This window comes from Mixophyes fleayi, chromosome 8 (genome assembly GCF_038048845.1).
Source record: "Mixophyes fleayi isolate aMixFle1 chromosome 8, aMixFle1.hap1, whole genome shotgun sequence".
In the NCBI taxonomy this organism is placed as follows: Eukaryota; Metazoa; Chordata; class Amphibia; order Anura; family Limnodynastidae; genus Mixophyes; species Mixophyes fleayi.
This window is the reverse complement of record NC_134409.1, coordinates 98,625,747-98,697,835: the sequence shown is the minus strand read 5'-3', so window position 1 is coordinate 98,697,835 and position 72,089 is coordinate 98,625,747. Positions and strand designations below refer to the sequence as shown.

Below are 72,089 nucleotides of genomic sequence, written 5' to 3'. Positions count from 1 at the left end.
CCATTGCCACGATCTCACACACACACATACACTCTGAGATATCCAGCCCAAAAACGGGTTGAGCACTATCTATATTCATATTAAGTTTAACCAAAATAGAAAGGAGTGAAAGTATACAGTAGCGAGGCAAACGCCAACGCGCGTTTCGCTACTCGCTTTTTCAAGGCAACCAGAAATCAGGAAGAGTAAAGGTATATATGCAGTAAAACACGCCTACCCGTCTGACGTGTAACGTTTCAATAGGTAGAGCCCTGTGTCATCTGACTCCTATAGGACACACCTACCGTCTGACGTGTGACGTTCCAATGGGTGAAGCCCCGTGTCATATGCCTCCGATGATTGATGGTGTGTGTGACCTATCCTGTTAACGAAATGTAACAATAACCCGCCCACTGGAGTTGATCATTGGTAGATCAAACCTCCAGGCTGCAGCATGTAAACAAAGAGAAATACGAGGCATTACATACAAGCCTATTTGTCTAATTATAATCTAAATGGTCCTACCTTAATCTAAACAATAAATCAATCCCCATATAACCGGGTAAGTATTATTTAAGTGAAATTAGAATAATAATAAATCAAACTATGGAAATAATAAAACTGTGTAAAACTGTGAACTAAACAATAATAAATAAACAAATGTGCAATTGTAATAATGCCCATTTAAACCCAAATTTGAAGAGGGCATTAATATGTGACATAAACGTATTATGTGCTCAATTATTAACCATACCTTTACTATTGAAGGTAAATAATAAAGGTTATGTGTACCCTATATATTTAGGAAGTGAAAAAAAATAATAAATACATTTGGTACCTAATACAGTACCTTTGTGTTATCAAGGTATACACTATAATTATATACAAATTGTGAATGTGATCTCATGGTGTGAAAAATAAGTACAAGGATAATATTGTTCTAATTCATAGATAGACCATAAGATTATTGTAGTCATTCAGGCCATGTGGAATCAGACTATTCATCATAAAAATTTGTCTAGCTTCTCGTCTAAGGAGTTCTTGATGGAAGTCTCCCCCACGGATCCCCAAGGAGACCTTTTCCATAGCAAAAGCCTGTAATGACTTAGGGTTACCATTATGATGTAATAGGAAATGCTTTGCTACCGTTGTTAAAGGTTTAAATTTATCTCTGTCCCGAGAAGCATTTTTAATATTGCTCACGTGTTCCAAAATGCGTTTTTTACCACCAATCAACAATATAAAGAACTGCAGTAGTCAGTTTGATTGATACCAACTAGATAACGATCACATCACTAACTGAGCAGAACCAAACTTTATTAAATTTACAAAGGAGTGAATCATACTATGATATATTCAAATTTATACTAATTAATATAATAATTTCAGTATACAAAGTACCGGGCTTAGCATATATTTTGCTATTTTAATTAGAGATGAGCGGGCTCGGATATCTGAAATCCGAGCCCACCCGAACGTTGCCGATCCGAGCCGGATCCGAAACAGATTTGGGTATTCCCGCCAATTGCAAAACTGAAACCGAGGCTCTGAGTCATAATCCCGCTGTCGGATCTCGCGATACTCGGATCCTATAAATTCCCCGCTAGCCGCCGCCATCTTCACTCGGGCATTGATCAGGGTAGAGGGAGGTTGTGTTAGGTGGTCCTCTGTCCTGCTATATCTCGTGCTGTGCTGTGCTGGGGAAATAACAATGCCCTTAGAAGGACACAGCCCAGCCCAGCCCAGCACAGCACAGCACGAAAAATTTTAAAAAAAGTTATAAAAAAAAAAATAATTATAAAAAAAGAAATTAAAAAAAAATATCTAAAAACAATCCTGCAGTATAAGTCCATTGGTACTGCAATATTACAAAGTTCACTGATTCTGCAGAATAGACTGGGAATTAGTGGAAATGATTGTTATTGAATGTTATTGAGGTTAATAATAGCGTAGGAGTGAAAATAAACCCAAAAACTTGATTTTAACACTTTTTATGTTTTTTTCAAAATAAATCCGAATCCAAAACCTTAAATCCGAATCAAAACCTTTCGTCAGGTGTTTTGCTAAACAAATCCGAACCCAAAACCTCAAGCAAATCCGAATCCAAAACACAAAACACGAGACACCAAAAGTGGCCGGTGCACATCCCTAATTTTAATTCACTTTAGTTGTCACCTTATTGTTTTTATATTTCGCTATTGCATTAGGAGGGATTCATTTTCAATTCAATTTTAAGTGTAACTAATAAAGAATTAGATATTTTAGAAACAAGAAGATCGCCGAGTGCCTCCAGTAGCCCAATTCTTTTCTCTTTCTCTCTATTCTGTTAGTAATAATCTTTGTGTGTGAGTGCACCATCCAATAATAAATTATCTGGATATTAAAATAGCGATTACCTAGTGCAGTGGTACCTCTCTTCTCAAGTTGCAAGTTATGTAACACATGACGCATCTGCTGATCCTGGCAAAGTGCACCCAGAATTTGTGTTTTCACAATTACCCGAGTATGCTAATATTTTTTGTTTTTTTAACAGTTTAAGAAGACATCCCAACTGGCACTGAAAACCTACCATCTTTAGAAGATTTTTTTAAAAAACAAAAATATATATAAAAAAATATCAAAAATTATTGAAAAAAAATATTCTAATGTATGAGCAATTGCATTGCTCATAATCATTTTCATTATTATTTTATGTTTGTTACTTGTTATTGTTATTTAGATTACGTAAAAAAACAGAAAACATTGGTGTGTGTATGTCTTTTTTAATGTAATTTTAAAACATGTATTCATGTGATTTTTGACCACAATGAATGGACATTTACAATATACATAAATGTTTTTTTAGATTGGTCCATTCCTACTAGATTATTATTTCTTTAATAATTTAATTAGGTATATCAAACCAGTAATTTCGCAGTGCTGTACAGAGAACGCAGCACCTGGTCCAATAGAGGTTGCCGTCCAAATAGCACACACAGAGACTGACTATGGTCAATTTGATAGCAGCCAATTAACCGACTAGAATGTCTTTGGATTGTTGGGGGAAACCAGAGCGCACAGAGAAAACCCACGCAAACACTGGGAGAACATACCGGGCCAGGTTACTTAAGGAAAGTAAAGCCAAAAAAGGAGTAAGTAAGTTTACACCTTTGCAACACCATGTTGCATTAGAGGTGGATGAAAATTTAAAATGTGTGACTAAATATTTAATTGGATTAAGGCATGTCATAGATCAACTTTTAAGGTCAGTGTAAAAAAAATAATTATAGTGTTTGCGTGTTACATGAAAAAAAGGCCAGACAGTACTTTCCTTGCATTTTAACATGGATCTTTTGTAACCCCATGCGTTGCAACATAATTTTTTCAAGGTGCAAAAACCCACATTATTTTAATTTCCTTAATGATTGAGGACCACAAAGACCACACAGATAAGGCCATTTTCGGAAATTTGAATTCATAACCCCACTTCTGTGAGGCAGAAGTGCTAGCAGCTAAGCCCCCGTGCTGCAGCAGTGTTGTCTGTATTAAAGTATTTGGAAGATGGGCACATAAAATACAAACGGGAGATGAAGAAAAACAGGCTTACAGACACACTAGTTACATTGACTGATAAGGAGCCTGCCCTCTCAAAATCAACCCCCCTTCCCTCCAAGGCATTTATAGATGGCAGCATGCACATAATAATGTGCCCTGTGGACCTGATTATATAAATAAAGGCACAATTATTAAAAATTTACAAATGCACCTTGGCCAAACAATGTGGCGTTGGAGGGTGAGGTAAATTTAAAACGTGAGGACAGATTTATAATTGGGATAGAGCATGGCCTAGATCTGCTTTTAGTGTCAGAGTATAAACGAAGCTATCAAGTGTTTGTGTGTTACATGAAAAAACTGTTCACACAAAGGAAAAAGAAAAGTTTAGGCAATGTTCCTAATTTCATTCATGATTTAGGTCCACAAACTCCATGTAGATGATAAGCAGGGCTGGATTAAGGGAATGGAGGCCCCCAGGCTAAGAGTACTGTGACCCCCCCCCCTATATATATATAAATAGAGCATAATTTAAAGCTGTGAGGGCCCCCCTGTGAGGAACCCCTGAGTGCTTACCTCCTATTCTTGATCCTTCCTTTCTTCACTGTCTGCAGGCTGCAAGCGTTCTTCTGTCACTCCCTGTAGTGCTTCCGCAGTGCGCAGTAATCTTGTGAGAGTGAGACTATGACTCGTAGTCTCACTCTCACAAGATCTCCTCAGTAAGGAGATTACTGGTGCCGCGGAAGCACTACAGTGACAGAAGGCACCTAACAGCATAACATTTGCTGCTAACTGCCATTCTCCTTGACCAGCTGACAATCAGAGCGGGGGGCGGGGATGCCCCCTACCCGATGAATGCTAACAGGCCCCCCAGATACCCAAGACTCCTGGGCTCTAGCCCAGTTAGACCTGGGGTTAATCTGACCCTGATGATAAGGCCATGTTCGTGATTCGAAGTCATGACGCCAGTGCTGTGAGACATAAGTGCTAACCACTAAGGCATCATGCTGATATTAACATTTTTAGTGCTAAGGAAGCTTGTGATGAGGGTAGCAGGTATTCCCAAACTTGAACATCCTCCCCTATGAGTATCATGAATGAGGTGTCGTCTTCCCACACATTAATAAACAGCATTTTTAAAATAATATGTCAGCAGTAGATGTTATGTGTTCTCTGATGATTTAATAATCTAAACAATGGTAAAAAAAAATATGTAATGATATTCATAATAATTAGGTTACAATGGTTCTGTAGAATAGACTCCAGATTTTTACTTCAATATTTATAAACAAACTCTTTGCATCTCAACATTCATTTTTGGAATAGGGGGGCCTGAGATTTATTAAGGAAAGTTAAGCAAAGCTAAGCAAGAAAGGCAAAACCAAGTTGCATTGGAGGGGGAGGTAAAGTTAAATGGTGATGGTAGATTTATATTTGGGGTAGGGTATTAACTTTAATTAACTTTACTTTTCAGTGTACACAAAAACTATCAAGTATTTGTGTGCTATGTGAAAAAGCAGGCAGTATTTTCCGTATTTGCAAAATAATAAACCCTCTTGCACCCCTTGTATTACAAGATGGTTTTGTCCAGAAAACTTAAGTAGGAAAACTTACTAAATTTTTTGCTTAACTTCCTTAATGAATCATGCCCACAGTTTGTAGTGTATGGTGAACTTACTGCTTAATATCTATAGTTGTTCCTATCTCCAGGTTGCGTATTTTTTTGCATTACGTAAGCTACTTGCGCACCGATTCATCTTGGTACGTATCTGAAGATCCGTTGCTTAGTGAATCGGTCTTTACCTTTCTTGTTAATTTTTGCGTAAAATACTTTACACAAGTTGTGAACACTTTCCATCCAATAACACTGCTTTTTTTCTGCTGCCCAGGAACTTTAAATGGATTTGAGGTATATCAGTGGTGCGGATTTCAAAAATGTAATCCGTTTTTTGTAATTCGCTACGGTTCTCGAGATACATGAGGTATATTATAGCAGCTTAGTGCTTTTTCTGCAACATTTGCGTTGCTGCTGATATCCATAGGTGGATATTTTTTGGGTTGTCTTTTTAAATTAATGTTTCCTTTAACATAACATGTTATGCAGCTTATTAAACTTTGGTCAAACATATAAATAATGTCAATATAACTTTGGTTTTTTTCAGAAAGCTGTTTGAATGTTCCAGACGTATTCTGCTATGTATGTGGTAGCTATATTCTTATGAAACAAAGAAAACCCATTATCAACTTTGTGAAACAAGTTTATTTGGCATATTTTGGGACCAAATTAGGAGACCAGGACAAGGCATGGGCTCCACATAAGGTTTTCAAACCATGTGTAGAGGACCTACAACAATGGAAAAATGGTAAACAGAAAAGCTTAAAATTTGGTGTGCCCATGGTTTGGAGAGAGACAAAAAATCACCATGATGACTGCTATTTCTGTACTTTCAATGTTCAAGGATTTAATCGGTACAAGAAGTTCAAGTATGATTACCCTGACTTGGAATCAGCCAGAAGACCTATACCGCCATCATGTTCAGATGATGAAGAAATGAATGACTTTGTTACTGCTGTAGGAGACAACAGTGGAAATGAATTTGAAGGATGTACCTCAACACTTCAGCCTTTCTCTCAGGAGGAACTGAATGACGTGGTACAAGATTTAAATCTTTCAAAGCAAGCATCTGAACTTTTAGCTTCCAGACTGAAGGAGAAGAACTGTCTGAAAGTCAATGTGAAAGTTATTTCAAATTGACGACTGAATATTTGCTTTACAAATGATTTTTACAGGATTTTTTAACTTATTAGGTATAATTGTTATAAGGAATTTTGTGTGTGCTTCAGAAAAATAAAATGTGTTCATTTTGTGCAATTACCTATGTTTATTTACGATCATACCCATGTAACCCCCTGTCACTGTGTGTAGTGTGGTGTGCAAAGGGTACACAGTGCACCTCCTTCTCAAACCCTGGCTAGCTGATGGGCATGGCTGTAAATGGTCAGGGGGTCCCTGCACATGCAGGTGTTTCTTTGTAGTTAGTGGGACACAGGGGGTGTCACTTTGGTGCCGTGTAATAGAAGTCACAATAATTTGGGCGCCAGACCATCTCTATGACAAACTCAACTGTTTATTTACACTCCTCTTCCTCCAGCACGATAATCATAATGGTTGCAGCAATAAAGAAAAATATATACATCTCCTTACTCTCTCCAGCACAGTTCTTAATGTTATCCAGATGTTAAATAACATAAATCATAGGTCTCTTACACTCCATACTCACTGCAGATCACCCTCCTCTGCAGGGGCACTCACATGGATGCTAACAGGCAGGCAGCTTCTTCTCCATGCAGCTCTGACACACGCTGTGTACCTCTCAACTGCAGCTCATCCCTCCTCTGCGGGGATAATGTCTCCTGTGCTCTGACACTTCACTCTGTGTACTCTTAGCCTCAGGATCTGACAATACAGCTACCATGCCTCTTGTTGCAACCCTACTCCAGGGTCTCTTCCATGCAAAGTGTCCCCTCTCTCATGGGTTCTCTATAGTGACATGGAGTTCTCCCCCTCATCCAGGGCACACATTCCTTGCCCTGGTGCAGTCATCATGCTCAGACTTCCAGGGAATGCTGGGGGATCCTGGAGCTTCCACCCCACTCTCTCCCAGGTCCCCAGCTACCATCTCTCCTCTCCTGTGTCTCTCCTCTCTCTCTCTATCTCTATCTCTTTCCCCCCTTAATGACAGCCCCTCCTTCCTTTCACTCAGTCTCACAGGCTGGGCTGGGTTATCACCATGGTAACCAGTTTATTTAACTTTTCTTAAACTTCTAGCTTGCCCTCTAGGTGACCCCTCCTGTATTTACTGAGGTGCAAGGTTTTACTAAAACGCCACTAGGGGGCGTTACACCCATGTGATCACGCTAAATTGTCGGTTTTCGACTGTAGCCAATCTGGGAAATACGATTACATATTTGGAATCAGAACCAAAAACTGGTCCTAAAACAAGTTTAACATGTTGGGCAGCAAAAATGCTGTTGACCAGTGTAATGAATCAGGCCAACTGTGTTTATGAAGTTTGCTCACATCTAGAGATACTGATTTATTAAGGAAAGTTACGTAAAAAAATTAAGTAAGTAGTCTCCTGGACAAACCCATGTTACAATGCAAGGGATGCAAATTAGTTTTCTACTTTGCACATAAGTTAAATATTGTCTGTTTTTTTCATGTAGCACACAAATACTTTATAGCTTATTTGTACACTGAAATTTAAAGACAGTATTCAACTTATGTGCAAAATAGAAAACTAATTTGCACTCCTTGCTTTCTAATATGATTTTGTCCAGGAGACTACTTACTCAATTTTTTACTTAACTCTCCTTAATGAATCAGGCCCACTTACATTAAAACATGCAGATATTATTCTCCAGCTCGTCGACATCATTTTTGTTGTTGTTATACCATCAAGGACAAGCACAGGTTGTTACCAAACCAATGGTCACACTGATAAAGTAGCAAATGCTGCTCTGCAGCCATAACTGCCAACACTACACAAGATATTTTAAATTATACATTATGATCTCTAATTAAAACATATGGCAGTAGAATGATGATTGTTACAAATTATGTGGCGATGGCGTCTGGCGAAACGTAGGCAACCAACCTGTAGCTTCAGACGTCCTATTAACTTATTTGGGATACATGTTCTATACCATGCCACATGTATCGATGAGGTAATGTGTACATATTTAATGACAATATTGTGGTAAGGTTTTGTAAAAATAAATGTTTTGGTAAACTACCTGTGAATCACATGTGGCCACCAACTTTACGTCTACACCTAGGATTGAATCACCACTACGTGCCCCTTTTGTACAACTCCAAATGAATTGTATTCACTTAATAGACTGTTTTAACAGGTGGTTAGAAGCTTAACCCACATGGAAAAATAATGCACAAATTGTTGCAAAATATTTTGTTCAAGTTTTAATACCTCACTGGGGCATGTCAGAGTTCCTATTGTAATGCATCTCATTGATCTGGAAACTGCCATGTTTCAGCGTCAGACACTATTCATTCATTCAGCTATTATCAGATCTGCGCAGGTGCAAGTCTATTGCACTTCAGGGCCTCCTCCCTCTTTTCATTGGCTAAGCATTATTGAAGCACTATTTAAACCTCCTGGATTCACCTGTCTGATGCCTGTTCTTCAAGCTCAATTCCTGCAGCCTGTGGTTCTGGTTCCTGTTCTCCTTGTGGTTTGCGTGTATTCCAGCCTGCTCTGTGTTGAACTATCACACCTCCAGTACCTCTCTTACCATCTTCAGTGCACTTCATCGTGACAGCTCCGGTTCTCTCAACGCTACCACTCAGAGTCGCTACTACACCTGTGACTCATCAGCTGTTATTCCGAGTTACCTCCGCTATTCCAGCCTGCTCTCAGTTCGTGGCCTGTGTTGAACTATTGCTGCTCCAGTACCTCCCTTACTATCTCCAGAGTACTTCATCGTGACAGCTCCGGTTCTCTCATCGCTACCACTCAGAGCCGCTACTATACCTGTGACTGATTAGCTGTTACTCTGCGTTACCTCCGTTACTCCAGTCTGCTCTCAGCCTGTGGCCGTGTGGAGCTATCTCTTCTCCAGTACCTCTATTACCATCTCCAGAGTACTTCATTGTGACAGGCTCTGTTCACTCACTGCTGCCTCCCAGAGCTGCAACTATGTCTGTGACTCATCAGCTGTTGTCCCGAGATACCTCCTCTACTCCAGTCTGCTCTCAGCCTGTGGCTGTATTGAACTTCCGCTGCTCCAGTACCTTTATTATCATTTCCAGAGCACTTCATCGTGACTGCCTCGGTTCTCTCACTGCTGCCTCTCTGAGCTGCTACTATGTCTGTGACTCATCAGCTGTTGTCCCGAGTTACCTCTGCTACTTCAGTTTGCTCTCAGCTCATGCCCAGTGTTGAACTACCGCTGTTCCAGTACCTCTACTATCTATTCCTGAGTACACCATTGTGACAGCTCCTGTTCTCTCATTGTTACTCTGCAGAGCACCTACTCCTCTAGTGATTCATCGGCTGCTGACTATCAGCATATATTGTTGTTGTTCCTGTATCTATACAACTTACCTGTGGGTTCCATCGTTTCTTCCTGCTCCATCTGGCTCCTCCACATCGTTCTGCTGTTCACTCACTTGCGGGACTGCGACTTGGAAGTTTGTTGTCGCTAAGACCATACCTCCTTGTGGGGGTTCTTGGTGAAAAGCACCTACCTGTTAGACTCCGCGCCCATGGGTGGGCCTAGCCATTTTCAGCAGAGCCTAAGGATCTATTTCCAGTAAGCCAACCGTGACACCTATATAGGGACTAAGGACAAGAGTTTGGTAAAATCATCAAAGGATTGGGGGGAGGGGCGTGTTGAACATTTGGAAAAACTTACATACAAACATAAGGCACTTCAACTGGTTTTGAGCACCAGAAGGCTCTTATTAAACAATAAAAGTGGAATTAATCCACATGATGTCATTGTGGATCAATGCGCCTCCGGACTAGGATGAGAAGAAGATAGCCTCAGACCAGACCAAGAGGACATCTAGAACAGATCGAGCAGTAGATAATTAGGATTACAAAACTTGAGCTGTGAATGTTCACTCTGAAATGTAACCTTCACCACCTTCTGCAGACATTGGGCCTGATTCATCAAGGCACGTATTCTAAGCGCAACCTGCATTTAGTATTATATGCACGTATTTAGGCTTACTCCCGAATCCAGCAAGGCACAGATGTCAAGATATGTGTGCTTTTGAAATCGGGGGCAACTCTGCTGTGCCCTACTACACAAGACGCAGCAACATACGTCCAATACCTATATGGATTATAAATTCGCAAAAGAACGCACGGGACAATTAAAAAATGATTGAATTAATGTCACCTGGTAATAATAAAGACAGTAATGATAAAACAGTTTAAAAAAAAAAAAGTGTTTTTTATAAATTAATTAAAAATTCCAGAAAATTAATTTATTAGAATGTTGTTAATGTCTACTGAACATAAAATACATTTTACAGTTGCTTGTGATGTCAAGCACATGCTATAGTATGCACACGAGACTGTCAACACTACTAATCAGGACTAAGGGCTAGATTTACTAAGCGGCGGGTTTGAAGAAGTGGAGATGTTGCCTATGGCAACCAATCAGATTCTAGCTTTCATTTATTTACTGCATTCTACAAAATGACAGCTAGAATCTGATTGGTTGCCATAGGCAACATCTCCACTTTTTCAAACCCGCAGTTTAGTAAATATACCCCTTAGACTAGTCCCTTAACTGGTATGGCAGAAAAACAAGTAATTTAGAGATGCTCAGGGGTTGATTCGGACTTGGCTACGTGCGCTTGAGTTTGGCACGCCCCTACTGTACATTGACTACGGCAAAATGCCCAGTTCTCTCCCCAAAATCATAGACTTCAGTAAGTGTCCTTTGTGTCCGTGGATGCAGTGGACAGGACTGCATTCACGGACGTATCTCCCGGTTCTGGCCATGCGCAAAGTGATTTTGGGGACAATATGCACAAAATCAGCACGTGCCTTGATGAATCAGGCCCATGTACTTTGTATATGCATTGGGGTGGGCTTGTTTTATGCTTTTCCCATTGATACTAATATGTTTGTACAGATTATCCACCTTCTGCTAAACTGCTACTAATAGAAGATACCCTGGTTTTAAATTCAGAAAGAGACTACAGTGAGACAAATTTTATTTATTTGATTGCTACACTTCTATCACTATTATACACTATGGGCCTGATTCATTAAGGAAAGCAAAGCAAAAAAGGAGTACATTTGCACTTTGGCAAAACCATGTTGCATTGGAGGGGGAGGTAAATGTAAAATGTGGAGACAGATTTATAGATGGGTTAGAGCATGTCCTAACTTTAAATTTCAGTGTAAAAATAAAACTATCAAGTATTTGTGTGCTACATGGAAAGCAGCCAGTATTTTCCGTACATTAAAAATAATAAACTAATGCACCCCTTGCATTGTACCATGGTTTGTCCAGGACAAATGTACTCCTTTTCTTTCATTAATAAATCAGGCCCTATATGTATAAGTGTAATATTACCAACTGATGTATTACTACATTAGTTGATAATATTACATTACTAAGGAAGTGGTACAGCACTGCTTGAGGAGTGACTTCAATTTGACGGTTACTGAGTGATACCATATAAGAGTCTCAGTGGCTAAGTGAAACACTGTGCAAACATTTCCATAGTGAACAGTGGGTTCCCCCTATCTGCCCAATTTCTTATCATAGTATTTTATCCCTAGGCCCAGCTAAGTCTCTCATGAAAGGAGCATAGCAGGTGTACCTACAAGTGCAGGACGAGTTTAGTGTCTGTCCCTGGGTACAGCAATGTGGGCAATTCTTAGTCTGTTATGGAGACAGCTATCATAGAGATACTCTTGGAACCTGGGAGTGTAAGAACTATAGCTGGTGTCACCTTGATACAAGAGAGAGAGATCTGTGGGATAAGATATTAGAAGGATTTGGAGTCACTAATTCATTTCTCAGCACACTGACACTGTCTGATGAGAAATGTAAAAGACACAATCAAATAATGGAGGTGCTGGATGTAAAGACGGTGCACAAGGGGGATTAAAACTGACCAAGATTATCATACAAACCATAGAAGCACAAAAAATACTAGTTTCCTTGGGTAATCTATAGATACATTTGACTTCTGCTATTTCAAACGAACATATGCTATTAACATTTCTACAATTAATTCTGACAGGACAACAGGCTGAGCAAACAATGAGTACCTCTTACATTTCTTTGGAAAAATCCTTAGCCACATGGAAGGAGGGGATGAGGTGTTACGAGCCGCGGCGGTGCCCAGCCGCCGCTACTCTCCTACCTGCGTCCCGGCCGTCGCTATGGTGACCGGGACATCACTTCCGCCTATGACCCGGTCGTTGCCGGGGCAACGGAGTGAAGCTTCAGCGCTGCGTCCCGGCAATGAGAAGCCGGGCGCATGCACCCATCAATATTACTAGCCTGCGGGCTAATGAATTTAGGTGCAGGGGGCCGGGTATTATCAGAGCCAGGCTCTGATTGGCTGTCCTCACTATTTAAGGCAATGAGGTCTGCTACCTCATTGCCGGTTATAGCTTCTGTGCTTCAGTCTGCTGACCTGCTAGTTCCTGTTCCTGTATTCTGATACTACTACTGACTCCCCGTGTATGACCCTTGGCTTTGAATTGGACTTCGCTCTTGTTTCCTGTGACCCTGATCTCTGGCCTGTTTACCGGTTCTGCTATTCGCCTGTGACCCCTGACCTCAGCTTGTTTACCGATACTGTTGTCTGCTGCCGGCCCTTGACCTCTGCGTGGACCTGACTCTTCTTGCCTGGGTTCTCCCCAGCCGGTACACACTTCACGACCCTCTGTCAGTCTGTGGCCCAGTCTGTCCCCACCATCAGGGGCTCCAGTGAACACCTGATTGGCAGAGTAGATTCCGGGTTGTGTTGTGCCGGCTGGTGGGGTTCCTAACATTATAACCGGCCCACTCACGGAGACGAGGTTGGAATGGATGCAAGTGGATCCACACCGTCTCCGGCACAAGCCCTAGCAGCCCATGTTGAGTCCCTGTATCAGATGATCCAGGGATTGGCTAAGCGTCTGTCTGTTCAAGAAGAAGCCGCGAAAATTTCACAATCCACTCGAAGTTCCGTCTGTGAACCTAAGATGAACTTGCTGGATCGCTTCTCTGGAAATAGGTCCCTGTTTCGGAATTTCAGGGAGAGCTGCAAGCTCTATTTCCGGTTGAGACCCCGCTCCTCTGGGTCAGAGCATCAAAGAGTCGGGATTATCATTTCCCTCCTACAAGGTGACCCCCAGTCCTGGGCCTTTTCTTTGCCACAGACCAGTCCTGCCATGCAGTCCGTAGACGCTTTCTTTGAGGCATTGGGTCTACTATATGATGACCCAGATCGAGTGGCCTCTGTGGAAGCTCATCTACGGGCCTTGAAACAAGGCCGGCGGTCGGCAGAAGAATACTGCGTTGAATTCCGTAGATGGTCACCTGATAGTGGATGGAATGATCCCGCCTTACGTAGTCAGTTCCGTCTCGGCTTATCGGAACAGATCAAAGACTCTTTGGTGCAATACCCATCTCCTACATCTCTGGAGGATCTGATGCACCTCTCCATTAAAATCGACAGGAGGTTCAAAGAGCGGAAAACCGAAAAGGAGACATCATCATCTCCATCCGCCTTCGTTCTTGTTTCCACGGATGGTGAGGAACCGATGCAATTAGGGGCATATCGTCTTTCCCCTGAGGAAAGAGTCAGGAGACAATCACAAGGCCTATGTCTCTATTGTGGCACAAAAGGCCACTTCTCCCGTTCCTGCCCAAATAAGCCGGGAAAAGAGCATGCCTAGGGAACGAGGGGAGAGTTCACCTAGGTCTGCAGATTGTTTCCCCGAAAAATGCTGTTTTGATTCCTGCACAGCTCTCACCTTCAGTGCCCGTTCTGTGAAACTATCGGCCTTCATCGACAGTGGAGCTGCTGGCAACTTCCTTGACATCGACTTTGCCCGTTCTGCTGGGATTCCGCGGATTAAACTCCAATCTGCCATTGCGGTATGTGGTTTAGACGATAGTCCGTTGCCAGGTGGCAAGATTACTTGGGAGATCCCACCACTACAGTTGAACATTGGCGCTCTCCATTCGGAATCCATAGTCTTCCGTCTTATCGAATGTCCATCAGTTCCTTTAATTCTGGGCCACCCCTGGCTATCCCGTCATAACCCCGTCATGGATTGGGTAAAAGGAGAAATTGTCCAGTGGAGCCCTCATTGTACACAGTCTTGCTTGACACTACCTCTGCGTATGGTTCAGTCTACTCCGGAGCAGCTCCCTTCACAGTATCATGACTACCGGGATGTTTTCTCTAAAAATGCTGCTGACACTCTACCACCGCACCGGGACTTCGACTGTGCAATTGAGCTCATTCCGGGCTTTAAATTACCCAAGGGATGCTTGTACTTCATCATCATCAGGCTATCCAAGTCCCCAGTAGGAGCAGGGTGCTTCTTTGTGTCCAAGAAGGACGGCGGACTCAGACCCTGTATCGATTATCGAGGGCTGAACCTTATTACGGTTAAGAACACCTATCCCCTTCCCCTCATCTCCGTACTTTTTGATCAAATGAGAGGGGCAACGATCTTCACAAAAATTGATCTTCGTGGTGCCTATAATCTCATACGTATTAGAGCAGGTGATGAGTGGAAGACGGCATTCAACACGCTCTCGGGCCACTACGAATATCTGGTCATGCCATTTGGCCTTAGTAATGCTCCTGCTGTATTCCAGGATTTGATTAATGAGGTGTTACGTGAGTTCCTGGGACACTTTGTTGTTGTCTACTTAGATGACATTCTCATATATTCCAAATCATTGTCTGTGCACCAGGGTCATGTCAGACAAGTCTTACAGAAATTGCGGGAACATCACCTCTACGCTAAACTCGAGAAATGCGAGTTTGAGGTTCAGAAGGTATCCTTCTTGGGCTATATAATCTCCTCAGAAGGTTTCTCCATGGACCCAACCAAGGTCCAGGCAATCCTGGATTGGGTACAACCCAATAAGCTCAAGGCGGTCCAGAGATTCCTGGGATTCGCCAATTATTACAGGAGATTTATTGGCTAGTTCGCTGACATCGTGGCTCCTATTGTCACCTTGACCCGCAAAGGAGGTGATTCAGCTGTTTGGTCACAACAGGCAATAACTGCATTCAAAACCCTGAAGAAAGCTTTTGTGTCCGCTCAGGTCCTCAGACAACCTGACCCTAAGGTACCGTTTATTCTTGAGGTAGATGCCTCTGATGTCGGTGCTGGAGCCATCTTGTCACAAAAAGATCCTCAGACCCACCGCTTGCATCCATGTGCCTTTTTTTCCCGTCAGTTCTCCTCAGCGGAAACCAACTATGACGTGGGAAACCGAGAATTGTTGGCAATTAAATGGGCCTTTGAGGAATGACGACACTGGTTGGAAGGCGCTGCACACCAGATCTCCGTCATAACGGATCATAAGAATCTGCAGTATATACAGTCAGCCAAACGTCTGAACCCCCGACAGGCTCGTTGGTCGCTGTTCTTCACTCGGTTTAACTTTATTATCACTTATCGTCCTGGTTCTAAAAATATTCAAGCGGACGCCCTGTTCAGAAGTTTCCTGGCACATCATGCTCCAGTCACTAGCCCAGAACCTATTGTTCCTGTGTCTATGATCCACGCCGGATTAATTTAAGATTTGAGCTGTACCTTACAAAGGTTCTAGAGCAGTGGTTCCCAAACTTTCTCAGCTTGAGGCACCCTTAGGGTCACCATAATTTTTCCAAGGCACCCCTAAGCAAAAATAATTACCGGGTAGTCCCGTTTTTTGAATAGTTGGGTCAAAATGACGTAAGATGTATTTAGACCCCTTCACCATCACATTGTGCCCCTTTATCATATCACTCTGTGTCCCCCTCTTCGCCATCTCACACCCTGTGTCCCCCTCTTCGCCATCTCACTCTGACCCCCCTTCAGCGTCTCTCTTGGTCCCCCTCCTTCAGCGTCTCTCTGCCCTCCTCCTTCAGTGTCTCTCTTTGTCCCCCTCCTTCAGTGTCTCTCTATCCCCCTCCTTCAGTGTCTCTCTATCCCCCTCCTTTAGCCTGTCTCTCTGTCCCCCTCCTTCAGCCTGTCGCTCTGTGCCCTCTTCAGCCTTTGTGTCCCCCTTCAGTGTCTCTCTGTCCCCCTTCAGTGTCTCTCTGTCCCCTTCAGTGTCTCTCTGTCCCCTTCAGCGTCTCTCTCTGTCCCCCTTCAGCCTCTCTCTGTCCCCCTTCAGCCACTCTCTGTCCCCCTTCAGCCTCTCTCTGTCCCCCTTCAGCCTCTCTCTGCCCCCTTCAGCGTCTATCTGCCCCCTTCAGCCTCTCTCTGTCCCCTTCAGCGTCTATCTGTCCCCTTCAGCGTCTAACTGTCCCCTTCAGCATCTATCTGCCCCTTTCAGCGTCTCTCTGCCCCCTTCAGCGTCTATCTGTCCCCTTCAGCGTCTATCTGTCCCCTTCAGCGTCTCTCTGTCCCCTTCAGCGTCTATCTGTCCCCTTCAGCGTCTATCTGTCCCCTTCAGCGTCTCTCAGTGCCCCCCTTCACTTACCTTCTTCCCTGATGTCTTCTCTGCTGCTGCTCACTGAGACTGCCGGACATGATGAGGTCACGCCCCCGGCAGTCAGGGAAGAGGAGGATCCGGCGCTGGATGATGGGTAAGTTGTTTTTTTTTTTGTTTGTTTTTTCTATTTTCTTTTTTCTTCTAGGCGATCGCGGCACCCCTGTGACAGCGCCGCGGCACCCCAGGGAGCCGCGGCGCACAGTTTGGGAACCGCCGTTCTAGAGGTTGGCTCCTGATAATACTCCGGTAGGATGCTTGTTTGTTCCTGTTCATCTAAGAAAGGCAGTCCTTACTGAAGCACACAATAGTCAGTCTGCTGGACATCCTGGAGTCTTCAAAACATTGGAAATCCTTTCCCGTACTGTATGGTGGCCATCACTGTCTGCCGACGTCAAGAGTCACGTCTTGTCTTGTGAAGTTTGAGCCAGGAACAAAGTTCCCAGGACTCGCCCGGTAGGTCAGTTGGTTCCGTTGGCCGCTCCTGCAAAGCCTTGGACACATTTGTCCATGGACTTTATCGTTGATTTACCACCTTCTGCGGGACACAATACCATTTGGGTCGTGGTAGATCGCTTCAGCAAAATGGCACATTTTATTCCATTAACCCGACTTACAACTGCTCGAGATCTAGCCACTCTCTTCATACAGCATATTTTCCGTCTCCATGGACTCCCTTCTGATATCGTTTCTGATCGTGGATCACAATTCATTGCATAGTTCTGGAAATCCTTCTGTACCCTACTCGGCATTAAAATCAGTTTGTCATCCGCATACCACCCTCAGTCAAACGGTCAAACCGAAAGGGTTAACCAGGCCTTAGAGCAATTTTTAAGATGCTACACATCAGAATTCCATGATAACTGGTCCTCCTTGTTACCCTGGGTGGAATTTGCTTGTAATAACTCATGTCATTCATCCACCAAAGTCTCTCCGTTTTTTTGCAATTATGGCTTTCACCCCAGATCCAACTCCTTATACTCACTCAAATCTGCTGGTATCCAGGAGATCCGCTCCACTGCCAGGGACCTCAGACTTATCTGGACGAAGGTACACTCATCTTTGAGACGAGCTTCATTTGCTGCAAAAAAAAATTCGGACCGCCACCGTACCATCTGCTCTCTCAAGGTGGGCCAGAAGGTATGGCTCTCTACAAAAAAATATCAGGCTCAGACAGCCTTGCAAAACGTTGGGCCCTAAGTTCATTGGACCATTCTCCATTATCAAGAAAGTTAATTCCGTAGCATTCAGGTTAAAAATCCTGGTTTCGTTAAGGATCCCCAACACATTTCATTGTTCATTGTTGAAGCCTGTACTGTATCCGAGCCAATCTCCAAGTGTGTCTGGGAGAAATTCGAATGGACCACGGAGATATGTGGTCCAAAGGATCCTGGATTCCAAAAGAGTGCAAGGGCAGGTGCACTTCCTGGTACGGTGGAGGAATCGCGGGTTAGAAGAGCGGTCTTGGGTTCCGCGGAGACAACTCCATGCCCCTAAGCAATTGAAGGAGTTTTTCAAGAGATTCCCAAGAAAACCTGGATGTCGGGGTCCCTCGACCCCTCCTCAAGGGGGGGTACTGTTACGAGCCGCGGCGGTGCCCAGCCGCCGCGACTCTCCTACCTGCGTCCCGGCCGTTGCTATGGCGACCGGGACATCACTTCCGCTTATGACCCGGCCGTTGCCGGGGCAACGGAAGGACGCTTCAGCGCTGCGTCCCGGCGATGAGAAGCCGGGCGCATGCGCCCATCAATATTACTAGCCTGCGGGCTAATGAATTTAGGTGCAGGGGGCTGGGTATTATCAGAGCCAGGCTCTGATTGGCTGTCCTCACTATTTAAGGCAATGAGGTCTGCTACCTCATTGCCGGTTATAGCTTCTGTGCTCCAGTCTGCTGACCTGCTAGTTCCTGTTTCTGTATTCTGATACCACTACTGACTCCCCGTGTATGACCCTTGGCTTTGAATTGGACTTCGCTTGTGTTTCCTGTGACCCTGATCTCTGGCCTGTTTACCGGTTCTGCTATTCGCCTGTGACCCCTGACCTCAGCTTGTTTACCGATACTGTTGTCTGCTGCCGGCCCTTGACCTCTGCGTGGTCCTGACTTTTCTTGCCTGGGTTCTCCCCAGCCGGTACACACTTCACGACCCTCTGTCAGTCTGCGGCCCAGTCTGTCCCCACCATCAGGAGCTCCAGTGAACACCTGATTGGCAGAGTAGACTCCGGGTTGTGTTGTGCCGGCTGGAGGGGTTCCTAACATAAGGCCCAGTTAAGAGAAGCCAAAGCATGTATTCTCCTACAGGAGGCGCTCACAGCATACATTCTGGTCCTGTGGTATTAAGGTATGGTACACAACTGTTCCATTGATAATTACACCATCTGGCCCTCTTTTACATAGTAAGTAAGAGCTCAGAGGAGGGTGGCTGTTATTAAGTCTTAGCCCTGCCTAAGCACAGGGTAGTATGGGCAAACGCCTTCACCTACTCAAATAGCTTGCATGGTCTTAACAGTATCTGCACAGAGTCATAAACTCACACATTGTTACCAGAACAGTCCTCATTCTCTAAACTTACTAGCTAAGGAAGCATTGCTATTTTGGAGACCAGAGCAGGCACATGTTATTATTGTTCTTAATGATGGAACTTATTATGAACATTCAAGATCACTAAGCCTACAGGTTGACAGCAGAACATATATTTCTTCTGTTGATTTCTATATCATGACCCATTTTACCTTTCTGGGTAGATGGGTGGGTGTGTTTTACACTCACAGCCATGCTTATATGGACACATATCATTTCTATGTGATAATTACTTGTTGCTAATATTGAAAAGGCTAGTCTACTTCAGTACACTCACACCCTTGGGTAGAGAGGAACACCTTGACTCCTGAATATGGACTGGGACCAGGGGAGGGCTGGCAAATCTTAGCTCGGGGGGCAAGACTCCACTCAGCAGGATATTAGGAACATTTTAAAGGAAATAACATGTAGATGGCCTAGTGACCCAGCCCAAGGTAGCCCACTATGGGACCGGCCCTGGGGGCATATGCCCCCCCAGCCTAGCCTGCCCCTGACGGAAACAGTATGAAGTTCTAACTCAACGTGTTTTATGGTAGAGACTGTAAAAATGCCTTAAATTGGTTAGTGGTTTCCAGCAGAAGACAAAAAGAAAATTGAGAGCGCAAAAAACTGTAAGCCACTAGTTGGAATAATTACAAATTAATTTATTATATAAAATAATATGTATTTAAAGATGATATAAATATACCATTACACATATTAATAAAACAATCGCCAGTATTGGGTATAACAAAAAACCGGCATATATCAGATTCAACACTCTTGATGTGTCAAAGCACATAAAATATTCCCTAGATGGATTCACAGCAGATGTAATAATAATTGGATATACTCGTGTATATGTATAGGTTTAAACTTGTAAACACAACTAAGTGTGTGAGATGGTAATCCAACAAATACACGGCTCGGTCCTGGAGAATGAATGTATTAGAGCACACGAATGTAAAAACAAATCCTCATACCGCAGCTGATTTAGTCCATGATAATGGTAAAGTCACTCACGAATAATTCAGGAAGTTCATATGAACAAAACCTCGAGTGTGAAATCCCCAATTGGGTACACAAAAGTCACCCTCTCTGTGAGAGGAACATTGTTGCCTTTTAAGATGTTATATACTTGATGTTAGTCCTGAATAGGCAATCTAATGAAATAGTAAAATCACTCATAGATAATTCAGGAGGTTCATATGAACCAAACTTCGTGTATAAAATCCCAAATTGAGCACACGAAAATCACCCTCTCTATGAGAGGAACATTGATGTTTTTTAAGATGTTGTATACTTAGCGTTAGTCCCGAATAGGCAATCAGATGTCATGGAGAATCAGCCTCCAGGCAGTATTAGATAGAGGTTTGACCATTCAAATCACGGAGAAAGTTCTTCGACCCCGGGGTATGTTAGTAACTCTGCTGTTGTAATCACTGACTGGAATCCAGCAAATACCTGACGCGTTTCTCGGCACTCTGGCCGTTTCATCAGAGGTGTAATTATCAGAACAGACCAGCCTTTTCTATATAGTCAGTGCTTCTAATCACGTGGGGATGGTAAACCAATCCTTTATCGCTGATCATGTGATACAATGGTGCAATGGAATAAGGTTCCTGTTTAGAAAAAAGGTTCCCATTCAGAAAAAATACCAGCTGTTAAATACGTCACTCGTAACTCAGCTGTGAAAGTTGTAATCCTAATTGTAAGCTCCGCTGCTTCAAATCATCATTTATAGACACCAATCAAAATAGAAATTTGTTATTGGTGTATCTAGAGATGGTTTTTACACATCAAAACATATCGGATCTGCATAGCTAAAGATACTATAACATATTGAAAATAGGACAAAGGTATAAAACAATAATTCTAATGTATAAAAAGATCAATACTACAGATTGTTGGCTCAAATTTCTCAAAAAATAATAAAAAATAATAATAATAAAAATAAATATAAATAAATATTAATATAAATATAAAGATCTCATAATATACTCCTTCTTAGCATATATCGAATTAGATTGTTAAAGTCAAATTAAAATTGACTAATTATAAATACCATGAGTAAGTACTTTAAAACATATAGAAACAACTTTAGCAGATATTGTTAAGCTCTATGGTATCGTTCAAACCTAAAGGTGTCAGAGTTTTTAACTTAAAAATCCAGTAAGCTTCCCGCTTACACAACAGATGAAACCTATCCCCCCTCTCATAGTTTTAGTAATATGCTCGATTGCCCTAAATTTAAGACCTGACAAACGACCCTCTTGACATTGAATAACATGTTGAGAGAAACGATGTGTTTTGACATTCTTCACTATGTTGCGTGTACCGACTGCTGGAAACATGTACCGACTGCTCTAATAGTGCGTCCTACATATTGAATACCGCACCCACAGTTGACCAGATAGATGACAAATGTAGACTGGCAATCTAGGGATTTCTTAATAAAAAACTTCTCACCTGATACAAAAGAATGATTTCTAGCAGAAAAAGTGTGGAACTGTTAGATACTTTTCAATTTAACATATTATAAAAAATATTTGTGTACTTTGAATTTGTTCTTTCTCCTTTAAGAACTAGAGATGTTCACTGATCCCGTGTTTTGGTTTGGGTTTTGGATCTGTATGAATTTTGTGTTTTGGCTTTGGCAAAACTGCCCTCTCGTGTTTTGGTTTTGGGTCTGTATTTTTTGGAAAAATTGCTAAAATATGCCGAAATCACATAATTTTGCTCTCTTTTTGCTCCTACATTATTATTAACCTCAATAGCACTAATTTCCAGTCATTTCCAGTCAATTTTGACCACCTCACAGGTCTCAATATTATTCTCATACAGTTTTGGCCAACTGCTACAAGCTGGCTGGATGCTAAGCGACAGAGCAATGACACAAACACATGGCAGTTCATAGCACATCTAGGAAACATTGCCACACAGCAGTGGCAGAAAAGAAAAGTGGTACAAGATGAAATCTCCCACCCACCCATATGTTATAAAGGTTTCACAAAGTCACACAGAAACAGGAGGAATAGCAGGTACAATTTAACAAACCAAGCACTTCAATTTTGTGGCTGAAGTACTTGGTTTGTTTGGTCCCCACACAAAACAAGCTAACAATGGGCTTAAGGCAGCTAAGCTAACACTGCTGTTAACACACTCTACAGTGGCAAGATGTTGTTGTCATCATCTTCAGCCTTAACCTCACCCTCATCAGTGTGTACATCATCCTCACATAATATTAATTCATCCCCGCTGGAATCCACCATTACAGACGTTTCTGTACTTTGATGTAATTGCCGGTAAAGGCCTTCTTTGTGTAATTTGTAGTTCATTTTGATCAACATCATCTTTTCCTCATTTTTAGGAAGTAGCATGGGTCTCCAAAATGCCTTTTTTTTCCTCCCAGTATGTAAAGGGACTGTCTGACAGGTCTATTTCTATGCTGTCATTAAAATAATCCTCCAGGATCAGGTGGAGTTACGGCAGAGGTACCACGATTTTTGGGCAATTCTTTTAGACCAGATGTCAAAATAGTCTGCTGACTCATCTGCATCATCTCTGGGTCTCTTGGAAAAGCTTAGCTTTTTCATTGCAGCAGTAGCCTGAGAAACTGGGGGGACGCCGTTGTGTCACGTACCACTTGAGCTGTCAACTTGCTCACCAGTAGCTCATTGCACTGCCTTTCTGTTTATCTCCCCTTGCCTCTGTTCCTTTACTGACCTTTGTATTGGCTTCTTTCATCTCTTCTCTTTTGCCTTCTGTCTTCTTGCTGGGTCCTCTAGGCACTGCTCCTCACTGATTGTCGTGATGATGTCACGTCCTACATTCAGTGCGAACGGTGCAGAGAGGGGGGAAGAGGGATGCTGGCGCTGCGATTTTGTGAGTATTTGTATTTTTTAAGTACCCTACTTCCCCCACCAACAAAGGGGGCAGATACTTTCCGTGTTGTGCAAGGTGCTGAAATGATTCAAAGTAGTCACCTGTGAAGTGTGTTCAGTCACTGCTAGCTTGAGCAAAGTGATTCCCTTAATTAGACTTTTGGAAAAGCAGCTTGAGAAATTGAAGGAGGAGAAGAAAGAAAGCAATTACGCTAAGTATGTCAGACTTGTAGAACAAGTACTTTATTCGCTTTGCCAGGATCGAAGAGTTATCAACATCTTGAAATCGTATCACTACATTTTGGCGACTATGCTTGATACTCAGTTTAAGAGCTATATTTTCTCCTTATTTGCAACAGATCACAAGAGATGCAATGAGCTCCTGGTCAGCAAGCTGACAGCTCATGTGGTACATGACACAACGACGTCTCCTCCCTCAGTTTCTTTGGCAACTGCTGCAAGGAAAAACTTAGCTTTCCCTAGACACAAAGTGGTGATGCAGATGAGTCAGCACATTTTGACATGTGGTCTGGTCTAAAAGAATTGCCGAAAAAACATGACAGTTCTGCTGTAAAATGAACTACAAATTTTACGAGGAAGGCCAATACCGGCAATTACTTTAAAGTACAGAGACTTCTGCAATGGTGGATTGCAGCGGGGATGAATTAGTATTGTGTGAGGATGATGTACACACTGATGAGGGTGAGGTTGAGGGTGAGGATGATGACAGTGTAGATTGCAGGTGCTGGGATCTAGCTGAGAGAAGAGAGCTAGCTGATGCTGGTATGCTTGTTAATATTTTAGGTAGAATAGCATGTTGGCAATTTTATGTTTTTCTACAGTAAACTTTCACTATTATTACAGAGGTGTTTTTTAAAAAATAAAATAAAAGGTAAAAGCTTTTTGTTTACAATTTTGTTTACCTGACTTAAAACCACTATGCACTTGAACATAGGCTTTAGCAGATGACATAAAGGGATTAGTGTCATTATGACTGGAGCCAGCAGCTGCTTGGTGCTCCTGGTCTTCTGTGGACTGATGTGAATGCAAATCAATGGCACAGACCAATGTGACTTGAGACTGGAGAATTACAAGAAAAATATGACTGGAGACTGGAGAGTGACAAGGACACTCCTACCCCTGTTTCTGTGTTACAAATGGAACTGAGACTGGACAGTAACAAGAACAATGTGACTGGAGACTGGAGAGTGACAAGAACACTGCTACCTCTCCTGTTTCTGTATGAGCAATGGCACAGAGCAATGTCACTGGAGACTTATAAGTGCACTGCCACCTCTCCTATTTCTGTATGAGCAATGGCACTGGAGACTTATAACAACACTACCACCCCTCATATTTCTGTAAGTGCAATGGCATAGAGCAATGTCACTGGAGACTTATAAAAACACTACCAAACCTCCTGTTTCTGTATGAGCAATGGCACACAGCTATGTCACTTGAGACTGATAGGAAGAACACTGCCACCCCTCCTGTTTCTGTATGAGCAATGGCACACGTCTATGTCACTGAAGACTTATAAGAACATTACCACCCCTCCTGTTTCTGTATGAGCAATGGCACAGAGCAATGTCACTGGAGACTGATAAGTAGATCACTGCCTTCCCTCCTGTTTCATTGTGAGCTATGGCACAGTGCAATATCACTGGAGACTGTCAAGAACACTGCCACCCCTCCTCTTTCTGTTTTAGTTATGACAATGGCCAACTGCACTGATGACTGCCAAGAACGCTGCTACCCCTTCTGTGTCTGTCTGTGAATAGGCGCCAGACCTTCGTGGAGGGTGGTATATAGAAATCAAAACTCACGAGATCCGACAACACAACAATGACGTTTTGCCCCGTTTTCAGCTCTGAAGGTGCACAAAAGTACTGAGCCGCCCCGGCTCAATATTCATATCTGTAATGTTCGGGTGGGCTCGGTTACTATTATTATTATTATCATAGATTTGTAAGGCACCACAGTGCTCCGCAGCGCCGTACTCAGGGGCGGGCTGGACCGGAGGGCAGGGGGGCAGCGGGCACCCGGGCCGCTCATTCTAGCGGCTGTTCGGGCTGGCCGCCTCCCCCCGTCCCCCGCCGTGGATGCAGTAATTTTTTTTACTTCACCTGTGGCCGCATACGATGCCTGTCACGAGATGCGGCCGCCTGTGCGCCCCCCGGGCTGATACCTCCCAGCCCGCGCCTGGCTGTACAGTAGGGAAAACAGTACATAAACATACAAAAAACATACATAAAACAGGGACATAGAAGGTAGACAAAATAAATGCAGACATGAAAACATAGGGTATGGAGGACCCTGCTCATTAGAGAGCTTACATTCTAAATGGAAGATGGCACAGCTGAAATGAGAGGAGCTTGTGTAGCTGAGAGTGGCGATTGGGATAGTTGTAAGAGTAGATTAGTGGAAATAGTGTTATCAAGGATAAGGTCACCTCTAAAAAAGAGATGTGTTTTCAAAGAGCTTCTAAAGATTTGAAGGCTGTGGGAAAGTCTGGTTGAGCGTGGTGGGGAATTCCATAAGTGGGGAGATGATGAGAGAATGGATAAGAGTTTTACTAGAATGTTGAGTGAGAAAAGGGAGTATTCTGGCAATGTTTTTAAGGTGGAGTCGACAGGACTGGGAGAGAGCCTGGATGTGTAGAATAAAGCAAATGGTGGAGTCAAGTGTGACACCAAGGCAGCGGGCTTGGGAGACCGAGGAAATTGTGGTATTATTGACAGTGAGGGAGATCTGAGTGCAGATGGTGACTCTGGCAGGAGGGAAGATAATAAGCTCAGTTTTGGACAGGTTGAGCTTTAGGTAGCATTGGGAAATCCATGTAGCAGAAAGACAGTTGGTTACACGATTGTAAAGAAGGAGAGAGGTCAGGAGAAGAGATGCAGATTTGGGTGTCAATAGCGTAGAGATGGTTTTGGAGGCCAAATGAGCAAATTAGTAAGCCAAGAGAAGAGTTGTACAATGAAAAAAGTAAAGGGCCAAGGACAGAGCCTTGTGGGACCCCAACAGGGAGTGGAGGGGAGGACGTGCCAGAGGTATAAACACTAAAGTAGCGCTTCGATAGGTAGGAAGTGAACCAGGAAAGAACTGAGTCACAAAGGCCAATGGAGTGAAGGGTGTGTAGGAGAAGAGGGTGATCAACAGTATCAAAAGCAGCAGAGAGGTCCAGGAGAATGGGTATGGATAAATTACCCTTAGATTTTGCAGTAAGTAATTCATTCACTTTTGTGAGAGCAGTTTCAGTGGAATGTTGGGAGCGATAGCCTGATTGCAGAAAGTCGAGAATGGAATTAGAGGAGAGAAAGTGAGACAGGCGAGTGTACACTAATCACTCAAGTAGTTTGGAGTCAAAGCGGAGCAGAGAAATAGGGCGGTAGTTGGAGAAAGAGGCTGGAGAGATGGCTTCTTTAGAATAGGTGAGATGAGCGCATGTTTAAAGGAGGATTGAAATGTGCCAGTGGAGAGGGACAGGTTGAAGAGGTGAGCTAGAGGTGGGCATGTAGTGGAGGAGAGGGAGCAGATAAGTTGGAAGGGAATAGGGTCGAGTGAACAGGTTGTAGGGTGAGATGATAAAATAAGTGCAAAGACTTCGTCTTCAGTTACAGGAGAGAATGAATTAAGGGTAAATTGGGAAGTGTAGGCAAAGGTGGGTAGAGTGAGTGGACTGAGTGGAATTTGGCATGCGGAAATATCTTGTCAAATCGTGTCAAATTTGTCTATGAAATAGGTGGCAAAATCATAGGTAGTGAGGGAGGAAGGAGGAGGAGGTGCATGTAGGCAGAGAAGTGAGTTGACAACGTGGGTTAGAAGACTTGGTAGATATTAAAGATTTGAAGAATGTTTGTTTGGCAACTGAAAGGGCAAAACTGTAAGATGAAAGGATGAATTTATAGAGGAGGAAATCAAAATAGGAACGAGATTTCCTCCATTGGCGCTCTAGAGTGCGGGAGCACTTTTGCAGATAGCGGGTTTTTTGTTGTGCCATGGCTGGGGGTTGGATCGTCGGAGACAATATGTAGTAGCTGATGCTGCATTGTCTAGTGCTGAAGTAAGTGTTTAGTTATAGAAAGAGGCAGCCTGATTAGGACAGGACAATGCAGTCATTGGAGAAAATAGTTGTTTTAGTGCAAATGAGAAGTGGATTGGGTTAAGAGTACTTAGGTTTTGTTGTGTACGTGTGTATTTCGGTGCAGGGGAAAGGGTATGAGGTAAGCTGAAGGAAATGAGGAGGTTGTGGTCAGAGAGTGGGAAGGCTAAATTAGAGAAACTAGAGATGGAGCAGTAGCGAGAGAAGACAAGGTCAAGGGAGTGCCCATCACAGTTGGTGGGAGATGATGTCCACTGGGAGAGACCAATGGAGGAAGTAAGTGAAAGAAGTTTAGTGGCAGAAGAGTCAGTGGGACTATCAATGGGAATGTTAAAATACCCTAGTATGAGTGTAGGCAGGTCAAAGGATAGGAAATAATTGAGCCAGGCTGCAAAATTGTTAAGGAATTGGGAAACTGGACCTAGGGTGCGATAAATGACAGCAACATGAAAGTGAAGAGGATAAAATAGATAGATAGTGTGGACTTCGAAGGAAGAGAATGATATGGAGGGTTCAGAGGGTATGACTTGGAAGGTGCAGCTGGAGAGAGTAGAAAGCCTACTCCACCACCTTGTCTGTTTCCAGGTCTGGGAGCGTGGCTGAGGGAGAGTCCCCCATAGGAGAGAGCTGCAGGGAATCTAGTGCTAGAATAGGTGAGCCAAGTTTCTGTAATTTCAAGGAGGTTGAGGGATTTAGAAATTAATAGATCATAGATGGATGTAGGTTTGTTACAAACAGATCTGGCGTTCCATAGTGCACAGAAGAAGGGAAGAGAGGGTAGAGGAAATATGTGGATAAGGTTGACAGGATTGGTTGGCTGGTTTTCGGAAAACCAAGCCCGAGTATCTCTGTTAAGAACTGAAAGGTTGTACATGTTTCTGAATAACAGATTGTCTCATATTCTGTTATGGCCCACGACCACCAAGGATGAGCTTTTAGAACAGTAGTGTAGAGATCTTCACCTTTAGTAGCCACCTTTCCCGTAGAGCTTTATGTGCTCACAGGTACTCAGATGCCCCCAGGTCTTAGGCTCAGAGAAGTAAAAGCTCATTCAAGATGGCCACAGCACAGATGGAACCGGGGGGGCGCTGGCCTAGACTGGAGCGGGTGGTCAGAGGCAGGCCGAGGTCTGAGGTCCTTAGCAAACAACGAAGTCTAGAATACAATGCCAAAAGGTCAGGGTCACAGGCAAACAGCGAAGTCCAGAATACTAGCCAAAAGATCAGGGTCACATGCAAACAGGCAAGTTCCAAGGTACAGGCAAGGGTCACAACAGCAGATCAGGCAAATAAGAATCCAAGAACAGGTCAGCACAGGACTGGAACGCTATAACCGGCAGGGAGGCTAAGCCCTAACTGCCTTAAATACAGAAGATAGCCAATCAGGACCCGGCCTTATAACTATGCCCAGATGCTGCCTAACAAATTAGTGCCATATTAATTAGTCTGCAGGCTGTGTAAGTTTCTGCGCACGCGCCCAGCATTGCCAGGACGCAGCACTCAGAGTCTCGGCGTCCGGCTGTTGCCCTAGCAACGGTCGGCCCGGAAATCGGAAGTGACGTCCCGGTCGTCATAGCGGCGGCCTGGACTCCAGAGAGGAAGGAGGGGGTGAGTCACAGCGTTGCCCGCGGATGCCGCGGCTCTCTAACAGTAGGGGGCATGATATAGGGCTGCATATACAGTTGTGGCAATCATCAAGGAGATGGCCGGGACGCCAGGCAGCGGTGAGATCTGACTTATATCTCAAATATTAGTTGTATATGTTACGAGCCGCGGCGGTGTCCATAGCCGCTGTGGCTCGTAACATATTCAACCAATATTTGAGATATAAGTCAGCTTGCAGGTGCCTCATTTATTTTTAATTGCTTGGTGGTGGCTAACACTGAATCTCCTTCTTGATAATTGTTGCTTTTCTCATTATTGTAAAGCCATGACCTTTCACCTCTACAGATTTGCTACATTACAATATTCTTGTATATGTTAGATATGGCTCTACTGCCCTCTATGGCTAAAGCCATACCGTTTTTTGTCCTCTTTTTGCACATGGCGGATGAACGAAGTGAAGCTTTTGTGACAAAAGCCTATGTTCTTTGTGAAATCGTCAGAACAACACTAGCCACATGAACTGTGCAATTCCTAGATGTCAGCAATTGGTTAAATAAAATTTTATATTTTGTATCCAGTTTCTACTCTCCTTGTAAATGAAAATTATGTAATTATTAATTATTAGGAAGATTAATATGCTACAACAACATGCATGTACACGAGGGAGTCGAGATGGGTGTTGCAATGTTTATAGCTCTAATGCTGAAAGTGGGGTGGCATACAGGAGCGTACGGAGCAACAAGTAGGGCCCACAATAGCAATTCTTGAATGGATCTTACCTTAGTACCTCATTGAGAAGTTTTAGAGTCTTAAATTAGTTCATGTGATTCTTGTTACGGTCTCTAGTGCTTGTAAATGATTGTAAAAAAGTGTATCTGAGCCGCACAGCGATGGCAGCTTGAGAGTAAAAGGAAGTTTCCTGCTTCCAACACATAAACGTCAAGAACTGACTGTTCAATTGCAGCATAATATATCCCACCCATTGACAGGTGCCATTGTAATGAGACAATCAATGTTATTCACTTCATTTGTCAGTGGGTTTAATGTTGTGGCTGATCAGTGTGTGTGTGTGTGTATATATATATATATATATATATATATATATATATATATATATATATATATACAGTTTATAGTATAACCACACACACACATTGCAAAGAGTATATTACACTGCCCATCTTTCCAGACCAGTCTCAAGAGATGCCCCATAGTGTATAAAATTGTTTTATTTGCTAATTATATTGGAGGAAAATATTATATTTATCTAAAATATACCCAGCTGAGCAGACACTGTAACACCTACGTATAGTTAAGCTGTTTCTTATTGATTTAAGTTGTTAATATGTTTGACATCACATGACATAAGACAATGCTTTCTCATGGATTTCTGTGATACTCACCTTGCAATATAATCATGTACTTGTGCTGTAACATTGTTTTTTTCTTCAATACCTGACGTATGCCCTTATTTTCCACTTTTCTTCAACCTTGTCTTTATTTGTATACATTTATAAAAACATATCAACGAAGCAAATTGAGAAAACACCTCCAAAGACATTTTTGTCTGTGGAGCTGGTAGACTAAGCTTTTACTGCTGCTATGGCTATTCTTAACCCGACAGTGCCAGGTCTTTCCTGCATGAATCATATTTGATGCTGTGAAAGGAAAGAGGGAGGTTTTGATTGCTAAAATCTATAATGAATTCTTGAAGTCCACATTCAAAAGGGAACTGGGGCAAATAGAGATGACTAATTCCAGATACTGATCTGATTTCGGCATAAAAATAGCCAACACCTCAGTAAATCTGGATGTAAGGGTCTGTTGTTGGAAATAGCATTATACATTCCTACTATCTATGAAGATACATGGGCATAGCACTTTATAGTATTCCATAATCAATGCAAAAGCCCAGATGCTAAACCGTGATACGTACAGATTATACTTAGTATGTTTGCAGGATTTGTGGAGAGGCCACATATTCACATAGTCATGGACCTACGGTGGCAGAATTGTAAGGGGTGTTTTCTTTAGTTTGTGTTAATAACTTCTGAATTACGTATGTAAGCAATTAAAGAAATGGAGGCATTTATTTAATATATGCTGAACCTATATGTGTTTTTATTTCTTACAGGTGGTATGTAATATAGTGTGGAAACAAGGAACATTATGGCTGAAGAGTGACCGCACAGAAAAACTGGCCAAGGGGAGCACAAAATGCAATAATGGGTCTGTATGCTTGTGTTCTCCTTTAATTTGACAACAACCACTCTGATCTTATTTCCAAAATGAAAATTTATTTTTCATTTTGTCAACATTCATTTTAGCTTTTCATGTCAGAAAACTATTCACTATTTGCTTCACCGCTATGAGCTGCGTGGGTCATTTTCCTGGATTACTTTCACATTGCAAAACATGGTTGATACATACATCCTCAAAGAGGGTTTTATATTTGTGAAGGTACTTTGTTCTGGTGGCTAAACTCAACAATGATCTGTGTCCAAAAGGAACACCTTTGAGGATTTCCAGAGTAGTGTGAGTGAATCCCAACATTATGTCTTGTAATTTAGATGCTTTAAAAACTTGGTTCCACATATTGGGCCTGATTCATTAGGGAAAGTAAAGCAAAAAAATTAGTAAATTTGCACCTTGGCAAACCCATTTTGCACTAGAGGGGGAGATAAATTTAAAATGTGGGGACAGATTTATAGTTGGAGTAGGGCATGTCCTATATTAACTTTATATTTCTGTGTATTAACTTTATATTTCTGTGTATAAAAAGAAGCTATCAAGTATTTGTGTGCTACATGATAAAACAGCCAGGCATGACCTGAGATAATAATTAGATGCATCTCTGTCGAGTATACACATAGAGTTGCTTCAAGACCATGTTCAATCAATTCTCTAAAAGTTTTACCCAGTTTAAAAAAAACAAAGTAATTGCTCACATTTCCATATGTTATGGGACTATAAAGTACTTAAGGTTAGTATTTAAAGTGCAACATTATAGTTATCATATTATGCAATATGGTGAATACTTTATGTAGTATGAAATGGATAAACCTGCTCAGCAACAGAGAATACATAGAAATTGTATCCATGCCACTATGTAGTTATGGCATAGGATCTACAAAAAGAAATTGTAAGGAACACATGGCATAATAATATGCAAAATTAGACATAAACTATAAACAGCATAGCGCATGCTATAGATGGAGAAAACACACATTGAGAGACACCAAGGTAAGCGATAGTGAGAAAGAGACAGAAGTGAGAAAAAAGGAATGCAATTGCACATCAAATTTCTCATAGATTCTTTTCTGTGTTGACTAAAACAGATAATGTAGAAACAAAGATACATATAACAATATGTTAGTACACAGAAGAACAATACATAATTTGACTCCTTGACTCACATGGACATAAAAAGAGAATACAACTGATACAGATGTCATGCAATCGACACACAGACTGAATGAACTGTCTATTTGCACCAAGCCAGCCCCTTTGAAAATGAAGAAAGGGGGGAAAAAGACTGTGAAAAGGGAGGGATAGAGTGAGTGTGAGAGGAGGAGGAAGCAGAAGAGAGAGCTGAATAGAGAGAGAGAGGGAGATGAAACAAGTACAGCAGCTTAGGCAGGAGGTAAGGAGAAAAATATCTTTTATATACGCATTGTACACAATGAAACACTGTTTAGAAACACCACCTGTACACCCAGTTTTATGTACACAGGAGAGTCACAAAGACTTCCATACACACTGGTTTACATGTATGCAGTGTCTGCAGGCATGTGCTAAAGATAAAATGTAATTAACTAGGGAGAAATCTTGGGGCACACATCTGTGCATCAAACTGATAGTGATACTGTATTGATATTGATATACATATATATTATAGACATTTTTAGTATAGACTTAGGAAGAATAATAAGCTGAAAGTGAGAAATAGAAAATAAACTGTAATATATTTATATGCAAAGTACTCAGACATACCTTTAGCAGTGTATCTTTCTGGACATTTAAATATGTACCTGTAGTGATTCTTATTTATATAAAGAAATTGTGGCTACATGGAATATATATGATTATTTATATTTTGTGGAGTTTTATGTGATTAGTTATTGAATGCTATGGGGATAATTATGTAGGTTGCTATAGTTTCTACAAAAAAATGTGTGGCTATAATTGAATAGTGATGTGAAGGTATGTGCAGTATAGTTGTGTTTGGTTCTACCGTGCAGTTACATTAGGGTCTTTGAAATGTTGGTATTTTAAAAATGTGTCAATGGTAATTGTACACTTGTATGTAGAAATAATTACTTGTGTTAGACAGACAGTATATTGATGTATTGTGTGTAAATACATATGTAGATATACAATTTTATAGAACTATAGTAATCCTTTGATTTATAATGCAGACCTGTGTGTTTAGATGTGTGTTTTATGACTATTTACATGTTTATACATGCATTTTAACTAGAAATGACAGATGCTGTACTTTGCAGTAGAATCACATATTTAAGATTATTAGCTATTATGTTGGTGTGTATTTAAATATATATACATTTGTTTGCATAAGGCTAGACAGTTGCCTTTAATTTTTGTTTGTTTTTATTAATTTAAATTACTGTGACATATTTTCCTAAATTGTGGTAAAAGTTTGGATGAGTGTTATCTTAGAATGAGTTTTCTTGTGTATCTGATATTTATTTGTGTCTGGTCTCCTGTATAATTTTTGGTTGTGAAATTAATGTGCTTTGTGTGTCATGCCACCAACGATCTTCAAAAGAGTCACCTACTTTGCTAAAGATATAAATGGATGTCTGTTATATGGGAGCTTTAAATGGATAGGAAATCCTAGATTGCACTGTAACATTTATTGCAAAGCAGCCAGGGAACTGGAAAGCTGCGGTGGGCCTAGGCAAGATGGTCATGCCAAGGTAGAATGTGAGCCAATCAGATGGCTCTCACATTCAGTTCTGGTAGGACTCTTCAGCCAGTTATCACCTACTACTGTCCAGTTCTCCACATTGCGATAAGTTATGATACAGCTATGTGTTTCCTACTACTTACTTCTTACATTAAACAAATCTTGACCTTACTAATTTTTGCACATCACAAAATGACTTATAGACATTGTAGGTAGAAATTAATTTATATGATTTTTTTTAACTCAAAATGTGCCAGTCTATTATAATACTGTCCCATGTTCCTTTATCCTCCACAGGGCTGGTGAATGTGTCAGAGCAATGTCTCAGGCATGGAATGGCTCAGTATCATCGGAACTGCCCCCCGGAGGAATCATTGTGCCCGTGGTCTTCTCTCTGATATTTGCTCTGGGAACTGTGGGGAATGGTTTAGTATTGGTCGTGCTTCTGAGGAATGGGCAAACCAAGTACAACACTACCAACCTATTTATTCTAAACCTGGGGGTAGCTGACCTGTGCTTCATTCTGCTATGTGTCCCCTTCCAAGCAACCATATATACCCTGGATGGTTGGCTATTTGGAGCTTTCCTCTGCAAAGCTGTTCACTTTTCCATTTACCTGTCCATGTATGCCAGCAGTTTCACATTGGCTGCCGTCTCAGTTGACAGGTAAATCAGTCATTCACTTATTACTTTTCTCCAATTGTCCATATTATTTCTTAGCCAACATTTTGCTCAATCGTGTATCATTCTCTAAGTGGCTGTACCTTGGCAGAATCTATCTGACATTCTCTTTCGAGCATCTCTCTGTCTAGCTGCAGTACTGGTCTCAGCATCTGTCATTGTTCTCCTTTATTTCACGTCCCTCTCTATCATCTCTCTGTCATTTTTTATCATCAGCAGACACCTCTCCAGTCCTTGTGCATGTCAGGAATACCTTGTCAGCTATGCATGCCTGTTAAAGGTTGCTCGATCAATCTATTAAGTATACCTGTCCCCCTGGACCAATTAACGTACAGATCACTTTACTGTATTCATTTGCTACTCCTTGCCTTTGCCCTTAAAAAGTCCATTCTCTTATTTTTATTCTTCAATATACTGTGCTCCTTCCCCGAGTTGATGTCTTGCCATGAATACGTTAATTGATCAAGTACTTCTGTGCTTGAGTTCCATAAGAAAATCTATTTGGAATGTATTCTGTTCTTAGCTCTTTCCAACCAATCTCTCCCTATAGATTAGTAAATCCCTCTTCTCTTCTTGTTGACTGCCTATCTTTTCTTTCATTGTCCATTTGTATCAATATTCATATCTATGCTGTGGATATTAGAATGTCTTATTAGAGATGTGGTTATGAAGGATGGTAGCATACCTGAAATACGTGAAATATCATATTATTTATAAAACGCCAATATGTTATGAAGCGCTGAACATTGAGGGGATAGGGATACAAATGACATACAATGACATGAAAGAGAATGTAAGGATGACCCTGTCCATATGAGCTTACAATCTAAAATGAAATTCTAATATACATGCCATTATCCTGCAATTAGTATGTGGGGACATTTAATTCCTCCAATTGTTTAACTGACATTCCTGCTATGCAGTCTAAAACCTGTTCCTTCAGGATTGAGTATATTTAACCATGTATTTATTTCTTCTTACTGAATCAACATTATCACTTTAAAGTTTTTAAATTACTCTATTTACCTGTCATAACAATCCCAGCACATTCATTCTAACCACAATAAAAGGGGCAGCTACAAAAGACAGGCTATTTAACTATGTGTTCAAGTTTGCATTTCAGTCAACAATGGCAGAATGAGACTTATTTCCACACAATTTCTTTTAAAACTTGTGGATACGAAATTCTGCTTATAAGGGATTGTCGAATCTAGCCTGAATGCAGTTCCAGTACTAAACATGCTAGCTAATGCTGTTGTCAGGTCCTTACAATCTTATCTCTAGTCATGACAACTACACATATTTTAAATACCATTTAGCTTGACAATTGTGACTCTTACTAAAATATATTTATTGATGGTTAAAAAAAAAAGAGAATAGAGCACCTCAGTTGTCCACTGTGTGACATGTGATTTAGCATCATGTCACATGATCACCAGGAAGAATTAACAAAATGGCTGGTGCCATTGCTACAGTCCAGCTTTATCATTGGTATCAGACTAACCTTTCCTAGTGTACTCTAGCCAATCAGAGGTTAATAGGAAAAGCAGCCTTTGCAATCCCTGACAAAACTCCTTTGTAGCAGTAACATGTGAGAATGAACAGCTGAATGGCAAATTACAAGTAAAGATTAGCACTCCATCATTTGAGGTTGCGTTGACAATAAATGGCTATAAAATTGCATTTTGAAACTATATGGTGAGATATGAGTTTATACGGGGCATTATATGAATTTATTATAGCATTATAGTTATTAGGTGGGTGTGGGATACACTGTATATGCTCAGGATGCATTCCACAATGTGACAATTTTTATACATAAAAAACATACTAAACAAGGCCACCCACATATGTGGGGCAGGAATATGTAATGTTGTAAAACAGTTATTAAAATCATTACAGGCTAGAAGAATGGATGTTCTCTCTCAACAGTATAGAGCAGGGATTAAACAAGAAGAGCATTAAACATGTGAAATGTTCAGAAAAGTTAGGTAGTTCAGTCTATTGAAGGAGATACATTTATGAACATCTTAATATTTATATTCTCTTTTAGAACAAACAAATATACAATTGTATGCTGAGATTGTCTAAAATTGTCCATGTAATAAGATTTTGGTTGGTCCACTTGGCCCTATCCTAAACCATCAAAATTCTTTTGCACTCAATAATTTTCCAATTAGATATGATCCAGCAGTATGGAAAGTCAGGTAGGTCTATGACTGCCATCATCACATATATGAAGTCATCAACCAACTCTATAATGGTACAGTAAAATGAGTAAACCATTTTCATTGCAGAGCAATCCTATTGGATTATTACAGTTCGATCAGATCAGCGTAATATGGCCATTCACATATGTGGCCACATTGCTCACAGATCTCACCAGATTCCATAGATTGAGGCCGGCAAGTAACATATAGTAACATATAATATATAGGCAAATTGCTTGATACAATTATTAATGTGGCTCTTAGAGTGGTGTAAACAATTACAATACAGCCAGCTTGCTTTTCACACTGCCTGTTAATTGCAGTCTGGGTAATTTACATAAGCAGCTGGAAGAATTTAGCTGCATTTCCTTGATTTCTTGTGCTTGTATACTTGCATACATATACTTGCATCAATTGTAGATCTTTTTAGGAAAATGTAGATAATCATAATTATTATTTTATAAACATTGATAAATAGGCCTATTAAATGAGAAACAAGTCATTAGTGAAAATCAATGCTCTAACCACATAGCAGACATTCTAGAATGCAGTAAAGAGATTATTAGTATGGTACCTTTAGGATTTAAACTGGAACAACCTTTGGGATAGATGAGAGTATAAGTGTCATACAGCTAGAACTGGAAATTTTGAATCTCTACAAATGCTTATTATAGGTTTTATTTTTGCATAATTTGTACTGCAGTTTTTATGAAAGGATTAAAACCTCTAAGACTGGATGCCTCAGGAGATTGGAAACACAGTACATCTAGATCTCTTTCACAGTTAGGAGATTGGGGGCATGGCACTATTAAGAATGAATACTTCAGGGGATTGAAATATACTGTGTGCATTTCCCTTTGGACTAGGATACATTGTACTGATCTTACTGTATTCTACCATGGGGCATATTTACCATATTGGCAGATGATGTATTATTGCGGTGTGCTATCGCATAATGGCTTTGGTAATAGTCTTTGCTCTTTTTTGCTAACACCTTATACAGGTGTGAGCAAACAAGACCAAAGTTTTCATTACTATAATTGCTGGTAATACGCACATAAATAAGGAACCTCATGTTTAATTGAATAGGCCCTTATGAGTGACAGTTTTCTTTCCTACTTTTTTTTGCCTATGGATCTGTGTCCATCAGCTACTAATGCAATGCAAACTAGGTGAGGCTGGCACAAGTGATATATTTAGGACAAGAATTCACATACCACCAGGGCAGAATAACCTATATATATGTCCGTGATGTCACTGAGTGGCAGGCACATGAAAGATTGTTATAAAATAAATAATAATAACAGAAATGATAAAGCACTTATTTTCTTATGTCAGCTTGTAAATAAATTGTTAGCACTGGTTGGTGATGTTCTCTCTGATACTAAGGGCTAGATTTACTAAGAATCGAGTTTGGTGGTGGTTTTAAACCGCTACAGATCGCCGGCATTTTAGTGGTCCAAGCCACCGCATTTACAATAGGGCGTTTTGAGATTGTGATTTAAAATGGATGATGATGTGTAGTAAATTGAAAAAGCTAAGCTTTGTCCTAACCGCCAGCGGTTTGGCCATCCAAAAGACAGAATACCCGCTTCTGAATGGTTTGATAGCTCAAACATGCTGTTTGAGCTATTTTGCCTTTCAGAACATGAGAGAAAGCACCAGTGACATTTAAATTATTTATTATTTATTTATTAAGAGACAAAATGAATTTAATATTAGCTTATGGGGAAATGTATTTATTTTTCATTATATTAAGGGGACAAAATTATTTAATTATTATATTATTCGGGCACTATTTAATGCCAAATTGTGCAACATAAATAATTATATCCACCATTAACAATCAGTTAATATTATTATATATTCACATTTCCCGAATAATATAATGCTACAATAGTGTCCCCTTAACAAAATGTTTAAAAAATCCCCCAAAAGTTAATATTAAATTAATTTTGCCCCTTAATCAATTAATAATGATTGCCCAAATAATGTAAATGTCAATGGTGCTTTCTCTTATGTTCTGAATGGCAAAATAACTCAAACAGCATACAGTTTGAGCAATCTCGCCACTCACAAGCACCTCTTTTATTTTGGCCATTAGAATGGCAGCTTTGTGGCGGTTTTGCAAACCCCAGTTTAGCAAATCTGGTGGTTTGTATGTTCATCATTGTTAGAATCGGGATGGCGATTTGTAAAGTGGTAGTTTTTAAAAATGTCAATTCTGGTCTTTTCAATGGCAGTTTGGGCTTTAGTAAATTATTTAGTAAAAATTAGTCGAAAACCGGCGGTTTCACCAAACAGCTCTTTAGTAAATCTATCCCCAAAACTAGAGTGTGTAGTATCTGAGATAAATATAAGGATACGTGGTATCACAAATCACGTCACTTTTAACCCATACTTGTAACAAAATAATGAAATCACATTATAGTGCCACAGGGTTCGGACTAAAATACAGCGATCTGCAGCAAATCGCCTTATTAAGGCCCCTGTCCCTCCCACTTCCTAGTGATCTGAGCAAAATGGCTACTTTCCTAGGGCCTTGGAGAATAGGCAAGTATGGAATATGATTAGTGAGACCTTTAATATTCAATGAGAGGTTCATGAATCTAAAGTAAGACTAGTGTCATACTATGTTCTGTGTCTATAATGTTTAGTCCATTTTTGCATACCCTCCCAGAATTTCCGGGAGACTCACAAATTTTAGGTAGCTTTCCTGGACCCCTGGGAGAGCTGGGCTTTCTCCCAGATCTTGATGAAGTGAGTTGGACAGTGGTCAAATTTCCATGATTTGGTGAGCCATGCTCCCCCTCCCCTGTTTTTGTTACTTGAGCAGAAAATCCCAGAGGGGGAATACAAAAGTTGGCAAGTATGGTTTAATCAGATCCAACTTTGAGATTTCTAAAACTTATTTCAGGGAGATTATGCAAGTAAATAATAAGTCCTCCCATGCAGCATAGGGGCTCAATCGCTTGTGACAATGGGGTGAATAAATAGAGCAAATCAAAAAGAAAGCCCTATCACTACGATAAATGTTTTATCGTATTAATAGGGTTTGATAAAAAGGTTCTAAGTTCTTTAACTATCCAAAATCTCTACATCAAATGTTAATTTTACATTTCTAATAAATTAATAAACAATAAATAAATAAATAAATATGTAAAAGAACAATGAACTTGTACTTACTTGTAGTAAAAGATGATTCACTTGAGTCAAGAGGATCCTCATTCTTGTAAAACGCTGATATATGCACATATGGCTAGTGCACCCAGGGGCAAACACAGGGTTTGAGGTGGGAGGTTTCCACATCACACCGCCAGTGGACATGACCAGCATGCAAAGAGGTGTGTCAATCATTGAGAAAAGTGCTAAGATGCTCTCCAACTCTTCAAATCCCTTTCAAATACATGGGCATTGCTGCATGCACACAGCTCCCCCTTCTTGAGCAGAGCAGTGTGAAGCAGCACATATCGCCCAACTGCCCCTGTAGTCAGGACAAAGCCCTGACTGAGTGGCTCAGTCCTCAAAATCTGGACTGACCTACCAGAACCAGGATAATTGGTAGACCGTCCGGCTCACTCCTACCTGTTCTTGATGCTTTTACTACTTGTTGCTGTTGCCCATGTCTTAAGCTCAGATGTGCTTGTCTGGATCCTGGAAAGTTGGGTCCCTGTTTGGAAAAAGGATAGGTATACGAGATATAGAAAGCAAAGCAATGAGTGAACACTGTAGGGCTTCCTCCCTCTATCCAGTGCTACATTAAATCAAAAGCACCCATGTTTTATTATTAGTCCTTCCAAGTGTGTAGCAATTTTAAAATGTAGACGGGCTTTACATCTGCACAAGGAAAATCCCAGCAAGTAATGGATGGAAAATTCTATATGAAGGAAACAGTCCAGTGAGTCTTTCTGAGCTTTACATGGAACTGTCTCTACTATAATTCCATTAAAGAGGTGAAAGTATAATTGCAATATTAGTCCTGCAGTGTATAATGCTTCTAAATTTAATTAATGACCACATGCAGTTTGAGTACAAACCTTACAGTAATTCAATTTTAAAACCACTGAGGGGCGCTTTAAAGTCATTTTTTAAATGGCACTTTTATTTTTTTTAGCTTTTTTTATCAATGATTTTTATTGAGATTTTCAAATGCATATAGGGCGATACAGAAAGCAAAAATGGTGGGAAAACAAAGGGTACACAGGGAATCCCCACACATGGCTTCAAAGCGCTGGGAATCTGTGGTTCTACAGAACCACCGCATAGTAAATATACCCCCAACCATTTTTTCTCTATGGGTGCAGATGTATTTGTCATAGAGATCCACTACGTGCTGCGCAACTTTCCACTGAAGTCAATGAAGGGATATGGCATGTGTGTCTTGTCTGTTGTATACCACAAACCACTCACAATTGACTTCCATTGTCTTTTGCAGTTTGACACTTTACCAACTGATTACATAACTGCAGAATGCTTATATTCTAATTGGTTACACTCCTTTTTTTCAGAAAATAATCAGGATTCTAACTTAAAAATCTAGATGGACCATTAGCGCAGCAGGCATTATTTTTTGTCCATCCTGCATTTGAAATTAGTGCTGCAAGTACTAAAATCCCACTCTGATTTCTGCTTTTAGTGAAAACAGAACAGGACAGAAATATTCCTGCAACTGTATCCTTCAAAGAAATAAATGGCTGGAAGCCTGCTGTGTATACGAAAAATTTCCCATGCAATCACAACCTTATCTCCAATATTTTGTGATAAGCTTCTGAAACTTTACATATTTACTTGTGAATGTTAACAGTAGCTCTTTTTTTATACATATTTTAGGATCATTAGATCTTTAAAATCTGTTCTGCTTCTCATTGGATAAATGACCTTTGTTCTATATCTAACCAGCTTAGTCCCTGCCAGTGTCAGGTTATAGGATGAATGAATGGATTATGCCTTCAGAATCTGACCAGCAGCAGATTTGCATGGATTTATACCCAAACTGCAAGTTTTGGCATCTGTTAAAGTATGTTGGATGGAACGTCTAGGACTGGTTGACCTTACAGAATTTGCAAAGGTTTATGAGTGCAACAAATACACCTTAGTTTAATATGCAATTGACCAATAAAAAGTTTAATAAATAGAGGTAACATATAGGTCTGAATTTAAAAGTGTAAGTAGAAAAATATAGTGTAGGACATATTTATGCACAGAATGTACACAGAATAATACATATTTCCATATAAGTGTATAAGTCAAAATCAGCAGTATGTGCTTACGTCAGCTATCACATCTCTATCACATCCCGTGATAGAGAAAATAGTGTCTTGACAGTTACTAATAAATGTGAAAATAACATTTTCCATATAGAACATAATTAAATACAGACACCTCTACAATTGTTGTTTTCCCCTTTAATAAACCAAGGGGAATCTATTTTCCTGCAGTAATCCAAATGGAAATGACAGTAATGTGAATAACTGCAACAAGTTGATATAATGTAATTAGTACTATAGGCTGAGAGGTCATCATTCTATCAGGAGCATCTAGTTAGTGCTGCTAATGGTCATCATCATCATCATCATTGTAAATCTTTACATCAGCACTCCAGTACCCACTAGAGATAAGTTAATGAAGATGCTCTAATTGTGTCACACTTATGTGCACACACTCTTATTGTAGGAAGCTTAGGCTTACCTGTGTTACAGGTGTAAGGAGAAGCATTTCTCTGATGTACAAATATGTACATAGAGATGCATTTTTGGTACACATGTGTAGTACGGAAATACTTATCTTACATGAACAGGGCCAGATAAAGGGTCAAATGGGCCTGGGACTGAAAATTATAAAGGGCCTGTTGTGACAAGTGCCATCCCATCGGAGGTATGGCCAGTGATGTGTGGGTGTGGCCTGATGTGTGTGGGCGTGGCCAACACCATGGAGGGCATAGCTTGCACTTCCCTCCAGACACTTACATCTCACTCCCATGCATGTATGTAAAATGAAGAGTGGAAATACATCCCAGCTGTTCCTCATGCTGGGACAAGCTCTTGGCTAATCAAGATAGTCCCCTAAAATCAGGACCATCCTGATGGAATCGGGACAGTTAAGAAGTAAAGTTACGTTATTTTATTGACCATTGAAGACAAAAATACAAACAATGGTTGATTATTTTTATTTATAAAGTGCTTTTTATCATCAATAATTTTTAAGTTTTTGCAAAATATTTGGGATACAGAATAAAAAAGGCGGGGATTCAACAGGGGGAATATAAATCCACAAATTCTGAAAATAGAAAAGACAGCAATAAAATAAACCATTGCAATGCACATCATAGAAACATAAAACGTCTAAATGATGCCGTGGGGGGAATCACTAATCCTCCTGGGGGGAATCAGGTAAAGCCAGGAGCGAGTGGGTGGGAAAGGAGGAAGATGACTCTCTATTTGCATCCGCTCCCTCTGTAACATATACATGCTACTTGAACCACTTCATGATAGGGGCTGCAGCAGAAGTGGAGTATGGCATGTCTATTGTCTCCATATCAAAGCTGTACTGTATTTTACAAATAATTCAAGCAAGCGTAGGGGATTTATAAAGTGTTTCAACAGAAACATACAAGAAAATTGCTTATTTTTAGGTTTTTAACATTGAACAAAGTACAGAGTGCTGACAACTTAAGACAATTATTGTAGTGCTAGCAGACATGGACTTCTGCACATGCGCATTAGGGAGCTGTAGTCAACCAGGAACTACAATCCACAGGTTGCACTGAGCTGCTGCTGGAGGATTCAGTAAGAGCTTGCGAGAGGGGAAGGGGCTAAGGTGTGAGAAATTACTTTAAAACTGGCAGTAGAAGTGCAGCAGTGGAGAGAGGAGAAGGAGTGTGGAAAAGAGCAAGAAAAAACAGAGCTGACTGAGAAGTGAGTGTACCCCTGTACTATTGCTTGGGAGCAAAACAGAGGGAGCAGAGAGGCAGGACAGAGACTCTGAGAGTACCAGTAATCTGAGAAGAGGAGGGAGCAGTATCTATTAGACCCCTGTATACAGAGGAGTGATATTGGTAAATAGGAGCTGTAGGTGAGGGGAGTACACCCCTGTCAGTTTTTTAAAGTAAAAGTCTGGAATAAAGAAAATACCCCAGAGAGATATGGAGAGAGACACAGTGAGAAGAAGGAAAATATCTTTTTAAAAGAGAGAAACAACTGGAGTTCTGACTGTAAAAAGCCATCTTGGACTAAAAGGCTGATCGTTATATGGACAAGTAACATCTTATTATCTGTTTATTGATTTATCAGGACTCTGTATTATACCAGTAGTCAGATAGGGACTAGGTGGGAAGGCCTGAAGGTTGTAATGTAAATAAACCCTTTTGCTGAACTGGGATAATATTAACAAGGGATTAGTGCAGGGACAGTTAGTTAGGGAGTAGAGACTGAATTACATGTATGAGAAACTGTGCAGATTACCTCACTAATTTTTCAGTCACATACAAGAGAAATTCACAAACCTGTGGTGTGAGGAGCCTACGATATTGAAGTGACTATATGGTCATGTCTAAGGGACAGATGATGAAATCCAAAGTGTAAACATATATCTATTTATGCTGCTGAACTTATTTCATGTTAATTGTTTGATATTAGTTATATTTGCCAGATGATTGTAGTTTAAAGAGAGGTACCTCTTAGCAGTAGAATAATAGAGAAGAGAGAATATATATGTATGGTAGTATAGGTATTATATAGTACTATTTATCAATTATATACAATTGTTTGTTTAAACTACAATTTATATGTTTGATTTAAAATATTGGAAAATCCCTTTAGAAGCTTATACAACACTAATAAATGTGCCAGTGTGGCTTCTAAAGATAATTCATGTGTGATTGTCACGAACACGCTCCCAGCTGCCGTGACTTTGGGGTGTTCGCTGTATGAGGTCACACACGATATCAGCCCACAGTCTCTCTCTACCTATCACACAGGTTATAGACCTACATAATAGCCCCCAAACACAGCGCTCTCACACTCCCAGACACTTCAGGTTTGCCACCACCTATTGAATACGGGCAATAGGACCCCAATATTCTGTCCCACACTGGCACACAGGCTTCTAGCTATTCCCAGACTAGCAAGACCCACACCAGCAAGCACATGGTTACCTCTTCACACCTCCAGACTGTTACACAAATGTAAATGCAAGCACACACAGCTTGTAAATCAAATGTATCAACAAATCACACACTGGCATTCCAAAGGTTAACTTGGTCGAGCTTTCTCTTCTAACAGGCTAATGGATTCGTTAGAGTATCAAGGACACAACTTATTAAATTATAGATTTAATATCCAAAAATACAGGGCATACAGATAAAAAAATAAGGGGTTACATTCAGATTTGCACTTACATGAATTGCATTCTGGCCAAGGGAAATTTGGCTTGGAAGATGGACAGCTTATCAATGTGAATTGATTTCCCAAAAAGTCTGACAATTTTCTGTGTCTCGTCTCAGCTATTTAAAGACCTATCCCTGCCCCCAGGGGTTGTGGCCTGCGACACTTTTTCCAATCACCATTTGCCTGTTGCCTGATTTAGTAACCAATTCTACTATGTGATCTAACTTTCCTGTAAAGTATCACATCTATCCAATTTTATCATTAATAAATCCTCTCTGATTCTGTCCATCTTTTGATACCAAACATGATGACATTTTGACAATTTGACATACCTTTTCCAAAGATATGTGATTTTAGCTGTTCCCGGATACCCCCCGGTGTGATTTCTGCTCCTCAGTATGCAGTGGCACCCAAAATATGAACTAGACTGTCTCACAGTAGGAGCCTTTTGAAGCTGTCAAAGGTGACACACATTTTTTCACACTGGAATGTGCAAAGCCAGCAAATACATTTACATCAGACTTTCTGTCTTTACATTTTACACTTTAACTAAACTTATCAATGAATTCATTTGATATAACATATTTACACTGCAGTTATGATGTGTCCCTTATAAATAACTGCAAGCTCTCTATGTTCATGACAGTGATATTATTCATTTGTGTGTGCCTTTGGTCCAGTGAAGGGGGGTGGAGGGTCCCTTGGTCTCCCTCTGGTATAGCTACAACTAGGACACTATCCAAAGTAGACCCTTCGATAATCAGACCAAGGTGGAGGCACTGCTCAATCTGGAGTACAAGTTATTGTATTCATTTGCATACCGCACACACAAATTGATATATACACCCTAACAGGAAAAAGGAGTATTATATTTGGAGACACTGTTGAGATCGAGTCCCAAGCTCAGAGTTGCTTACAGAAAAGAACACAGTGCCATGGCGAGATTATCGCAAGAAGATGTGTACCAGTGGTGTGAGCAATTATCAAGAGATGCAGATAGTTGCTTTACACTGAGTGGTGAACTATCTGACGTCACAGATGAAGAAGTGGTGAAGATGGCTGCTGAATGCAAATGGATGACGAGGCTGAAAGTCATAGACAGGCAAGGTGATGGACAGAGTTTAGCGCATACTGTGCTACTGGATGGTCAAAATAAGTTAGACAGAGAACTAGCCAAAGAAGACCCTTCGGTAATCAGACCAAGGTGGAGGCACTGCGCAATCTGGAGTATAAGGTACTGAATTCATTTGCAGACCGCACACACAAATTGGTATATACACCCTAACAGGAAAAAGGGGTGTTACATTAATTTAAAAAAATAAACTTGAATCTAAGTATAAATATATATAAAAACATTGTCTATTGTATGTATCTATAATGATCACACACTTTCTGTCTGCAAACAACCTATTGAATCCTCTACAGTCTGGCTTTTGCTCTCAACACTCCACAGAGACTGCCCTGGTCAAGGTTGTGAATGATTTGATCACAGCTAAAACTAAAGGCCATTACTCTCTTCTAATTCTCCTGGATCTCTCTGCTGCATTTGACACTGTTGACCACTTTCTCCTCATGCAAACGCTACAATCCCTAGGTCTACAAGACACTGTCCTGTCCTGTCCTGCTTTTCATCCTACCTAGCTAATCTCTTTCAATGTTAATTTCTCTGGATCCACCACCGCTCCACTTCCTTTATCAGTTGGACTTAGTTCTAGGTCCTCTACTATTCTCTATCTACACCACTTCTCTTGCAAAGTAATACACTCCTTTGGATTTCAGTATTATCTCTATGCAGATGATACCAAATTTTATCTATCCTCTCCTGATCTCTCACCATCTCGCGTTACTGACTGTCTTTTTGCCATTTCATCTTGGATGACCTCTCACTAACTCAAACTCAATCTTTTAAAAACGTAAAACTTAGAATTAATAATATTCCCACCCACCAACAAAAGCTTGTTGCCTGACATTTCTGTTGATAACATGACCATAAATCCCACCCTGCAAGCTCGCTGCCTAGGTGTAATCCTTGACTCACAACTATCCTTTGTTCCCTATATCAACTCTATATATACATCATGCAGCATACATCTAAAAAAAACATTTTAAAAAAACATACATATCTCACACAGGACACCGCAAAAATGTTAATTCATGCACTCATCATCTCCCGCATTGACTATTGCAATTCCCTCCTTACTGGTCTTCCCAAAATCACATTCAAACCCCTGCAATCTATTTTGGACACTGCGGCTAGATTGATTTTACTTGTAAATCGACCTTCCTCTGCTAATGGAGCACTTACCCTTATGTATCAAACTCCCATTGACCCATATATTGTAAAATTGTGAGCAGGGCTCTCTTATTTCTTTGTCTGTATGTATTAACCAGTATTGTTTTATTATTGTTTGTTCCCATTTTTAAAGCGCTACGGACTTTTACTGTGGAATGATTGTTGGTGCTATATGGGTTGTTTCAGTACCTCAGAAATGTCACGGAACTAGGGTGTATGTAGCTTACTGGTTTCGACACTACTCACCAAAGAGGTGCGGAGTGTAACGTGTCCCAGGTTTTCGCCAGGAACCCCCGCAAGGGAGTATGGACTTTGCTGCGGGAGACACGCAGGTCGCGGTCCTCAGAGGGAGCAACCAGTGAAGCGATAGAATGGTAGAGGTGTCAGGCGGTCTGGGTCAAGCTGTGAAATCAGGAGATGCCAGTAGGGAAATCCGATATCGTGGTCAAGAACTTAGCCGGGTCAGAGATTAGGAGCACTGAAGATAGAAGAATGGTCAAACGTAGCCTGGGTCAATTCACAAGGAGCACTGGAAACAATGGTAGTCAGGATCAAGCCGTGTCACACACAGGAGACACAATAATACAGGAACACAGAAATTGCTGGAGATTAAAGACCTAATACTCTGGCACCCACTAGGTGCCAGAGCTGACAATTTATACTGTGGGGGGGCTGGCCTACCTATTGGCAGTGGTGACGCTGAACACCACCGCCAGAATCAGTGAGAAGTGCCCCATTGCTAGGCAACAGGACGCGTTGCCACCGCCTACCCGGAAGTTTGCCTGGTTGCCTGCAACCAGGCTCGCGTCGGCAGAAGCAGGCGTCCATCTCTGTGCGACGGACAAAGCACGGGGACGGCGCTTGACAGTACCTCCTCCCCTTCTTTTTCGGATAGGTCTTCCCTCAAGGAATTGTTTTAGTAGACGTGGGGCGTGAAGGTCCTCTTTCTCTACCCAGGATCTCTCCTCTGGACCGAAACCCTTCCAGTGGACCAAGAATTGGTGTCGTCCATGGAGAACACGGGAATCCAGGATACAACTCACTTCAAATTCTTCACCAGTCCGGATAGGAGCAGGATGATGAGGCTGACGATGGAATTTATTGAGTTTTAGTGGTTTAAGAAGAGAAACATGAAAGACATTGTGGATCTTCAGTGAGGGAGGAAAACGGAGCCTATAGGTCACTGAGTTGATAACGTGAGTTATAGGGAAGGGACCAATATAACGAGGAGCCAATTTTTGAGAAGGTACTCGCAATTTGAGGTTATGTGTAGACAACCATACTCTATCGTGAACCTGAAACAGAGGACTGAGCCTCCGATGACGGTCCGCAGCTTGCTTGTAGCGTTGGGAAGTCTCCTGAAGCTTGGTATTGGTAGCCGACCAAATTTGAGAAAAATTCTGAATTAAGCCATCAACAGCAGGAACTGGAGAAGGGACATGACTGGAGAAATCAGGGAGGGTGGGTTGAGTTCCATAGACAATAGAGAATGGAGAGGAACCAGAGGATTCATGATGATGAAAATTATTGGAGAATTCTGCCCAGGGTAGGAGATTAGACCATTCTGTTTGGTTGTCTGAAGAGAAGCATCGTAGGAAGACTTCGAGGTCCTGGTTAACCCGGTCAGTTTGGCCATTAGTTTGCAGATGATAGCCGGACGAGTACTTGAGGTTAGAACCAAATGTCTTGCAAAAAGCCCTCCAAAATTGAAAAACGAACTGAACCCCTCGATCTGAGATAATTTCACGGGGACAGCCGTGAAGTCTAAAAATCTCCTTTATAAAGATAAGAGTAAACTGAGAAGCAGATGGGAGAGCGGTCAAGGGTACGAAGTGGGCCATTTTCGAAAATCTATCATCTACCACCCAAATGGTAGTGAAACCGTTGCTGGAAGGAAGATCAGTGATGAAGTCCATGGATATACTTTGCCAAGGAAGGTCTGGAATAGGAAGAGGTTGCAGAAGACCTGATGGAGGCAACCTGGGGTTTTTACAACGAGCACAAGTGGCACAGGAGGCCACAAATTTCCGAACGTCAGCATGTAGTGCAGGCCACCAAAAACGCTGGTGTAGGAATTCATAAGTCTTCTTAACTCCAGCATGTCAAGATAACTTGGAGGAGTGTGCCCACCATAACATCTTGGGTCGTAGATTAGGCTCCAGGAAGGAACATCCCCTAGTGGGAGTCTTAGAAGCGGTCTTGGTAAGTGCAATAATTCTGGTGGGCGTTAGGATGGGGAGAGGCACCAAAGAAGTACATAGGTCGGTGTTATCAAAGGATCGGGACAGGGCGTCTGCCCGAATGTTCTTGCACCCAGGATGATATGTCAGAATTAGTTCAAAGCGTGCAAAGAAAGATGCCCATCGTGCCTGGCGTGGATTGAGACATTGAGCTTCGCTGATGTAAAGCAGGTTCTTGTGGTCTGTTGAGACTATAATTGGATGACGAGAGCCCTCTAATAGATGACCCCACTCTTCCAAGGCCTCTTTGATAGCGAGAAGCTCCTTGTCGCCAATGCCGTAGTTCTTTTCATGAGTCAAAAACTTCTTAAAGAAGAACCCGCAAGGAAGATGCACGCCAAGTTTCGATTTCTGGAACAGCACGGCACCAACACCGACGGCGGAAGCATCAACCTCCAGGTAAAAGGGTTCTAGTTGGTCTGGTTGAGAAAGGACTGGGGCAGACGAAAAGGCTTGTTTTAGAAGGTTGAAGGCATTCAGAGCATCGGGGGGCCAGCTTCTGGGATTGGCTGATTTTCGAGTCAGGGCAGTTATAGGAGCGATAATGGAAGAGAAGTTCTTGATGAATAGTTGGCAAATCCAATAAATCTTTGAATGGCCTTGGTGCCTTGAGGAAAAGGCCAACTAGTAATGGCTGATACCTTCTTCGGATCCATTCGCAGTCCAGAGCCTGATACAATATACCCAAGAAAGGGAAGTTGATCGACCTCAAAGACACACTTTTCTAATTTGCAGTAAAGCTGATGGGTTCGTAGACAGGATAAGACTTCTTTAACATGAGAGCGATGGGAGAGGATGTCGCAGGAGAAAATCAAAATATCGTCCAAATAGACAACAACGAAGTGGTATAGAAGATCTTGGAAGATTTCATTAACGAAAGATTGGAAGACTGCGGGAGCGTTACTAAGCCCGAAGGGCATGACCAGGTATTTGAAGTGTCCGTCCCGCGTGTTGATCGCTGTCTTCCACTCGTCTCCTTTCCGAATTCATACAAGATTATATGCCCTCGGAGATCCAGTTTGGTGAAAACTTGCGCACTGCTGATCCTGTCAAAAAGATCAGTAATAAGGGGCAAGGTTTTTGATGGTAATTTTGTTTAATTGTCGGTAATCGATGCAGGGGCGTAGAGACCCGTCCTTCTTTTTGACGAAAAAGAACCCTGCACCAGCGGGAGAGGATGATTTTCTGATGAAACCTCGGGACAGTTTCTCGGGGATATATTGTGACATGGCCCGAGTCTCCGGCAAAGATAAGAGATAAGTCCTGCCACGTGGAATCTATTTACCCGGAATTAAATCAATCGGACAGTCCCAAGGGCGATGGGGTGAAAGAATCTCCGATCTCTGCTTGGAAAAGACACCCTTGAAGGCCTGGTAAGCTGAGGGTAGAGTAACCTGATCGGAATGGGTCTGAGTAAGAAAAACTCGTGGACGAGGTGAGAGGATGCACTGGGTATGGCATTGTGGGCCCCAGGAGATAACTTCGGCACGAGCCCAGTCGAATTGCGGAGAATGGGCTCGGAGCTAAGGAAGACCCAGAATAAGCGGATTGACCGACTGAGGTAGCACTAGGAATTGGATCCACTCTTGATGTAGAGCTCCAATCAGCAACTGCACCGCGCTGGTAATGCTGGAGATGGTTCCGTTGCTGACGTGGTTACCGTCCACAGCCGTAAGGGTGAGCACTTGAGGAAGGTCCAGAATTGGTAATTGGAGCTGCGAAGCAAGAGAGGCCGAGATAAAATTCCCTGCGGCACCGGAATCCACAAAGGCAAGGATCTGCTGGGGTCCCTTAGGAGTAACTAATTGAACTGGCATAAGAAACTCAGGGTTGGAAGAAGAGTAGGGAGTGGACACAGCTACTCCTAAGGCGGCCTCCCTCTTACCGTCTAGGAGGAGGCGTCTCCCGGTCTCTTAGGACAGAGGCTTAACACATGACCGGACTCCCCGCAGTATAGGCATAATCTGTGCTTGAACCGTCGCTCGCGTTCTTCAGGCGTCAATCTTGAGCGGCCAAGCTGCATAGGTTCTTCCGTGAAAGATATGGGATTTTGGAAGTAAGGCGCCAAACAGGGAGTGCGTCTCGTTGAGGATCTCTCCGACGTTCTCTCCCTGAAACGCAGATCGATCCGGATGCAAAGGGAGATGAGGGAATCCAATTTGGAGGGGAGTTCCCGGGTGACAAGTTCGTCCTTGATTCGGTCAGTAAGACCCTGCCAAAAGGTGGCAATAAGGGCCTCATTATTCCATCGGAGTTTTGAGGCGAGAGTGCGGAATCTTACCGCATACTGGCCGACTGATAAGGAGCCTTGTCGAAGATTCAAGAGGCTAGAGGCTGCTGAGGAGACCCGACCAGGTTCATCGAACACTTTGCGAAACATATCAATAAATGCAGCTGAATTCTCTAACAGAGGATCATTACGCTCCCATAAAGGTGAAGCCCAGGCCAAGGCTTGTCCGCTGAGCAGAGATATCATGAAGGCTACCTTGGTGCATTCGGAAGAGAAGGCTGAGGAGTTGCACTCGAAGTGGATGGCGCACTGGTTGAGGCACCCTCTACATTTCTTTGGATCTCCATCGAATTTCTCCGGAGGAGGAATAGTGAGTAGAGGGGAAGACGAAGAAGAAGTAACCACCGGAGCTACAGCAGAGAGAGGAGGAGCTGCTGGAGTAATAGGGGATTCCGACGGAGACATAGCTAAGACCCCCAGTAAAGAATCTAGTCGAGACATCACACCTTGGACACACTGAAGTAAACGAGCCTGATCCGCCTCCTGCTGTTCAACTCGGCGGGCAAGATGGAGAAGAAGCTCCCTAGCCGAGGGCTCACCTGTTCCATCTGATGTCATGGCCAGAGTATACTGTCACGGAACTAGGGTGTACGTAGCTTACTAGTTTCGACACTACTCACCAATGAGGTGCGGAGTGTAACGTGTCCCAGGTCTTCGCCAAGGAACCCCCACAATGGAGTATGGACTTTGCTGCGGAAGACACGCAGGTCGCGGTCCTCAGAGGGAGCAACCAGTGAAGCGATAGAATGGAAAAGGTGTCAGGCGATCCGGGTCAAGCCGTGAAATCAGGAGATGCCAGTAGGGAAATCTGTAATCGTGGTCAAGAACTTAGCCGGGTCAGAGATCAGGAGCACTGAAGATAAAAGAATGCTCAAACGTAGCCTGGGTCAATTCACAAGGAGCACTGAAAACAGGGGTAGTCAGGATTAAGCCGTGTCATTCACAGGAGACACAATAATACAGGAACACAGAAATTGCTGGAGATTAGAGACCTAATACTCTGGCACCCACTAGGTGCCAGAGCTGACAATTTATACTGTGGGGGGGCTGGCCAACCTATTGGCGGTGGTGACGCTGAACACCACCGCCGGAATCAGTAAGAAGCGTCCCGTTGCTAGGCAAACTGTGCAGTTAATGTGTGAGAATGTGATTATCAGTTGTTGGTCATTTTCATACCTCCTAACACCTCAACTGGCCAAAGAAGAATGTATAAGATTTGTTATATATAACTCTTCTTTCTTCAAGTGTTCATACATCTGAGCAGACTTCAAAATACAAATAGTCAAACGCAGTTAACAGTCCCCATTGAAAAAGTTGGTAATTTTGTTGTAAGAAAAAGAACTGATACCTTTGTTAATAAACACAGGCCATTGACACTTGCATATTATATTTTCACATATATTGTTACATATTCCCTGTTAAAAATAAATTGTTCCTACCTGTTTTGTTGAATGCCGCTGACCTCCATCTGGGACTGGGTGAAAGTTGGTACAGCACGAGTCACACACAGCCTCTGTAGAGGCATCCCCCACCCCACTTTACAATGACACGACTGCCCCCTGCAACCACGGAAGTCTCACCACCCTCCACACAACCAGGTCCCCTCACAAAAAAAATATATATATTTATTTATTTTTTACTCCTGGCTGGCCTGGGCCTATTTCTGTGGAGAGGCCTGGGGCTGCAGCTCTGTCAGGCCCATTGTTAATCCGGCCCTTACATGAAAAATAATCAGCATATTCTCAACTCTCTTTGAGACACTATATAACATACCTACTCAAATTGGAATCTACTAAAGCTGTTGTGAACCTTTCTGTTACATTGGACGCTAAAAGTCAATCAGTGCTATCTATGAAACATACAGCTTCTGTCCACAACTACTTCTTCTTTTTCTCATTCCACAGAATGATTAAAAAACCAAAATCTCTGTTGATTTTAACTGCATTGTAATTGTTACCATTAATGCTGGATGCAGGCTTAAAGTTTTGATCAAAATATGAACCAACACCTCATGTTTTCATTCTGGCAGATACACACACATATGGAGTGTTAATGATAATGATATATGAATATATATATATATGTATATGTACACACACACACATATATATATATATATATATATATATATATATATATATATATATATATATATATTAGATACTCAGGCTCGGTTTTTTGACAACTGAGCCCACCCAAACTTCACCAATCTGAGTACTGAGCCGAGCCATCTCGTAACTTCCCACGTCCTCGGAATTAGAGGCAAAACGTCATTGGCGCATCATCCATTCTCACATTGTTGAGTGACGTTGCTCACACAGAAACAGGGGTGGCAGTGCTTTTGTCAGTCTCCAGTGCCATTGTTCATACAGAAAGTAAACAGGAGTACTTGTCACTCTCCAGTCTCAGTGCCATTGGTCACACAGAAACAAAATGGGTAGCAGTGTTCTTGTCACTCTCCAGTCTCAGTGCCTTTGCACAGTTCCCCTTCGCTCACACAAAAACAGGAGTAGCAGTGTTCTTGTCACTCTCCAGTCTCAGTGCCAATGCTCACACAGAAACAGAAAGAGTGGTAGTGTTCTTGTCACTCTTCAGTCTACAGTGTCATTGTACAGTGCCATTGCTCACACAGAAACAGAGTGGGTATCAGTGTTCTTGCCATAGCTCAACGTCATCGATATGGCAACCAGCTGCTGGCACAAGAAATGATGATACTAGTCCTTCTACTTCATCTACTAAAACCTATACTCAAGGGAATAGTGGGTTTAAGTCAGGGAAACTGAAATCCAAAAAACAAGCTTTTACATTGGTAAAGAAAAAAACACCTCTCTAATAAAGGGAAAGTATACTGTAGAAAAACATAAAATTGCCAACATGCCATTCCACCCAAAATATTACCAAGCATACCAGCATTAGCTAGCTCCCTTCTCTTAGCTAGATCCCAGCACCTGCAATCTACGCTGTCATCATCCTAACCCTTATCCTCACCTTCATCAGTGTGTACATCATCCTCACACAATATTAATTCATCCCCGCTGGAATCCAACATTACAGAAGTCTCTGTATTTTGATGTAATTGCCGGAATTGGCCTTCCCCGTGGAATTTGTAGCTCATTTTACAGCAGAGCTGTCATGATTTTTGTATAATTCTTTTAGACCAGACCAGATGTCAAAATGTTGTGCTGACTCATCTGCATAGCCACTGGGTGTCTTGGGAAAGCTAAGTTTTTCCCTAGCAGCAGTTACCAGAAAAACTGGAGGAGGAGATGTCATTGTGTCATGTACCTCATGAGCTGTTAGCTTGCTGACCAGGAGCTCATTGCATGTCTAGAAATCTGGGTCAGATGGAAAGAAAGAGAAGACATAGCTTTTAAACCTAGGATCCAGCTCAGTTGCCAAAATGTAGTGATCCAATTTCAATATGTTGATTACTCTTCGATCCAGGCGAAGTCAGTAAAGTACTTGATCTACAAATAAAAATTATATCACAGAGCGCTTCAATATATCACAACAGCCTAAATCACATCAATAGGAGACCACACGCCTAAGTACACATATAACAAAAGGATGAATCAACAGGCGCTAGAATATTTCACACAGAATACTATAATCCAAATGATCATCAAAGTCCACATGGATATCTTCTTAATTCACTTCCTTCTCTCCTCACCGTATAATATTCATCAGTAAAAACCGATAAGAAAAGGAAATGTATATAATAATGAAGTATGTCACAACACAAGGTTCTCTATACCCAATAGGATCCCTCACCATGTGGGGGGATTATCACACAAGACTCAAATTCCAGTGAAAATAAATGCAATCACCATGAGTTCCGATAACTCCCAATGGTATTGAGCTTAAATCAATCACGAATAATACAGGCCTTGTAACATCACTTTTAGACAGATTCCCACAGCAAATCTTCTCAAGGTCCCTCTTGCCGGGACAGATCCCACTCAAAAATATAAAAGATGATCTAGGTGATCTAACTTGATCATCTTTGCGTAGCAGGGGGCGAACCTGGTGCCCATTGCCTACGCAAATCTGTTCATGAATATGTGCGAGTTGGAGTCTGTATGGACAGGTTCTGGTGGCATGGTACAGTTTCATCGATGATATTATTTTTGTATGGAGGGGTGATAGGAAGGATTTGGATAATTTTGTACCCATGTGAACACTAATCAATATGGAATAGAACTTAACATTTGACGTGGGTAAGGAGACAGTGAACTTTCTGGATCGTACCATATATGAAGAAGGGAACTTATTAACTAAAATATATAGAAAGCCCACAAATAGTAATTCCTATGGTAGGGCAGATAGCCATCACCATGAGAATTGGTTAAAAGAAACTGCACTAAAGAACAAGTATTTGATCTTCAAGCAGGTGAGATGAAACATCAATTTTTCAATAAAGGGTATGCCAGAGAGCAGGTGAAGAATGCATTAAAAAAAGCAAAAGCCCTCAATAGAGATTCTCTTACAATGATGAGTATAGGAAATATAAGGATACATCTAAATTAGCCTTTATAACTAAATATAATGCTCAACATAAATTAATAGAAAGGAGTTTTCAGAAACATTGGCACCTTCTAACTAAAGATACAATCATTAAGGATATCAATCTGGATAAACCTATGTTTGTTTATAGGAAAGCCCCTAATTTGCGAAACCATCTGGTCAAAAGTGTATTACCAAGACAAGAAGTTAAATCATTAATAATTAAGGGGTTTCATAGATGTGGAATGTGCATTGGTTGTAAATTGGTTAAAGGGAACTCATCAAAAATGACTGAGAAATCTTCTTGTGTTGATGGGCGTGGATTTACAATTAAGGAATTTACTACTTGCAACTCTAAAAATGTTATATATGTTATTGCCTGTAAATGTGGCAAACAATATGTGGGTAAAACCACTCAAGCTTTTAAAACCCATTTGGGAGAACATGTTAGGAATATTTAAAAAAGGTTTTTGTAATCATTCCTTATCCCTACATTTTAAAGAACATCATAATTATTCCCCAGATGGGATAGCTTATTTTTGCGCTGTAAAACAGGTTAAGGAGGATTGGAGAAATAGGAATAGGGACATCATCTTGGCTAGATCAGAGATGGACTATATATAAATATAGACTGAAAACCCTCATGCCCTCTGGACTTAATAGTGATTTTGAATTAAAATGGTTTTTATAGGGATATATGTATTTGAATACCTATTATGTGTATCAGTATATTTTGATTTAATATCATATATATATATATATATATATATATATATCTATATACACACACACATATACATATATATCTATAATATAAATGTCTAGTGGTGTGTGTTAGTCTGTCTGTGTGTGTGTGGAAAAAATAAAACCAAGCTGCAGCGCCACCTGCTGGGCAGAGTTATACACTGACCTACTAAATTCTTAGTGTGTGTGGAAAAAAAAATTCAGAAAGGGCTGAAATTTGGTATACTAAGATGTTTTTAATTTGTTAATTTAATTTGTTAATTGTTAAAAGTGTTTATAAAGATTTTAAAAAAATATATATATATTTCTTGAAGGAGAAGTGACAGTTGGGAGTAGTTGGTGGTTGCCGGGGGTGACAGTGGGGAGTGGTTGGTGGTTGAGGCCTGGGCTATGGCCCAAATGCATGACAAGAACCTTTTTAACATCTTAAGTAGCTTGATTTGACTAGAATGCATGAGTATCATGCACGGGTTAACTTGTATATATATATATATATATATATATATATATATATATATATCTATATCTAAGTTTGATCTTGTCTAATAATGATCTGTAAATTGATCACATGGGGTCCATTATGAATGGTTGCGAGATCATCATGGAGTGTTGTGGGCAGTAAGAGGCCGGATGTTTACTAAGGTCACCTAGGTAACAACATGTTCCGATTAAACTAGAGATAAGTCAAATGTCTATAAAGGTTACCTGGGTAAATTTACCGCTTGCTATATGGAAGCTCTGTCTAAAATAGTGAAGAGGTATTATTATGATTTTTACTGATCCTTATCGATAAGAGGGAAGGAGGAATAATAGTATACTAATAAGGTTGATATAATAAGAATCTTGTGTGGGATTAACTTTACCGAAACAATCACTGTGACAACCCATCCCCCTATAATATCTGAGGGGTGGAGTTTTATAGTGGTTACCTAGGTTACCTAAACAATCCAGTGAAATGTGGATGTTTATAGGGGTTACCGAGGTAACCATGTTGCTTTTTGCTTCTTGTACAGAGGGGAAGAAGGAATAATAGTAGATTTACAAGATCGATGCGATAGGAATCCTGTGAGGGGGTAGTTTTACTGGGGCGATTGTTATGACGATCTGGCTTACTGTGGTATCTGAGGGGCAGATGTTTGTGCCAGTGAAGTACGGATGTCTATAGTGGTTGCCTAGGCAACTATGCTGCCCCTTGTATGGAAATTATTAGATATTGTAAGACCCCCGATATGTGGGAATGATATTAATAAAAGATTGAATCTCACCAATCAAAGGGAGGACGATCAATGGAAGGAAAAGAAGGAAAATAAGGCAAAAATGTTTTGGGGTTTTATTATCTAGGGATTTGTGCAGGAATAATTCAGCATAAACGGTTACCATGGCAACCCGTTTTCTAAAAGTGGCTATTATGTGTTATTCCCTCTTATTAGTGTGAATGTTAAAATGGACATATTACTAGTTATTAGGATGTATTGAAATTTGTTTTAATTTTCCTATTTTATGAATATGTGTTAATACACCTGTCCTATGAGTGGGGGTTGAACACTATAAATGGCCACCTTTGGGAGAAAGATTAATACACCATGAAAAAGATACAAGTGATGAGATCGAAACGCGTTGGTAAATAATTGTGTTCCTGCCGTTGGATTACCTTGGGAGCTGCACATGTTGGAGTGTGGGACGTTCTGATTATTGTCTCCCTGTATATATGCTGTATCTCAGGCACCATCTGGTAGTAGCAATTGCAACATTTGTTTTATTTTTTATGTTTTAATAAATTAATTTTAAGGTAATGCATCTAGATCAAGTTTTATTTTTTTGAGTGGGATCTGTCCCGGCAAGAGGGACCTTGAGAAGATTTGCTGTGGGAATCCGTCTAAAAGTGATGTTACTAGGCCTGTATTATTCGTGATTGATTTAAACTCAATACCATTGGGGGTTATCGGAACTCGTGATTGCATTTGTTTTCACTGGAATTTGAGTCTTGTGTGATAATCCCCCCACATGGTGAGGAATCCTATTGGGTGTTATAGAGAACCTTGTGTTGTGACATACTTCATTATTATATACATTTCCTTTTCTTATCGGTCTTTACTGATGAATATTATACGGTGAAGAGAGAAGGAAGTGAATTAAGAAGATATCCATGTGGACTTTGATGATCATTTAGACTATCGTAATCGGTGTGACATATTCCTGCGCCTGTTGATCCATCCTTTTGTTATACTTGATCTACAAGTCTGACATAGTTAACAGAATTACTTTGTTTCATCTCCTTCAATTTCTCTAGCTGCTTTTCCAAAAGTTTAAATAGGGGAATCACTGTACTCAAGTTAGTAGTGTCTGAAATCACTTTCATTTGACTACTTCCAGTGGTTTCAGCATCTTACACAACACGGAAAGTATATTCCACTGCGCTGAAATAAAGTACATTCCCCCTCATATTCTATTCTTCTTGCAGCTGTTACAATCTCCTACATGCTGTAGCAGAATGCCAAAAATTACCCAACATATTTCGGAACACAGACAGCATCTCCTGCATGTCACTGTAATTTTTTAAAAGCTCTGTACCACCAAGTTAATTGTGTGAGCAAAACAGGGAATGTGATGGAATTCTCCCCACTGTAATGCTCTAACAATATTGGTGGCGTTATCAGAAATCACATATCCTCAGGAGAGTACAAGCGGGATAAGCCATGTTGCAATGACATCCCTTAGTTTTTCAAACAGGTTGTCGGCGGTATGCCTCTTAGTGAAGCTGGATTTACACAGAGTAGCCTGCCTCTGAAAGATCTGGCATTGTTTGTTAGATGCTGCTGCTGTCCCTGCTGCTGAAGGTGATTCACCAACCCAATGGGCTGTCACAGTCATATAATCTTTAGTTTTCCCAGTTCTGCTTGTCCATATGTCTGTGGTTAAGTGTACAGTGGGTAGGATGGCATTTTGTAGCCCAATACTTTTCTTTTTTGTAAGCTTCTGGTACAGGAGACGAATTGCTTGTCTAGTAAAATAGTGTCGAGATGGACCGGGCGGGAACCTTATCAGCGATCAGCATAGGAGGCTACTTCATAAAAATGTGGAAAAGATGATGTTCATGAAAATGAACTGCAAATTCCACGAGGAAGACTTTTAACAGCAAATACATCAAAGTACAGAGACTTCAGTAATGGTGGATTCCAATGGGGATGAACTAATCTTGTGTGAGGATGATGTACACACTGATGACGGTGAGGATGATGGCAACAATATCTTGCCACTGTAGAGTTCATAAACAACACTGTTAGCTTAGCTGCCTTAAGCCCATTGGTAGCTTGTTGTGTGGGGGCCCAAACAAATTAAGCACTTCAGCAACAAAAGTGGCACTCCTTGTCGCTGAAGTGCTTGGTTTGCTAAAATCTTCCTGCTCCCCCTCCTGTTTCTGTATGAGTTTGTTAAACCTTTTTAACATATGGGTGGGTGGGAGCGCCCAAGGTCAATTCCATCATGCAGCATTTTTCTTTTCTGCCACTGCTGTGTGGAAATGTTTCCTAGATGTGCTATAAACTGCCGTGTTTTTGGGTAGTTGCTCTGTCGCTTAGCATCCAGCCAACTCGCTGAAGTCTTTGGCCAAAAGTGTATTAAAATAATATTGTGACCTGTGAGGTGGTCAAAATTTACTGGAAATTACTGTAAATTAGTTTTATTGAGGGTAATAATAATGTAGGAACAAAAAAAGAGCCAAATTATGTGATATTAACACATTTTAGCAATTTTTCAAAAAAATACAGATCCAAAACCAAAACATGTGAGGGCGGTCTTGCCAAAATCAAAACCAAAATACAAAGTTAATACAGATCCAAAACCAAAACACGGGGGTCGGTGAACATCTCTAATATATATCTATAGTGACATAAATACTGATAAAGTTATTAAAGGCAGATATATATCTCACAGCCATCTATCTTGTACGTTGTAAAACCCCAGGGAGATTGTTGTGTTTGGGAGAAACTTCCCATATTATTATTATTATTATTATTATTAATAATTTTTATTTATAGGGCGCCACTAGGTGTCCGTGGCGCCGTACAGGGACAAACAAATTTACAATACAAGGTGAGACAGCACAGTACAGTAAACAATAAGCACAGTAACTCTATGAGCTCAACGCTAGGGTGGGGGGAGGGGAGAGTCCGCATACGATGGAGCCCAGGAGGGAGGGCACGGGTGACAGGGAAACTCCCAGAGGGAGAGGAGGGAGCGAGAGGGGACAGGGGGGAAGAGGGTCCTCAAGGAGGAGGGCTGGTAGCTGGAGAGCAGAGTTAAAAGTCGTGAAGACAAGAGGAGAGATGACCCTGCTCAAAGGAGCGTACAATCTAAGCGGTGGGGTAGACAGAGAGAGAGACACAGGGGAGGAGAGGGAGAGAAGGAGGAACGGAGGATAACTATGAGGGAAGGGGAATGAAGTGGAAGAGGCAGAAGAAAAGGTAGGAAGTTAAGTGGGAGACTGGAAGGCTTTAAGAAAAAGGTGGGTTTTTAAAGTCCGTTTGAAACTGGACAGATTAGGGCAAGTTCTGATGGAGGGGGGGAGCTTGTTCCAGTGGAGGGGGGCAGCGCGGGCGAAGTCTTGGATACGCTCATGGGAGGAGGTGATAAGGGGGGAAGAGAGGCGATGGTCATTGGCAGATCGGAGGGGACGGGATGGAGCATGAATAGAGAGGAGGGTGGAGATGTATGGTGCAGTGGAGTTGGCGAGGGCCTTGTATGTAAGAGTAAGGAGCTTGAAGAGGATTCTGTAGGGGAAGGGGAGCCAGTGAAAGGATTAGTAGAGGGGGGAGACAGATGAGGAGCGGCGAGAAAGGAAGATGAGCCTAGCGGCTGCGTTAAGTACAGAACGAAGGGGAGCAAGATGAGATTGAGGGAGGCCAGTGAGGAGGAGGTTACAGTAGTCCAAGCGGGAGATGATCAGAGAGTGAATAAGACAATTGGTGGCATCTTGGGAGAGGAAGGGCCGGATGCGAGCGATGTTACGCAGCTGGAAGCGGCAGGATTTAGCAAGAGAAAGAATTTGGGGGCCAAAGGAGAGAGAGGAGTCGAGGATGATACCGAGGCAGCGAAGTTGGGGGACAGGGGAGATAGAGGTGTTGTCGACAGTGATAGAGAGGTCAGAACGGGGCGAGGTGTGAGGCGGAGTAAAGACTATGAGTTCAGTTTTGGCGAGGTTAATTTTGAGGAATCGAGAGGACATCCAGGAGGAGATGGCAGAGAGGCAGACGGACACTCTAGAGAGGATTGAGGGAGAGAGATCAGGAGATAGATTATCTTCAGCTGTAGGAAAAGCTGGTAAGGGTCCCTGGGGTTACGATTTTGGGTTTTCCAACATAGCAGACACTCTACACAGTAATCAGAAGTTGCACCTGGTGAGATGTTGTTAAAAGGCTGGTAGGCCGTTAAATCAGTCTCTCACAATCTGGGGAGCAGGTGGATGCCTGCTGAGAGACACTGCAATTTTTTAAATGCAATACATATAACAATGTCTATTTATATATCATGCTATACAGATTGTGGGTTTTTTCTTACTTTCTTATTTACTCCTTCAGTTCCATTCGGCCTCAGGTATCTAAATCACAGCTATGATATGAATTTTAACAATTTGGGGCTGAGTATGCGCTGCAAAAAAGTGCATAGGTCTGTAGGCAGACTTGAACATATCTCTCCATTGCACCTTCTGCGCTTAGTGAGGTGGAATGGGGGAGGGATGGTATAGCGTAGCCCAGGTACAGTAAAGGTGTTTCACGCACCTTATGTACTATGTACTATAAGGAGGCGTGGTTGCTCTACCCTAGGTGCAAGATCCGTGCTGATAATAATCATGTATTGTGTAAAATAAAAATAAATAAATATTAAGGGGAAAAAGTGTTTTAACCCCCTCCTCCCTAAAAGTACTGTCAGTCTATTGCTGCCTAATCTGTAAAAATACACAAACACCATTTGCAAGCACCTATATTAGAAATAAACATACCCCCTTATAAACCCTTATTTACCACTTTATTTCTCACCTTATTCCTGTGGTTCAGGGAGCCTCTGGAGGTCAGCCAGGCGTTCCAGGGATTAAAAAAATTAGAAAACCCTCACACAGTGATGATTACCTGCTCCTGACAGAGCCGGTGCGAGACATCAGCATGTCATTATATTTATACATTGGAAAATTCCTATGCCCTGACTTTGGAGCATGTGTTGGCTATTCTTCTATATTCAATTTACATACTATGCAAATCTTAAAATACCTGGACCACTGTATACTACGAAAATTGTGCCCAACTCTATATCAAGCCCTCAGTGTATTGTTGCTTGTATTTCATTGTATTATATTGCCAATATTATTCAAGAAATATAGTGATTGATTCAGAAACTTCTGGATTACTGGCAAAGTAAATCAATTTCACATATTACTAGATAACCATAATTGACATCAATATACTTTATATAGTGTTCATTTTAGTTATGATTTCGATGACATTTACTTTTTTCTGACCCTTATCATTCACTCCCTGTGTCTGCAGGTATCTTGCCATCCGCTATCCACTAAAATCAAGAGATCTTCGTACATCCAGAAATGCCCTGGCAGCCATTGCAGTTATATGGGCTCTTTCTATTCTGTTTGCTGGCCCTTACCTAAGTTACTATCACATCATTCTCTACAATCAAGTGCCCATCTGCATTCCCAATTGGGAGGATCGCAGGAGGAAAATCATGGATGTCTCTACCTTTGTTTTTGGGTACCTTCTACCTGTGCTTATTCTGGGACTTTCCTATGCTAGGACCATCTGCTTTCTCTGGACATCAGTGGATCCGGTGAAAACTGTGTCTGAATCACGAAAAGCTAAGCACAAAGTGACCAAAATGATAGTCATAGTGGCTGTACTCTTTTGCATCTGTTGGCTGCCTCACCACCTGGTGATTCTGTGCTTTTGGTTCGGGCACTTTCCCTTCAACAGAGCCACTTATGCCTTCCGCTTGGTGTCCCATTGTATGTCTTATGCTAACTCTTGCCTCAATCCCATTGTTTACGCTTTAATCTCAAAGCACTTTCGGAAGAGATTCAAGCAAGTATTCACATGTATGCTTACCCAGAAACGGGCACGTAACAAGGTTCATGCAGTGCAGGCTGCTAACACGGTAGCTGGCTTTTATGCTGGACACACTGAGGTCACCCAGGTTCAAGATGAAACAGCTCGTGGAGGAAGAACAACAAGAGAGGAAGGTATTGAGAATGCCAGCCCAGTGGAATCGTTAAGTCAAAGGGTGGTTGGTGAAAGTTGGGGGACGCGTTTGCCCAAACCTGTCGGTTTCACAACACAAACAACATAAAGAGGTGTACTTAAAAAAAAGTATACAATGGTAGATTCAAAACAGCATCTCTGAAGGTGCAGTAATGCCTTGGTAGTGTGTTCATATCCAGGTATAAGATCTCCTGGTGATGTTAGGCAAATTACACGTTCTTCATGTACCTCAGGCAACATCAATTACATTGTATTTTCTTTAGACCAAGGATTTGCTATCCTTGCACAAGGAAAGTGTTAACTTTAGTAATGGATGGGTAGCTTCTCTTGTGAAGGAAACAATACAATGAATCCTTTTGGAGCTTTACATTTGACTGTCCCTACTACTGTATAACTGTTCATAAGGTGAAGGTATAATTACTACATTAGTCCTATGCTGTATAATGGATAGAGGCAGTTACAATCCTTATATTAATTACATCTGAAAAGAACTATGCATTTACTGTCAGCAGTTCCATTTATGAACAAAGTTCACCAAGTACACTCCACAAATGAAATAAGGAATATGCTAAGTGTGTGTCAATGTGTCCTATGCCACGAATAGCACACAATTGATTTTATATATATATATATATATATATATATATATATATATATACACCATATATTAAAATATGCCATTACAAATGTGTCACAGAAGAAACATTGGGTTCCTTTTACATAACTACAACCAATCCACAAATCAGATTGTCAGTGTATTTTTACAATTTTATCAAGAAAATGGTGCTGACATTCTACTTAGTTTGGTATTTCTCAGCAATGAGACTGCAACTGCTTCACCCCCACCAAAATATATTGTAAATAAGATATATTTTTTAGCACTTTATCTAGTCAACACTGTTAGAATAAAAGCTGTATTTGTTTTATTTTAGTGCTATATAAAATCTATTCAGATCTATTTTCTCAGCAAAAATGTTGCCCATTATACCAGAAAGTCAAATTTGGATGTTATACTGAACATGCCCTTATTTAATGACGTGTTACTATTGACTTAACTATTTTTATACTCCCATAACTTATCTCTTTTTATTCACCCATAAATGAACTAACAGAACAAATCTCAGTAACAGTAATGAGATACCATACTGTTATGTTGATTATGGCTATTATTCCTGCAGATGTCTTCAGTTGACATAATATATTTATCTCCTCCATCCTCAAATCCTCTGCTCCATGTCATTTTTACATTCTATTCGTCTTATCTGAAGATTGCTAATATATTACTGAATAAACTTAATTTAAATGACTGTGTCTGTTTCACTGAAAGATTCAGCATAACAAATACATTCTAAAGGAGTTATGCTTGAAAGCTGAACTTGACTATGTAGTCTACAATTTGTTTTGTGCAATTCAATTCAGAGGTGGCATTCAAACATCAAAGCAATCTGTAGGTAAAGAAAACCACCAAGGATATTGAACGTATTTCAACAGGTGAGGCTGTTTAGTAATAACACATAATCCTATGAAGATGAAGACTCAGATCATCTAAGGTAGCAAGAGTGGCATAACCTCACTTGATGAATATAATATTTTTAATTACATAATAAAATTTGATATGATGTCAGAACAGAAGTGCCAAATCTTATAAGGAGGGACATTGGCTTGTGCCAAGGCATCTATACAATTCAAAACTCTCCATTTTCTCAAACTTTGTTCAACATATAACATAGTGACAGATTGCCAGATCATTTTGTCATCAGCTAGGCAGAATAATTAAAACACATGTGTGTGAGTTTAAAAAAATGTATCCCTCTCCCAGTGCTAAAATATAGGTAGACCATATATCCCTGCAACAGTCTGCCCTTTATTTAACAACCCACAGTTCCAATCGTGTATAAATCAGGCTTTCTCAATCTGCCTTAATAAGATTTGATTTCTAAGTGATCTGACAATTCTGGGATACTTGGCTGATTTACGCTCCAACCTAGACTTCAACACACTAATACAAGTGTAAAAGGGTGTCTATTTCTTCCCCTAAAGCGGGTGCTATTTCCCTCTGTTATCAGGAGGGTCCAATGATGAGGCAAATATACTAATAATGTTCATATCGTAATAACCATTTATAACTACCTTCTTTATCATTCACACAGGGTAATTTCCTGTTTTAACTCAGTTCTTAGAAAGATAATTCTATTTCAATATCTGTTCTATTTAATCTGATTAGTACAGTATAAGTATAATACAGAAATAATATATATTATATCAAGAAAGGATTCCACAAATTCTCATTAAACGTAATGGTACTGATTCATTAAGGAAAGTTAAGCAAAAGTAAGTAAGCAAAGGCAAAACCATGTTGCATTAGAGGGGGGGGTAAATTTAAAATATGATGGCAGATTTATATTTTGGGTAGGGCATGTCCTAGATCAACTTTAAATGTCAGTGTAAAAATAAGCTATCAAGGATTTGTGTGCTACATGAAAAACAGCCAGTATTTTCCTTATGTGCAAAATAATACACTAATTTGCACCCCTTGCAAACATTGCATTGCAACATGGTTTAGACCAGAAAACTTACTCAAGTTTTGCTTAACTTTCCTTAATGAATCAGGCCCACTATGTATTCTTATTAATGTTAGGTATTTTCAGCAAAAGTGTTTACACATATAATAACTCAGTGTAGAAAGTATTTTACATAAAATATATTGCATTGCCCACTTCAGCTATTTTATATGTATAAAAGTGCCTTTATTATCTGTTACTAAGTAAACATGGTAGTACTATATGTGTGTATGTCATACTTGCCAACTCTCCCGGAATGTCCGAGAGACTCCCGCATTTCCTGTAAATCTCACGGACTCTCAGGAGAGTGTGGCAATCTCCCGCAATTCTGCCCACTTCACTAGGAAGTGGCCAGAATTAGGTCCAAAACACTGCGATTCACCAAGAATCGCTGCGTTTGGCCCCGCCCCCTGCTGTAAAATGACGCCTTTGCGTCATTACATCATGGGGGCAGTTACAAAATGACGCACATTTTGGAGCCCCACCCCCATCACGCCCACCTTCCCCGGCAGGCTCCCGGAAGCCAACTTTAGAAAGTTGGCAAGTATGGTGTATGTATCAGTATGGTGTATGTATCAGATGTCAGTGTATGTGTATGTATGTATTAATTTTAAGACAGTGTGTGTACAGGAAAGCATGCACAAGGAGAGAGACGTACACAAGAGGAGAGAGAGACATGCACGAGACAAGATGGATAGACAAAGATATTACAATCCAAAATGGTGTCCAGACCACAGCTTTACTCACACGGGAGTCATTTTATCTTTCCCAAAACCACACAATATTTTTCTATGTAATCACCTTCTATGCACTTTCTGTAAAACTTTCCCAAAACAACCATTCTAATCTAACCAACAGACTATGCACTCACAGAGTCCTGATAACATACAGTATAACAGGCTTTACCCTGTAACCATACACTTCCATTACACAGTACTTGCAATCTCCATTAGCCTTTTCCATCAACTCAAAACTGCTGACAAATAGTGTAACCACCACAAACTCATCAAAACGTAGTAGATACACCCTAGGTCTAAACCATACTTGCCAACTTTGGTAAGTATGGTCTATGGGAGATCCCAAAAATCCAGGAGAGTAGGCAACTATGTTCTAAACATTGTACATTTAAACATATTTAACTGAAAACTAACACCATACAATTACCTATGTTACATGTTACAACAATTACAGTTTTATCTACTTAAACTTCATGGTCTTGATTTCATGTGATATAGCAAGAAAAGACAGTCCCTAGAATGTATCACCTCACCAGCCAGAGCCAGAAAAAAGATGCATGTCTGTTAGTGAAGAGTTCACCCCCCAAAAAGGTAGGTGGTCCCAGTACAGGATGTGATTGTAATTAAAAGATGTTAATTGCAAAAGGTCACTGTCCTGGGAGGAAATCTAGCCAACGGTCTGTGCAGGTCTTATTTCAAAGCTAAACAAACTGCTTTTGCTAAACAGAATTCTAATGAAGAAGGGATTTTCTCTTAATCAACAAGCTTTACCAATTCTCTCAAATAAGGTGCTTTTTAGAGATGCACCCGAACTTCGCCGATCCGAACTTGGCTCTGTACTTTTGCACACCCTTGGAAGTGAAAAAGAGGCAAAACGCCATTGTTACATCATCGGATCTCGCAAGTTTTGGATTCTATAAATATCGCCCTCCATGGCAATCCAGCACCATTTCACAGAGAGACACAGAAGGGGTAACACGGTTCTTGGCAGTCTCTAGTGCAGTTGGGCAACGTCATATCTAAAACAGAAAGAAGAGCGGTGGCAGTGTTCTTAAAAGTCTCCAGTGACATTCTACTGAGTTACAGCTCACACAGAAACAGGAGAGGTCCATTGCTCCTTTGCTAATTCTCATTGCTGAAATAGAAATAATAGGGCTGTCAGTTTTCTTCAAAATCTGCAGTCACATTGTACTGTGTTATTATAGCTCACACAGAAAGAAACAAGAGAGGTCCCTGTGTTGTTGCCAGTCTACAGTCTACCTGGAATTGCTCCATTGCTAATTGTCATTGCTGAAATAAAAATAATAAGGCTGTCAGTGTTCTTCAAAATCTGCAGTCACATTGTACTTTGTTATTATTAGAGATGGGCGGGCTCGGTTTCATGAAAACCGAACCCACCTGAACTTTGGGGTTCCGAGTACCGAGCCGAGAATTTACTGTTTATTATATGTATTTTTTATTTTTATATAATTTTGTAGAATTTTGCGAAGTTTAGAAGTTGCGGTATGAAAAATGTAATGGGAATGTAAACAAGTGGATGGAATTTTATTATTTTACAATGAAGACAGCATGAGAAGTAGCGGTATGCCATATACACCCCACTTCCACCACTGCTTACCTTTCAGGTCACACAAATTGTACTTTATCATTAACACCTAAGTTTAGTTAAAGATAATTAACATGTCAAGAAACTGTAGTTCAGGGTTAGTAAGCCCAGTAATGAAAAAACAGTAGTCTCCTATCACTACCACGTCATAGACCGTCTGCTACTACAGTTACTGACTGCAGCCCTCTACCTACAGAAACATGAAAAAGTGCTGTAATGTAATAATCATGTTAATATGTCAGTCTTCTGCATGAATCCCATAGTGCAACATTTAAACAAGTCAGACCTCCTCATAATATAAATCCCAGCAGATTCAGGATAGTTGGCAGACTGTGCTGCTCTCTCCTACCTGTTCTTCTCACTTTCATCACTTGTGGCTGCTGTGTCTTTAGATTAGTTGCTGCCTGTCTGGATCCTGGAATGTTGGAGACCCTATTTGGGAAAAAAAATGGGTACATGAAATTTAGTGAACTCCAACCAGCCCCAGTGTTAAATCAATATAGCACCCACATTTTATAAGTAGGCCTCCCTCCAACCAGAACATTAAGTTAATAGTGTTACCATTTGAAAAATAAACCTATTTCCCTCCCACAAACAGCCCCTCACACACACATAATATAAATACACTGCCCCCCCCCACACACACACAGTGGCCCTTCACACACACACACATAATACACACACACAGTGGCCCCTCACACACACATAATACACACAGACAATGGCCCCTCACACACACATAATACACAGACAATGGCCCCTCACACACACATAATACAAACAGACAATGGCCCCTCACACACACATAATACAAACAGACAATGGCCCCTCACACACACATAATGCAAACAGACAATGGCCCCTCACACACACATAATACAAACAGACAATGGCCCCTCACACACACATAATACAAACAGACAATGGCCCCTCACACACACATAATACAAACAGACAATGGCCCCTCACACACACATAATGCACACAGACAATGGCCCCTCACACACACATAATACACACAGACAATGGCCCCTCACACACACATAATACACACAGACAATGGCCCCTCACACACACATAATACACACAGACAATGGCCCCTCACATACACATATTACACAGACACACACACACTATTAATATACTACCCTACCCCTTCCCCAACTTACCTTTTTACATCTAGGAGCTGTGCAGTCTTCTGTGCATCACCTTCACACATGGGACGTCCCATGTGACACACATCAGGCCGCACAGAAGAGGGAGGGTGGAGACCAGCCTACACAGTAGCCCCTCCCCAGTCTCGCGGAACCCGACCCCCCCAACCCCCCTCGCGGGGGGGTGCTGGATGCCGCGAGTCGGGGGAGGGGTCGAATTTTATTTTTATTTTATTTATTTTTTCTTGTCCCCCCCAGCTGGGCCCCCGAGAACCGCTAGGCCCTAGGCAGGTGCCTAGGTTGCCGAGTGGTAAATCCGGCCCTGGGGAGGGCCATGTTGGACTTGCACTTCAGCCACAAAAGTGCCACTCCTTGTGGATGAACTGGTTGGCTTGATAAATTATACATGCTACCTCTCCTAAAATTGAATGGCAATGACTGGGAATTAGTGTAAGTGAGGTTAATAATAATGTAGGTACAAAATAATACCAAAATTATGTGATTTTACCCCAAAAAATGAAATTTAGTAAAAAATAGGTTAACAAAACCAAAACCAAACACACAAGGGCGGTTTTGGCTAAACCAAAACCAAAACCCAAAAGGTAATCCAGATCCAAAACCAAAACCAAAAAACGGGAGTCAGTGAGCATCTCTAGTTATTATAGCTCACACAGAAACAGGAGAGGTCCCAGATTTGTTGCCAGTCTACAGTCTATGTGGTATTGCTCCATTGCTAATTGTCATTGCTGTAATAGAAATAATAGGGCTGTCAGTGTTCTTCAAAATCTGTAGTCGCATTGATTCACAGCAGTACACAGAAGAACAGAAGCACCAAGCAGCTGCTGGCACCAGTCATGATGATAGTAATCCCTCTACGTCAGGCCTGTCCAACCTGCGGCCCTCCAGGTGTTGTGAAACAACAAGCCCCAGCATGCTTTGCCAGGAGACAACCTGTTGATAGCTGGAAGGGCATGCTGGGACTTGTAGTTTCACAACATCTGGAGGGCCGCAGGTTGGACAGGCCTGCTTTACGTCATCTGCTAAAGATTATGTTAAAGTGCATAGTGTTTTTAAGTCAGGGAAACAAAAATGTAAAAAAACACCTTTTACCTTTTACCTTGGTAACAAAAAAAGACCTATAATCGAGGCAAAGTTAACTGCAGAAAAAAATAAAATTGCCAACATGCCATTCTACACACGCCGTGGCAAGGAAAGAATTAGGCCTTTACCTTTCTCTATGAGTGCTAGTTCTGCAACTGTCACTGATGCATTTTCTTGTAAGGTCAATCATGACCAAGAAAGACCTTATCATTCTGACTCAAAAAGTGGTGCCCAAATACTTTTACGTGTAAAAGCCAAGCTGGAAGAAAACAGTAAGGCATTAGAAGAAAATATATGTTCAGATTCAGAAATGACACATATCCTTGAGGAGAGTCTATCTATGAGTGCTATGTGTAAGCCTGATCTTTCTGATACTGTACCCATAAATAAGCCTCCTTAAAGCATTTCTGCAGATGTGTGGATGAGCAGCCCAAGTGTAACTGGTGATACACAAGTTGAGGATGCCACTTTGAAATTGCAACAGGATGATGGGATATTTGTGTAGCTGACGACGATGCTAATGAGGA

At 41.2% G+C, this 72,089-nt stretch overlaps 1 protein-coding gene across 1 annotated transcript; it reads left to right on the top strand.

Moving 5' to 3' along the window:
- Window positions 1-32,425: 32,425 nt before the first annotated feature.
- On the top strand, window positions 32,426-65,683 carry GALR3 (galanin receptor 3). Its single transcript, XM_075182990.1, has 3 exons — window positions 32,426-32,512; window positions 34,097-34,465; window positions 63,684-65,683. Exons 2-3 carry the CDS (start codon window positions 34,119-34,121, stop codon window positions 64,489-64,491), a joined length of 1,155 nt encoding a protein of 384 aa, XP_075039091.1. The 5' UTR covers window positions 32,426-32,512; window positions 34,097-34,118; the 3' UTR covers window positions 64,492-65,683.
- The last annotated feature ends 6,406 nt before the right edge of the window (window positions 65,684-72,089 follow it).

Excerpts from the sequence above, each read along its gene's own strand:
- GALR3 (XM_075182990.1), top strand. The coding sequence starts at position 34,119 with ATGTCTCAGGCATGGAATGGCTCAGTATCATCGGAACTGCCCCCCGGA. Across the intron at positions 34,466-63,683 it reads GCTGCCGTCTCAGTTGACAG|GTATCTTGCCATCCGCTATC; the intron begins GTAAATCAGTCA and ends CTGTGTCTGCAG.